The sequence below is a fragment of the Triplophysa dalaica genome, chromosome 23 (assembly GCF_015846415.1).
Source record: "Triplophysa dalaica isolate WHDGS20190420 chromosome 23, ASM1584641v1, whole genome shotgun sequence".
Classification (NCBI taxonomy): domain Eukaryota; kingdom Metazoa; phylum Chordata; class Actinopteri; order Cypriniformes; family Nemacheilidae; genus Triplophysa; species Triplophysa dalaica.
This window is the reverse complement of record NC_079564.1, coordinates 13,737,808-13,809,896: the sequence shown is the minus strand read 5'-3', so window position 1 is coordinate 13,809,896 and position 72,089 is coordinate 13,737,808. Positions and strand designations below refer to the sequence as shown.

Sequence of the window (72,089 nt, the reverse complement as noted above, 5' to 3'; positions counted from 1 at the left end):
GCGTTTGTGGTTGTAGAAGGCTGTGACTATGAATAAGCAGTTGCAGGGCGTTCCACAGCCACTACACCAGACATTACAGACTGCTTTTGCCGCTATAAACTTGCCTGAGTTACCAATTTTTTGTGTTGCACATCAAATGTGAAACACAACAGTTCAGATGTAAAGCTTAAATTTCAGTTTCTATAAAATGTCAGATATCAAGAGACTGAAATATTACATACATCTCACCTCACACTGTCAGTATGAAGTTTCCATTGTGTTACCCAAACAAAGTCTCACACTCAGAGGTGCCGAGTCTGACTTACCGAATCAAGCACAATGCTTTGCAAAATTTCCAAGTGTCCAAATGTTTTAAGTGGTGTTGTGGAGCAGTAAATTATATATATGGGGTCTTCCCAAGGTCCTATCTAGCTGAAAAAAACAACTTTGACTAGCATGATTTCCATAATGGCACAGCATGGTTCATGCTGGGTACTGCTTGTTTAGTGCTGGTTTACCAAAAAGGTCTTGTGAGGTCTAGTGGGGTTTGATCGGAATATTAAAACCCAAACAATAAATGGTCAAAGCATATAAATGAAAACAAAATTGTGTTTTGTTGGATTTAGTTAAACTATGCTGGGGTAACGTTCAGGATCCCTTAAGATTTTTCATGTTGCCTCTGAGACTTACCAATTATTCTTTGATGTGTCAAAGTACTCAATAATATTAAAGGGATTTGGATGGACAGATGATCATAGAGGTATAATATGTTGTCATATAAAATGGCAAATTGGGCCGTCTTAAATAATTTCTGCGATTTCAGATCATGCACTATTCAGATGAACCAGACAAAATTTGTATCAAATGTTGTCACCAGATGTAAGTGATTGTGAAGAAAAAGCAAGATTTTTAGTCCAATTGTATCTCAAAGGTTCCTACCTTTGTCAAATAGGCAGGTCAGAGAGAACAGTGGGGAGGACAAAGATCGAGAGATAGAGAGAGGATGTAAGAGAAAGAGAGAGAGAGAAGAGGAGGTGAAGGGGTCATAAGGGAGTCCCATTCAGGAAATAGTTGATCGGTTCGGGCAGTCATCCAGCGGGCTGTCCGCTGAGTCTGTCAAACAGACAAATTAACACCGTGTATGGGAACAGGACCCAGCGGGGGCCAGCCCGCCACTTCCAGCTGGCCCCGTGAACTGTTTCTTCATTTACTTTCCTCCGTGGCCCGGGTTTGTTTTACTCGCCCTCTTTTCCTTCTTACTTTAATCCAGCAACGTGTTCTTTGCTTCTCAACTGATGTGTTTTTTTTCTTCTTATTTTAACAGGGGACCGATTTTGATCCATTTTAGCATTGTTGGCCTGGTCAACAGAGTATAGGGTAAACATATAAATTTATCTGCGCATGGACATGATTGACAGTTATGACTTCTTATTTGACATTTGGTGTACCAGCAGACTAAAATCCATGGTACAGGTCAAAGTGAAAACCATGAGTCAGGAGTGATGTAAATCATCAGGGATGTTGACGCAATTAACGTTTAATGCAAAAAACTAGCAACCAACTATTTTACAACCTAGCACCGTCCCACACCAACTATCCAGACTATTACTAAAATCATTCAGCAATCCCTCAGAACGCCTTGCAACTTCCTAACAACACCCATGCAACATTCTAGCATGTGCAATCTGTTTGTATGTATCTGTCTATCTGACTGTCTGCAGTAGTCAAGTAGACATAAGTCATATAAGGCAAGGCCTCAAAAGAGGTGGAGATTAATTCTGACCTCTTCTCTCACCGGATATATCCTAGTCCTCCTTTCAGAGAGGACTGATGACTGAAATATTGCCTTGTGAGACCTGGATAGTTCTTTATTGCCTCTTGGAATTGCTGAGTGACAAGTCCATTCCAATACAGATCAGTTTTACAGTACCACATTCAGTGCCAAAATAGTCGGAATTCTTAGAACTCAACTGCATGTCTCAGACTACAAGAATTACAATGCAAAACAAAGTGTAGGAACACAACTCATGATCTATTACCACAGCTCAATATTTGATTGTCTAAAAGTGAAATCAGGTCATATTTTGCAGAAACATTTAAATGGGATCTTCTCCTGACAGAAGGGGTGCCTTAATGGTGCTGTAACATGACTCGCGTGTGCAACTATCTAGTTACATTGGCATGTGGTTAAGAAGAACTCTCTGGCAACAGTGAGATTGCAAGATTGAGTGAGTGAAAGTGATAATCTCAGCCGTTTTAAAAATAGATCTGCAAACCTTTCTGAAAGCGACTTTTCGAGAGTTTTGGTCGTTCACCATTGTACGCCTCAGGTAACAAGGCTAGATCACTTGTTAGCCTACATGTTTGGGTGAGGGGGATATTTGTCAAGATCTGGAATGAAAATAAACACTTTTTTGCTGCCTCAACATTTTTTGTGTCCATCTCTAAGGAGAAAACAGGAGTTGCGGAAGTAAATCAGTTTTATTTTTGTTCAAGGTTAGAGACAGTCATCTCAGGCCCTTGGAGTGCCATCTTTCAGCCCCTCAGCAAATAACACGTGTTCAAGGTACGGTTACAGCGACTGGGCCAGTCGGCTCCTGATAGCATTCTACACATCTGTCATCAAAACACTTCCAATTTCTTGTTCTTTCAAAAGAGCAACAAGGTGAGCAGTGTGCCATCTGTTTATTCCTTTGTCCAAACTAATTGGGAAAGCATAATTTAAGCATCATGTAGTAAAATAGTTCAATTATAGTCAAGCTTCTCTGCCACCCTTTTGAAAGTTGCTTGCTACGCTACACATTGTATACGTAGGACTGGAAATGATTTTGTCCATTGAAACATTTTTGATAACATGCACAGATCAAGAATGTACATTATATACAAAAATACCATTTTGATTTGATTCCTACTTTGCATCTATGACATGAGAGACATGAGAGAAAGGTTTCAGCATTTAACATTTTATTATTCTTAAGCTAAAAATATATGTTAAAAATAGTATATTACAGGAAAATGTACACTATCATGCAATCAGCTGAGCTACTGTCACATTTTGGAAAATGTAGTCACACGCTAAATTCAACAAATAAGCAATGACAAGCTATGTTCAGTGGAAGAGAATACTTTCAAATAAAATATATTGGATAATGTTAATGGCATTTCATATGTTTGTATCCTTAGCATTTCATTTTCAAACAATTGCAACTGGCGCTATAAGATCACAAAGCTACACCGCCGTCATGTGTTTTACGTAGAGGACATTAGCAAGTAACTTTATAGCCACCTTAAAGCCAGGGCATTTTCACGCTCATCAAGCAAAGTGCCAAACTGATTTATAACAGCACTGAATAAATCAAGCACCAAGATTTGCACAAAAGATCCGTAGAAAATGAATCCCTCACACTTAGAGGCATCAGGCATAGAGAGAATCGTGGCCGAGATGGATGTTGCGTGGGGTGTAATTTGACGTGGCGGGACTTTAATAAGACCAATGTTAATTATAAAGTTATATTCCTTTGTAAGCAAGAGACATGTTCAATCCCAGTTAGACATACTTTGGGTGCAACACCTTCCAGAAATCAGTGTGACCATCCGCTTCTCACTTCTCTTGTCAGCAAGGGAATTGGCAACGTGATCCAGTTATCTGAAGAAGGAAACTATGCTGGCTCTCGTAAAGCATTTACAGGGCACTTGTTGACTGTGGGATTAGTCTTGGACCTAATGGAAGGTCACTTGAGCATGTCTTCAGGTTTATTGCATGGATGCTAAAAGTAGTCCCATTCATGCCGTATCTGTCACTTTCTGCACCTATACAACTGTATTACAGTATACTATCCACTCGTAAACATACAGGCGAATGAAACAGGAACTGTATTCTGTACATCTGTTTTTATGCTGTGCAGTTTAAGAAAACTGACTGAGTTGAACATTTATGGAAGAATGGTCATTATGGGAAAATAAACACCAAAGGGGTGTTCAGGTCGCTCTAATCGTCACTGAATGATTGGTTTTTAGTAGTTTTTAGTATTAAAGGAACACTCCACTTTGTTTGGAAATAGGCTCATTCTCCAACTCCCACAGAGTAAATAGGTTGAGTTTTACCGTTTTGGAATCTATTCAGCTAATCCCCGCATCTGGCAATAGCACTTTTAGCATAGCTTAGCATAGATCATTGAATCCATTTAGACCAGTGGCATCGCGTTAAAAATTATATTTTTGTTGTATCACACTCCTTGTCCAAGCAGTTGGTGACGTTGGATATGTTGACGGAAGTTAGCATATTTACATATGCACTGCGTGATATCTACTTCCTTGATTATTATGCTGGAATGGGAGTATTGTTCCTTATCATATAGGCCTAGAAAATCGCAACTAATCATTTTCCGCCGGTCATAGCACATGATATAAGTACAGAAGAGTCAAGTTTTAAAAAGGGGAAAAATATCAGAACTCTTTGGTCATTTTTTAACACGATGCTAGTGGTCTCATTGGATTCAATGATCTATGCTAAGCTATGCTAAAAGTGCTATTGCCAGACACGGAGATCGCCTGAATAGATTCCAAAACGGTAAATCTCAACTTATTAACTCTTGGGGAGTTGGAGAATGAGCCTATTTCCAAAAAGTGGAGTGTTCCTTTAAGATAAAGAATTGACAAAAAATGTTTTACTTTGCCACGATAGAACATGTTGCATTTATACTGCAAACGTTTTGTGTTCATTTGACTACAGAATGTCACAACTGTCCAGAAATGATCTTAGTGTTCCGGAAGATTGTGAGATCAGTTTGAATAATCATCATCAGGATTAGGGTAACTACAAAAAAAGAAATCCAAAATCTCCACAGCACGTAGACATTTCCCCCACAACTGAGTTATGCACTCAGAATCCAAAGAAAATATTACACCATGAAATTTACCAGGCATTTGCTTATTTTCCTTTAAACAGAACTCAATTATTACTGCTGTTTTTCTCGCTCTCGTGCGAGCGCTCTCTCCTCTGTCCATGTACGTCAGTGTAAACAGACCACACATATTGCATAAACAGGCGTGTCATTAAAGAGACGACAGTTTAAAGTGGTCAGACGGCTCATTTGGACTCGTGAACTAATTCCAACAGATCTACTATATGTAATCACCGTCTGCAGCAACAGCAAAGTGTCACTTTACCGCATTGAACACGTTTATAAAAGGTGAATGCATCACTTTGAGTTTTTCATCAAATTTGACACAAAGTAGCCTTATAATTTTCATACGTGGTTCAATTTCATTGTCCAGAGATTGAACACTTGAAACTAGACCATGCTACGATAGGCCTAAATTGATTCTACAGTAATTGCATCTACAATCTGCTGTATGGGAGGTTGCTTCCGGAAGATTCTTTTAAAGATGAGAAGGCAGTGGCAGAAGATTGTTTTGGTGACTGCGTAGACATTACAAGTTGGTAAATATTTACATGACTTCATCTTCCTTTATTTAGCCGGATAACCAAAATCCAAACGGCAGAAATGGGAAAGATGGAAAGGTCGTGACTGACCACTAAGGCTCGACTCGCAGCATGCAACATTAACTCTAGATCCTCAATCATTCACATCTGTCTTTTTCTTCTGAATAACTTGTGTCTGCCTCTGTGACACTACAGTTTAATATTGCACATGTGGCTCTACTACAAGTGGAAGAAAAAAAGTGGCTCAAGATAATTTTTAGCCTAAGTGTTTGTGTGACTTTTTTTCAGCACAGAGTGATCCAGTCCCAATGTGATAGATGCTTTGCAAAATTCTAAAGGATGTGGCAACACACACAAAATTTTATGTAACAGGAAATCTGCAACCTTTGAGTAAGTGCATTTTTCTAGTTGCACCGGCGCCCCATCGAAATGGAAATAGTTCAACTTTTCGGAGTGCTGCGGGCACTCGGCTGGTCATTGGAAGAGAGACGCGGCTCACGTTTTTCGCACGGTTTTGTGAATCAGGTCTTACTCTTTCCACTTGCAAAAGGATAACTACACAGATGCCTTTAAGGCACACCCAAACAAGTTTTTCTAAAGTCAGAGAGTTCAATTATTTAGTACTACAATAAGTGTGTCTTTCATAGATTTAGAATTTAAATGCCGCAATCTGTAACGTTTGCCTCCATATCGCCATCTATGTTCGAAACACAAAATTGCAGGTAACTTTCTAGTCTTATTTTATATGGCAAGTCAAATGACATCAAATTCTTGCAAAATCATATCTGACAGGTCAACTTATAAATTACGTATTGTTGTAAATAAACAATCAACAGTTACGGCAATTGAGACAGAGTTTTCATGTCGTTGCTTAGCAATTTTTTTTTTACTTTCAATTTTTTTATTAGGTTTGTCACATTATACTGGTATTGACAATTACCGTGATTACTGTTACACGTTAATACTAGACATATGACAATATTGTAAATAATTTTACGTCACCGTTGGTTTCACACTTAAACATAGGTGGTGATTTTGCACCATTTTAACATTTTGCCTTAAGAGCCAGAATGTTTACACATATTCTCTCTTTTTCTCTCTACACTACACAAAAAAAAATTGCAATAATATTGTTATCATTATTTTGTCCATAATTATCATGCAGTTTAAATTTGATATTGTAACAAACCTGATATATTTCAAAAATATATGAATTCGAATATAGCATAACTGTCTAACGCTAATCATTTTAATTGCGTAACAAACCGCTCGATCAAATTTTTTTTGAATATTATCGCACTGCACAGACTCGCAATGTTTTCCTCACCTATGCTCATGGCACTGAAGTGCATTCACGCAGCGTGGCGGACCCTTCATCTCAAGGTCAGGTTGACTTTTCTTGTCACCTCATTTACCAGGCATGAAACACGCCAGCAATGCCATATAATAGAATGACAGAAAGCATCGGGTCGGGCCACTCGGACGGCCTTGATCCTAATCACTGGAATGGAAAACTCGCGGCACGACCCCACCGAGATGCCGGCAGCCTTCGTCAATTTCAATACGCCGCCTGACATGTGCCGTTTGCACAGTGGTACGTCTAATAGGGTCTGTCGTTGAGTAACCTTTGCTGATGTTTGCTGAAGGGTCACAACACTCTAATTCTCCCCTCCTATGCTTAAGGCACCAGGCATCCGCTTTATCGGTTAGCTCCATACGTCATAGACCATTTCAGCTACTGCCTGAGATCTCCACACCCTCCTCACCAGAACCAGGGCCTCGATTCACTTCAGACAACGTTAGACCTTCAGTCCAATCAAATTACCACCATCACTGGCAGCACGCTGACATGAGTTTAGCGGTTAAACTTGAAAGGATTTTAAAGGTTGGTTAGGTTCTTTCTCCTATAGTCAGATTCAGCTGTTTCATTCCTTGCCCACAAAGAGAGACTGTTAATTGTTTCTTCATGAGACGATTTGCTGTTTCACTTCCCCTCATGTAAGAAAGAAAACAGCTGTAATAACATTCCTCAAATCTCTTCTATCCCTCTTTCAGTACCTTGGCTGTGCAAAGAAAACCCTTGATTTATACACTCCAACAAGAAATTTTTGACCTTACACAAAGCCGTTTTGCACATAATCGGTAATAAAGACATGTTAGAGTTCAAAATTAACTATAGACAAATTGTTTATAAAGATAATGTGTATGTTCTAAAATTACTCACAAACAAAATAATGGCTTATGAAAAAAAGCTAAAATCACCCAAGTACCAAATTACTCATTGCCAAAACTTCCTGATTATCATTGTTTATTCATAGTTTTTAAAATACATATATGTAACACATTTATGTTAGTGTTAAGTTTTAAAAAGATTTACACAATGAAAAATGTGTACTGCATTATCTTATTGCAACTTTTTAACTTTTAATACAGTATATCTGTGTTTTAATGTCTTTAAAAAGGTCGAGCAGGCTATCAGAAAAAGTTTCGAAGGTCATTTCTAATAATAAAAAAATATATATTTGTAACATTAAAATGGAATAGAACATAGAACATAGAGCAATAGAACATATTTTTTCATGTAATATGTGTGTAACATATTACTTTTTGTGTAACTAGTTACTAAGTTATTATTAACTGTAATTTACTACTTTTCCTTTGAAACAGTAAAGTAAGGGATTACTCTGATTTTTCTGTAATTTAATTTAACTTGTGATGTAATTAAACTAAATACATTGTTTAATATATGTTTCTGCAATATTAGAATTGACATCAAAATTCTAAGTCTGACTTTAAAATCTGTGCTTAAATGAATAATTCTCACATTTGTAATACTTTATGTAGTTTTATATTATTTATTTGAATTAATTAAAAGAGCCGTTTCATATCTATCCTTGAATCACTCAACTAACCAAGATTGATATAGGATATAGAAAGTCATTAGTAACAAGTAATTAAATACTATTTGGAGAGAGTCATTTGTAAAGAAATCTAATTACACTATTGATTATGTAATTAGTAACTTGTATTTAATTACTTTTCGGGGGTTACTATCATAAAACTGTGCATAGTACAAAGCATGTTTTCTCATAAATAGTAGGAGGGCCCTGATAAATGTTTGAATAAACACGAGCCTTCAAGTGATGTCAATGGAAATATAGATGAGATAAGCATATAAAAAAATCCATTTTATAACATACCTCATGGTTGATACATTAACATCGATTCATGATATCCCAGAAGCCCAATGCTTCACAAAAAGGTCTAAAAGTTCAATGTTGATTCAAGCTTTCGGGGTAAAAGGTTTACCATAAACTGCTCCCAGGGGTGGAAGGGGGTGGAGAAAGAGGCTTCGCTCTAGTCATCACTCAAACATATATTTAGATCATCAGTCAGCACAGCTCTGTCATTTTGTTTGGACAGTTTGACCCTGGTGGGTGAGACTAATGCCACAAGCCAAAAGAAGAAAAAAAACAGGGAGCTGTGGGCTGCAAAGTTGAGATCGTTTAGATGACAAGATCTCCTCTGCACCATCAAGCCATGTTAATATTTGTGTTCAGTGTCTGTCTTACAAGTGGACAGGAGAGAGACAGTTGGCAAATACATACATCCGTTTAATGGAGCACATTATTCTGTGTAAGCTTCTGTCTCTGGTTTAGATTTGTTTGGATTAGAGGCATTTTGAGTGAAGATACCCAGTCTGGGAAAGCACACCAACTAAATGTAACTGCTTTGTCTCCTCAACTTAACACTGAAAGATGAAGTCCACGGTATTCATCCAGATGATTTGTTTGACAATGTTTGGTCAGGATTTGCAAAAACAAACACATTATTTCTAACAGATAATCCTCAACTATTTGACATTTTCTGAAGACATAATAATTGGTTAACGCCCATGCAAATGTCAACATCATGACATCAGGGTGATATGGTTGGGAAAGTATAATACTTAAGAATTATGTGTGTATGGTCCTGTTTAAATTAATGGTTTACTAAAAAAACGCACATGTCAAACAGAAAAGAAGATCTTTTGAGAAATGTCTCAAGGGTTGTATGTTCATACACTTGAAGTGAATGGGGGTCAATGTTGTTTGGTTATCAACGTTCTTCAAAATAGCTTCTTTTGTGTTCTGGAGAAAACATAGGGTTTGAAAAATGAGCGCAAGTAAATGAAAAATCGGTAACACATTAGTATAAGGTCCAATTCTCACAATTAACTAGTTGCTTATTAGCATGCCTATTATTAGCATATTGGCTGTTTATAGGCACTTAAAAAGCACATATTCTACATCCCTAATCCTAACCAATACCTAAAACTAACAACTGCCTTACTAACTATTAACAAGAAACAAATTAAGAGGTAACTAAGCCAAAGTCGTAGTAAATTGTTTACTAAAACCGAGAACTTGACCTTAAAATAAAGTGTGACCGAAACATCTTATGTGAATGAACTATCCCTTTAATACACCTACTGTTGCATTGTTACCTCAGTAGTCAATAGGTCGATATAATTCAATTGTTTTTCATAGACATCGTTGAGATAAAATGGAAGAAACTTTAAACCTCTGCCTGAATACTTTATCCTGAGAGAGTCACAAACTGAGCTCAGGTTTGCCAAACTTGCAGAAAAAGTAAATATCATTGAAGATTTCAATAGGAACTCAAGCCTTTCTAATATATCCAGACTCTAAAATGGACAAACGCAAAAGTTGAGTTATAAATTACATTGTATCTATTATATAGACCAAAATGCTGAGTTGTTTCAAGGCATGGATGCGTCAAATACGATTTTTGGGGTAAATTCAACCCAACGATTGGGTTTGTGATTTTCAACTCAACCGTGGATTTAAAATTTTAAAATCAGTGTATTTTCAGTAGCCTAATTTTACTTGTTTGCATTTAAATAGTTTTTAACACATCTAAAGCATCTAGCTTCCCTTGTTTCAGTTTCCTGAGAATGAAGTCAAGTTGGAAGAAAGGTTTAAATGTGCACATGCTTCGCTCAGAGGATATTGCCATACTCTCTCAGTAACACAGGCATGTGAGGTCTTGAAGGAAACGTTTGTCTTGCTAATGGAAGGCAGACAAAACATTTTTGCGTGATAGCATCTGTTTGCAGAACAGGCAGTCTTAAATGGACATGAAGAGCCATGAGAAAGCATAAAATGGAGGGGAGTACGAATGTGACACATTTCAGGCAAGTGCTAATGAATGTAAACAGAGTCGATAAAAGCAAAGCAGCACGGAGATGACTGTGGCTATGAAGAGGGCAATTCAAATCATTTTTCAACCATCTCCCGTCTAGCACATTAGCCTTATCATATTCATCATGGGAGGACAGTGTGCGAACAAGCCAATGAACGAACACGTTTGAAAGAAAGAAGGCAAAAGGAAGCTCACAGTGTGGAAATAAATATGATTTTTTTATGACAACTGAAGTACAGCACTTTTCTGTGCTCTTATCACACTATGGAAGTAAATTAGTACCAGTAGAATTGACCGCACGTTTGATCAAACGTGTTGCGGTGGTGTTGATTGTTTGGCACAGTTGTGAGGATCACCTCACGAACCTTACAAAAAACAAGTGACCTGGAGGACCATTTAAACAAATTTCCTTTTAGCACTACACAACGTGTTTCTAGCATATAATGATACGATTGTTCAACTATTGCTCAGAATAAGATTTAACTATTGACCGTTTTGCAAATTAGCTAGCCATCTCAAAGATTACTTGCATAAAAAAATGTGAAAACGGTTGTTGGTGAAGCATTGTCCGTTTACGGAAGTCGTGCCATCCTGCGGCCATGTTTGCATGTCGAACTATAGTAGCCTACAAGAATGATTTCACGTCAGAATGTTAATTGAAGCGGCGCAAAAACTTGAATGTCGAGAGGCGGTAGACGTAGCCGGTATAAAAGTTAGCAATGGATAAGTTTGTAATATGGAATGAAAAGAAAATTGGTAATTCAACACCACCAGCAGACAAAATCAAGACAGATAGTGGACGTAAAGCTTTTAACATTTTGTTGGATCGATTGGGGACAGGTGGGGCTCCGAACTCTTCCCTACCCCAAAAGTAGGGAATGGCAGAAAAAGTTTGAGAAAAATGATGACATCACATCACACTTCAGCCACTCGTTAAAGTTCTCGTCTAATCAAACCAGCCTTATAATCCGAAGAGTCCCGTCTCCTCTCAGACGTCATATAGATATATAGAAGATGTCTGTAAGATGTTTATGATTTAGATTGGATGTAAAGCTGCTCTTTCTAAGATGTTTAGCAGGTGTTTTTACCCAGCAGATCTCCAGATCTTTGGCAGATGTATTACAGACGTTCAGATGTCTCTGAGACGTTTTGCAGATGAATAAACTATGTATTGCAGATGTCTTGCAGATGTAAATCCAGACGTAAAAAGGACGTAAGCCAGATGGATTGTGCTATCTTGGTGAGATCAGACATTACAGTCTGATGATATGTCTTGCTCTCTCTCTTTGCATTTTTCAGATGAGATTATGTCCACACACAGTAGCGGTGACAAGCACAACACAAACCACGCAATTGCGTAGTGCCCCGCAAGCTTGGGGGCCCCCTAGTGGCCACAAGCAGTTAAGTCATTTGATGGTTACTTTTTACGCTTTTTTTAAAGTGGAATGTGAGTTCACCAGAGTTTAGAAAGCAAGTACTGAAATCTTAAGGGTTCTTTAATAAAACTATATGTGTTTTTATTGTGATTTGTGTTCATGCTATTTAGTTTCAATGATTGTGGATAACCCAAATTATATTACATTTTAAATGATCAAAATTTGCCCCACATTTTTCGGGTAGTGGTGCCAACCTTTGCACAGATACACAGTATTGAAGCGCACATATCAAATGTTTTATTCCAAAACTAAGACCCCATAATGGCGCCTTTAAACTTTGTTTCATTTTAGATCCTGTTTTTTCCGTTAAGTTTAATATTATGCTGTAATTATTTTTTTTACAAAACATTTATTTATGTTGTTTTCAAGCTTTTCCAAAAGTTGCTTTTCTCTCTTTACAGCAGCCAATCCCTCTACTACTTGTCCCTCAGACTGACATTACAGCATGTTCCTAACATGGTGACAGCTCAAACGTCATTCTACTAGGCACTGTGGCCCTGCCCTTTCACCTCTGTGACCCATCATTTGTCAGACCACACACTGTTTTAGTGTGAAACAATCAGCAGATCTTGTGGCCACTCCAATCCATCTAGGAGCTGTTGGGCGGTGGTATACCACATCCCCTGCAGGTCCATTCCACCAGAGGGTAAGCAAACCTGGACTCTAACTCACATCCGTTTTATGTTTGGGATTATGTGAGAAGTCTGTTGCCACTGGCAACAACTGGGCTGACCACGTTTCCTCCAACGGGAACATAGATTTTTCCTCATGCTACCCGTCCGCTCTGGGTTGGTTGGGTGAAGACAAATCTATACGAAACTTTATTTCCACTTCACTAATTTTCCATTTCACGGACAAAGTCCCAATTTGCATCAAGGAAATTATTACTAAAGGTGCCTATTCATGAGGTGTTGCTACGTTGGAAAACTTTCAATGACCTAGCGTACGTCCATCAAGTTTATGTTGAATTCATCATTCAGAGGTGTTCAATCTGTAAAATTACTTTCAAGGTTTTTCATATATGAGAAAAACCTGGAAAATTGTGTTTTTAAGGCCAGGAAAAGTCAAAGCTTTAAATCATGGAAAGTTATGTAATGTTTCAATTATAAAAGGTGTTATATTATTTTTTGCCTTTTTTTTTTTTTTTATTGCATAACGTGTGTTACTTTTGTAGCTAAAAACATTTCTCAGTGAAAATAAAAATAACCATATACTCTTTCATTTTGTTCATTATGTTTAAGAATTTTACAGTTATGTCATAAAATAGTTTTTTAAATGAAAAACAAAGATTATTCATTATTTTATGTAGTCATTGTGGTAGCTCTAAAGCAAGTTCAATAAGTAGATACAGCTCTTTAGGGGTGGAACATTTAACAAAAACGGAAATTTAACAACTGGAAAAGTCATGAAAATACATTCGTCAAAAGCTGTGGGAACCCAAAAGAGTAAAACATATACCTCAACAAGTATCGAAAAAGACAAAGTGTTCCAAGACACATTTCACGCAATTAAAGGGCAAAACGGACAGAGCTGATTGCTCATTTCCTGACATGTCCATCACATTGAGCAAGGCCTGTGGTGACCTATCAACAGATGCTGTCAAGTGTTGCTCACCAGAGACCTGAAGTCTGCCTGTGGACCACCTCGCTCACTCCCGGGGGAAGTCATTTCTCATGCCCTCTTGGTAAACATAATATACAATCCAAGCATGATGCAGGACCACCGAGTGAGAAGGCGTGAGGAGGGCCTTTCATTCACATTTTTGAGTAGTATATCCAAAATAAGCACAGAAGTATATGATAACAATCTCGCATATGGGCTGAAGAAAAAACTCAAACATAGATGTGAGGCGAGACAAACAGTAGCTTTGCTGTATATACTTGAATTTATGGAGACGGGTTTGGGGTGGAAACTGATCATTTCAAAATAACATCTTGCAGATTTATAAAGCAAATCTGACACATTTAGACAATATGACAAATGCATTAATGAAATGAATGGAAAGAAAGATAAATTGGAATGAACTAAAACTCTTGCTTATGAACTGTGGAATGCATTTATAAAAGGCAGCAATTTCAACCCACCAGACCAGACCATCAAGACGGTTTCACACATTATGGTGTAGACACACAACCACGGCTTCACATTTACCTGCCCTATTACCAAATGCGGGGAAAACACACAATAAGAATGGATCTCCCTCACTCTAACAACTCAATTTGCTGGATAGCAATTTTGAACTAAAAAGTGTTAAAATAATCAAATGAGGTGAGTAATCTCTACAACAAATAACATACCCAAATAAGTATTTTTCCACCGATGTAGGGCTCTATCATACGGCGCAAGTGTTTTTTGCTAGTTTCAACTCGACGCTGTTTTCATTTTCATGTCCTGCGCCACGTTGCTTAAATAGCAAATGTATTTGCGCCCATTTGTGCGCATATGGGCATGCTGGTCTGAAAACGAGATGTGTTCAGGCGCATTGTTGGCATGTTGCAACATTTTTTTATTATTTATAAAGTGTGTTAGTAATATGCGCCTTGGCACCCGCAAAGATTAAACACATTCTGCTTATTACACACAAAGGAACACGCAGCAGTAAACAAACATGCCAAATATAAAAAATGAATGGATTTCAATGTGAAATATTATTATTGTGTACATAAAGATAACAAATCCGGCTTGTCCTGTAGATGGTCTGCTCACGCTTTAACCTCACGCACGAGCAGAAGCGTTTCCTCTCGGTAGAAGCGTCCGGTCTTTGCTCTGGCAAATTCTGATTGGTTTACTGCACGTTTTGCCCAAACACACCTATGACTCATTAAAAGAACAGGGACAACCTCTCTAGACCATGCGCTTGGGGCGCTGGCTGTTTTCCCCTCCTCAAACTAGCAGAAGTAGATTGGGACACACCCTAAGTACACTTGCGTTTTGTGCTTGAGCAAGTCGGCAAACACCGACAAGATGCCGTGATTTAGACTGGGGTGTGAGGGAGCGTGACAGGAATGTCATAAACATCTGATGTACAGATTATTCTGTCAAAGTGATAAAACCAACAGTCTGAGAGTCGTTTGGGCTCATGGGTGGTACTGTCGCTACAAGTTTTCTAAGGGTCCTAAGGAATCAAAGGTAGGTTTGTTTAGATACTCAGACCACTTATGATGCGAAAAAGTATTTCAAAACATGTTTTCAGAGTAAATTGTATTACTGTACATTTTAAAATATCACTTTTGGTGTGTTCGACTTCATATGGCGCCATAATGGCCGACAGGTGGTTGAAACCAAAATCCTGCGATCGCCGTACTTTGATGTCATCCGTATGTCGGTTACGGCGGTGCATAAATTTGAATACGCCTATAACCTTGACAAAGGCAGTCATTAAGGTAATCAAAGGTCCCTTCTGTGATATTATTTCCTGCTTTCTTGTCACAGGACACCAAAATTGCTATAAGTGATGCATTTAAAAAACACACTATATACACTAAACTATATAAATATGTGAGATGTTCTGTATGAATCTGTACAGTGTTTTTACATGTATCTTTAAACTATGCACCCCATTGCGTTGTTTGCTTGATGTCATTTAAGAATACATGTATAAAACTCAAAGTGGGAATACATGTAAAATATGTACATATGCTGGTATATGTCATTCTTTTTCTTTCTGCATACTGTATTCTCTGTTATAGAGTGTTTTGTTTTCTCTTCTCTTTGTCCTGTTATCCTACTTCCTAGTCAGTTAACAATTATGGTAATTAGGGTCCCTTACATCCTTCATTTGAATACTCTGCACTTTAAATCACACTGACACATGTTATCATGATAGTCTGTTCATATTTGTCTTCAGGGTTGTGTTTTCAGCTACAAAGGAGTGATGGTTTGCCCTGGAGCATCGTGAGAGAGAAAACATAATCAAACACTTCCTGTCCTGACACAAAGTCTGATTAACACAAGTCCTGCTCATTTCCTACTGCTGTTTAACACTCAAATATCCAAATCCCATCCTGGAACTTGTTGGCTGCAACAAGAAACCTGCTGGCTGTGTTTTTTAATGCAATAGCCCTACTAATTAAAGGGCTGTATAATATTATTCCGCGTGCACATGCTTTATGAGCTTTTGTAGTGCAGTTTGTTGTTAATATACTGAAATGTTGGTCGATGTATGATTGCTAGTACTGTCATTTTATACTGTAATGTGTTTAAATATTTTAGTTTTTGTAACATTGTAATATCATTTGAACTTAACAAAGCATCGTTTTTAAAAGTGCTGTTTTTTCCCTGTTTTCGAAGCTTTTGTTGTGTTTTTGGGGTGTTTAACAATGGATGTTCATGTTTCCGATGTCTCTTTCCACAAAACTACTGGATTTCTTCCGGTTTCTTCTACGTCCCGCCTTCCGAAACACTCTGATTTGTAAAGCTGACCAGGTCTGTTGTGATTGGTTCCCCACTTGTATCTGAAGATGTCCCACCCGCACCATATCAGCGATATCATTCTCAGGCTGTTATGATTGGTCGGCCCCCCTCTCAGTGCATTTGAATTCATAAACTTTGGCTTTTAGCAATAAACAGTAACAACGGCCTCAACTTTACTACATGAGTTAAAAACATTGCGATCGATCGAATCGTGACGGAGGTCTGCTAGTGCATGTGCAAACGGCAAGTTTTCTTAGTCATCGCAATTTTTCTCCTGCTATGGCGGGGGGAAATGACACAAGACTGGTTGTGTCAGACCGGTTTTATTATCACTAATAACTGAAGCGTTAGTTTTGCCTTTTTATATTGGACATAAGATGGATAATTAAACAATCAGATTGACTAGGAGACATTTGCAAGCAGGACTTCAGAGGATGTTTCATAGAAGTGTTTTAGACAGAGGTAAGCTCACTAAAACAGACAATATCAGTGTAATGCATAGAACATCTTTCACAGCTGATGTTAAACTCATGGAAGCTGTTATTTGATGGTTGGTTATCTTAGAATGTGTGTAGCTGAATTCTTATTACCAGCTGTAGAACTGTGATGAAAGTGAAAGTAATGAAGTGGCAGCTTAATCAAATGTTTGGTATCTCTGATAACCAAAGACTACTTCCTCTTCTCTAAGGAAGACCTCGCCTCTTTTTTGGCGTATTCCCTTGGGTGGAGGATTTTCAAAAACTCAGAATAGTGACATCATGTACCCGGGAAGAAGAGGGCTGTTATCCCACCAGCCGTTCTCTGTTGTCCTTGAAAAGAGAATTCTGTTAAAGAGAATATCTCACTTGGCATTGAACATTGAGGTTTATCATTTTGCAGGTATTATTTATGCTATAATAGCAATATTACACACTAACTAAAGTTTGAAAAATGTGATCACGGGGAATGGCGCCTTTAATTTTTAAAGGGATAGTTTACCCTAATATGACAATTCTTTCATCATTTGCTCAACCCCTTGACATTTCAAACCTGAAAGACTTGCTTTCTTCTGCAGAACACAAATTAAGATATTTTGAAGAATGTTGGTATCCGTACAACAGCAGTGGCACCCATTCACTTCTGTTGTACAGACCAAAAATGGGCAAAAATATGGGTAGCTTGGGTCGCTCGGCTTCTACCATCACTGTACCAACATCACTTTAATTTCATAGCTGTTATTCTATTAATTATTACAATTTTGATCCTTGAACTATTTAGCACTCAGGAAAGTAACGATATTTTTACAAGATGTAGTTGATTGACTTCTAGTAGGTCTACTGTATATACATTTGCTTGTGCCGCATTGATTTGCAGTAAACATCTCCAGCATGTTTTATTCATGGTGCATCTGTAGCTTAAAGCAGTCTCCCTAATCTGTCAACTGACATAATATGTGCTGTATTTAATAAATTAAATTACAGAGCCGATGGACTTTTGCACTCAAGTATTTTCAGGGCAAAAAGACCTTCTCAACAATACATCAATAATGTGAATAAGAAATGATATTTACTGCCAATCAGAAGCCGGGGTTGGGTCGACTTGCGTTGCCGAAGTGAAATATTAATACGGGTTAGCCTGTGAGATGCAAAACCGCAGACGGGGGCACACACTGGCACCAGAAGCAAGGCCACATTTGACAAGCCAAACAAGCCACCATAAATAAGTGATGAGTAGAATGGTTCGGAGAGGTTTCTAAACATGAAATAAACAGCTCATGCATCAGCACGCCCCAAGTTTCAGGCTCCCCAAAGCAACTTGTTTCCAACATAATGAAAGTTTTTAAAAAATTAACTTGTACGTCCCCAGAGAGCAAGAAGTATTCGCTTGCTATGCATGAGGTTTGTGTGTCACATATCAAATCATATCGGCAGCGTTAAAGTCAGGCGGTGATGCTATGCGCCTCCGAGCAAAAGGCGTATGGACTCCGGAAACTGTGAAAGAAAAAGAAAATTGTTCGATAATCTGATAGAGAAACAGCATTCTTGCTAACACCACACATTTTTTCCCGGAGGGATGTGCAGTGCGTGTATGTGTGGGGATCGCATGTCTGCAAATTGATGTCAAGCTCAGACTGACAGGCAGAGAAGTTATTCCCAAGCCTGGGGGATACACAACATATTTTAGCACGCATGCGAGAAAAGCAGGGGATGATGGGGATGTGAGTGTGTGCCCACAATTTTTCCTGCTGAACGTTCAGTTAAGCAGGCAGCAGCTGCTTAGATTTTTTGCGTATTAGATATCAACTGGATGATAGCGATATGCATTGCCCCTCCGTCAGAGGACTGTACTGCTGGGTTTGGAACTGGGGTCTGATGTGTTGCTTCAGGAGGTGGGCAGCAGAGTTTTGGGCAGCTGTTCGACTCTAAAGAATGCTGCCGTGTGAGCGAGGAAGCTACGTGGTTGAGAGGCCTAAGGAAAAGCTAGATATATTAATTGTAGCAGCAATAATTGTAGCAACAAATGACCCAGTTCAGTCATGAAACTCAAGAGATGCGAGCTGATAGCCTTGTGATCCGACAACCAATCAGCTCGAACATCAGCGTGACGGATTGGCTTAAATACAATGCATGCTTCTACCTCTAAATTTAAATATTCTCGGTGGTGTGCTGTAAGAAATATGGCAAAGTAGTACAGAGAACATCAGAGCTGTAACAATAACCCACCTCCACCCCCAGTTTCACTTGTCTAGATGTGTTTATGGGGATGTTGTGAGAACATGCAGCAGTATCATTGCAGCACAATTTGCCTTTGTGCCTGTGATGTTATGGTTTGGGGGAGGGTAAAAAATATGTACAAAATTGACATGCCATTAAAGCGGCCCTTACACACAGGGTTCCTGCCAATCTTATGTTAATCTTGAGTAGTGTTGCATACATCATATCCTCGAAGAGTACTTAGTTTGATCAAATATATAAAAGATAGATACAGTTGTACGATTACTTCCGAAATCTTACATCGCTGAAGTAAAGCGCATTGTCAACAAAACACAGACATCATTTTCACTCACTGCATGCGGTTCATGTCCGGCATATTTAGTGCTGGAACGGCTCCATATATCATTTTCAAACGATCTCCAAATCCAGCATTAGATCCACAGTTTATATAACATTCATCAACAAAGTGCGTTGAACAAACAAACACCTGAACTTCGCCAGCATATGCACTCTCTCTTTCCTGCACACAAGTGAAAAAAAAACCGTCTGTGCTACTCCATCTACTGCTATCCATGCTGCTGTGTGGGCTTTTTCAGGAGAATTGTCCGATAAGGGACTAAGAATAATTGTTACAAAACTTTTTTATATGTTTGAAAAAAAAAATCTGATACCTGTACGATCACTGGGGGAGTGTTTTGATCACAGAAACATCATGTGATACACCCAACTCGTTCTTTGACAAGTTGACCATGTTCTGAACAAGCTTTCCTGTAGCTCAGTGGTAAGAGCATTGTGGTAACAATGCAAGGTTGTTGGTTCGATCGCTGGGGATTGCACATACCTAAGAATAAATGTATAGGTTAATGCAATGTAAGTCGCTTTGCATAAAAGCTTCTGCCAAATGTTTGAATGTAAATGTAATCTATCTATCTATCTATCTATCTATCTATCTATCTATCTATCTATCTATCTATCTATATTTGTCCATGGTCGTGCAACAGGTATTTTGTATGTGCAAGGGGTGGGGAGTGGGTGGTGAGGGGTTGTGAGTTTATTTTCCTTTATTAAAAAAAATGATGATATATCTAGATCTATGTGTGTGTGGCTCAATAAAGGCATCTTTGGAATAACGTTCTAGATGTTCAAGATATGCTTGTGAAAGAATCGGGTCACAAAGTCGTCCCTGAGGAAATCCTATCTTTTGACCAGTCATGGGCTTTTGGGAGAGCCTATCTGACAGTTTCACAAGGATGTATGACCTAGTTCTCGAACTATGTAAACAAATAGAAAAACATATATTTTATACTCTACAAATAAAAACATGTAATTACACTTGCTATTTACTGTGATACCTTTATTTTACCAGGTAAGTCAATTGAGTACCAGTTCTCATTTATAATGACCACTTGACCAAGAGGCAGCATAGGGAGCAGGTACAGTACAATAGAAAACAAGACACAAATAACACAATTATAAACAAAGAAACAAACAGTCAATTAACTAAAAACAAGCACAATGATCATTAACAAATGACAAAATTAAGCTTTTAAAAAAATGCAAACAAAACAAATACTAATTTATTAATAGTATTCGCAATAACTTTTTTAGAAACAGAAAGAAAAGTTACATGAAAATGTATTACATGAATAAAAGTATAATACTGTTAGGTTCCCCATATCACGTCATATCCAGTGCATTTACTCTTCTAAATGCAGTTTTGTGAGGTGAGTCATGATGTTTTAAATATCAAAAACTTGCTCTAGTTATGTAACCTTAGGGGGATATAACCCCTTTTTCACAAAACTCCATATATGTGCATGCATTATCCAACTGAAAGCTGGGCCACTGGAAACAGCACTTAAATGTAATCTTAAAATAATATTCTGCACATTCATTAGAATGTTCTGACACAAACACATGCTCAAGAAGTGTATTTTTAGTGTTATGAATAAATGGGACCTTAATTTTTCTTACTGAAAGAGTGATAGGCCTCTAGCGCAGTTATGTGCACATCAAACAAACTACTATGTACTGTATTTATGCGTGCGTTTAATAATACACATTTTTATTTGATTGAATTTATTGTTTTTGTTTGTCTATTTAAATTCATTTTTAAATTCGTATTTTATTAGTATAGAATAACATAAAGCCTTAAACAGCCCACTATGGATAAGAATTATATAACTAAGTATTAATGCATGAGTTTAATCATTAGTTTAGTTTAGTTGCTGACCGGTTGAGCTTCCTTCCCTCCTCTTATTTCACACCACCCTTCCCACAATTTAGGTTTTTGATGTTAGGGTTATTAGGGTTTAGGGAATATTCTGGTCCAAGATATATTCACCAATACTGAAGCCCTAGCTTCCGGAATATACACAATGATAAAAACGCACATAGTATTTTAAATGTTTATTGCAAATAATTTTTTTAATGTGTACAATAATAATACATTTTATTTTTAAGGGGGAACCTTTCAGAGCACTCAAGGACACCGTACAGTAAAATAATGAAATTAAAACATGCTGATCGATACAATAACAAAACCAAAAGTATAACACAAATTAAAATAGATTAGAAAAAGCTAAATTAAACAAATACGTTTTAAGACGTGATTTAAATGTAATCAGGCAGTCACATTCTCTGATAGATTGTGGAAGTGAATTCCAGAAATTTGGAGCAGCATAACTAAATGCCCTAGACCAATGAGGTAGATACCGTTTCGGCAAGTTTTCGCCCCCCCTTCCACTCTATACACCTCCCTGTCTCCCCGCCCTCACCATGGTCCTCCTCCCCCCAATCTTAGGTTGTTTCTTGGCCAAGAACTTATATGGTACCATCAGGTCCCCAAGATTCTTTCCCCTTGTGTATAATAAGATTTTCTGAACTCGTTCCCCCAAGTTTTGCCCTCGTGGGCTCTCCAGGAATTTTTTCTTGATATTGGCTTTGTTGGCAAGTATCATAAGAGCAGGGGAATGACCTTCTGCTTTGGTTGCCCACGATTCATCTGTGTTCCGGACTCAACTTTCCGCTGGATCTTCCTCAAAATACCCCTCGAGTACCCCCTCTGTTTTAGGAATAGCTCCATCCTAGCTGTTTTCTCGTCCTGTGTCTGGGTACAAATACGCTTGTACCTGATGAGTTGACCCTTAAGATATGTTTTGGGTGATGACTGGCTTTGTGCAATAGCAAATGTGTGTCCGTTGGTTTGAAAAAGACTGTGGTATCCAGATTACCCGATGTCTCATACCCAGGACCTTTAAATACTGTACTATCCAGGAAATTTATCTTTTGACTGTTACATACTGCTTGTACTTTGATGGATGGGTGGTGATTATTGAGGATCTCCACCCATTCTGCAAATTATTGCACTGTACCGTCCCAAAGGCCCCAGATATTGTCCAAGTACCTCCAGCAAAACTTGGGCCACTGCTTGCATTGGTCATGTAGCGTTTATTCCCATTCTGCCATATAAATGTTGTTATAGGCTGGGGCAAACCTCTTGCCCATAGCTGTTCCCTTGACCTGCAAGTGCTACTCCTCAAATTCAAAATCATTCTGATGAGAATGATTTGAAATAGCTCACGAATGGCATTATCAGGTTTGCCTGAGTTTCCTTTCCTTTCCTTTAACAGAAAGCATGAAATGATAATCTAAAGTGTAAAAGCAATTTAAGAGAACAAAACAATGCCATTTTGTGAGCATCACTGTGTAAATAATCCTTCCACATTCCTCAAAAATGTTACAACATTTTCATTAGAAGCTTTTTTATAAATGGCTTTCCTCAGAAATACACTGGTAATTTTAGTTCAGGATTTCCTCTCCAAAACTTCAAGCTATCCTACATTAGAGTTGAAAACCATTTGACGATTATGGCTTTTCACATTTTGAATGAATCCTTTATTCACCCCAGCTCACATAGCAGGAAAGTGATACGAAAACAATAAACAAAGCCAACATTTCGACATCAAACTGACATGTTAAGTGTTTTCTGAGTTGTAATTGATAGTTTAAAATGAGCAAGAGAGGAAAATATGTCTGCAAATTCTTGGGGTAATTTGTGAGATGCCATAGCTAACCTAAATACTGATGCAATCCACAAAACAAACGTAAATCAGTGTTTGAATCAGTGTCTGAGTTTTCAAAAGCAGTCTTAATCTACATTTCACAATGGATTCTGGGTAATGGCAAGAATGTAAAAAGGACAGATTAGTGGTTGATTAGTTATCATTATTAACATGTCAAGTTATCATTTTATTAATAAATGCCTTTTACCTGACTTAATAGTAACACATTCTGCAGTGAAGCGTGGAAGCAAAATTAGTCTTGAGAGCTTTCACCACCAAGACCAATTCATTTTCTTGGCTCCGTGTAGCACGCTGGCACGCTCTTGATTTAGCTGTGGCCATATCTCTGGTATTCATGTCGGGCTCCATTTTAGAATAACAAATTGACAGCAGCACGCGTCCAAGGTCTGAACATATGGAAACTCTTTTCCTCTTACAGGGACATGGAATGACATTATAGTGTGATATGTATCAGGGGAAGCTTCGCTCTCCTATGTAAGTGGAATTTTAGTCATTGTGAGGCGGTAGGCCACCTCATGAAGTGGGGCCAAAATAGACCACTTTGTCTTCATGTTGACCTAGGTTGAAACAAATACTAGATTTGATATAAAACAACTAGAAATGTCTGCATTATTTATAGGCCACTAATTGAACACTGTATCAGAAAATTTACGTTCAAATAACATTGACATCTTTAGCCTACTGTGTGCAAGACAGGCAGACCTTTTTTGCTTCCATTGAACTGCTTATGATGCTTCATAATGCTGAATAATTCTGAATTCATATACATGTTTCACTTAATAAAATAAGGAAAAAACTCTCCGAACACGTGGTATCTTTGTACTTTAATTAAATGGATTTGTGTTACACTCTATGTAGCCGTCTCTTGTTCTCTGCATGTTATCCCAGAGGTGGAGTCGGGCCGTGTGCTGCTGCCAGTCAGCGCGGTTTCAGCCCACACGTTCAGCGCTCTGTAAACAAATAGCGCTCGCTTGCAGGGGATTGTGGGAGTGAATGCTGACGTGCAGAGATAGCGGCCTGAGGCAGCGGACAAGTTATGAGCTGTAACAAATCTTCCCGCACATCTGCTCAGCCGCCGCACCGCGGGGTCTCAGGACTCGCACACGGACGGGTGTCAAGAAACCACTCGCTCGTATTTCATCATTAGCTGTCAGTCTGCTTGATGACATGCACCGAGAGGAGAAGGAGAGAGAGCATTGAGCGAATGTAGGGGTGAGAGACGCTCGATCTGGGACAGCAGAGTTTGTAAAAACACGCCTGCCGTCCGTGACTGAAGTCCCATAGAGAGGACAAAAAGGGAAGGTGAAATACAATTGAGAAGAAAGATGAGGAGGTGATTCCAGACGGACACGTGGCTGGTTCTCTGATTTTGTATAGAAATAATGTAACCTAGATCTGGAGTCAAGGAAATGCTCAACCAAGATTCTTACTACAAGCCAACATTTCTTCTGTCATCTCTCTTTAAACTAATATCCTTTTCACTGCTATAGTGACCAGATGTCTGCATAAAATGAAATCAGTGGAGTAACAGTTAGGATGCAATTTGTTTCAATAAAGCGTGATTTTGATTCAGGTGTTCAGCAACTGAAACCGTAGAAAAACAAGAACCCTCCCTAAATAAGAACATATTGTGTTTTGCTAGGCTGTAGCATGAATGTACATATACAAAACGGTTATTGTCAGAATAAAACCAAAATGTAAAGTCAAGGAGTAGTTTAATCCCCAAAATAACCCCATAATGTAACAATTCTAGTGACAACCTATGCCATAAATCATTAAAAACAGTAATATTCCAGTATATGGGGTGTCAATTTTTTTCACAACAGTTATTTATAATAAAATTAAAATGAATCACTTTTTTTGTTGATATTTTACACTAAACATGTAAATGAACATGAACCAAAGAGAGTTGGTGTTATCAATGTGTTGCCATATTGGAACATATCTCGCCAGGGTGTACATTATTGATTACATTCATACACAATTTAACAATTGCTAAATAAGCTTCCAATATCATTTTCATGTCACAAAGGTATCCTCTGGGGTCATATGGATTACTTTTAAGTGGATGCAATTTTTTGGCGCAACATAATTCCTTGGCGTCTATTCAATAGCATTACACAGCTAGGATGACGCAGGTTAGTATTTAATATAACTCTGTTTGAGTCCAGCCGAAGAAAATTACTTTTGTACTACTAGGATGTCATGAGGGTGCTTGGATTATGGGATAATTTTTATTCAAGGGTGAACTTGTCATGATCCTGCCTCATCATGTCATGTCTTTCTTGATCCTGTGGCAGAATCATGGCAGGTTCCTTGTTTTATGAGGAGAGAGGCATTTTTATCCCAATTGGTGATCCATAGGCTCTCTCCGGTCTCGTCTCTGTTCCCTCCCTCTTGTCTATTCATAATTGATGGTTAATTAGTTCATGCTGCGCACCTGTCCCCTCTTGTTTTTCTCCCCTTTAAATAGCCCTCGTGTCTATTGTCATATGCTCGTTCATTGTGCGTACTTATTTGCTTCACGTGATGTTGCGTCTTGTTCTGCCAGTGAGTTCCGAGTCTAGTCTAATGTAAGTTTTGTAATGTCTTGTTTTATTTCTGTATTAGTTAGTTTACGTTTGCCTGTCTTATTCTTTCCATTTCATAAGTGTTTTACCCCCGTGTGGGTCTTGTTTTGTGTGTTTTATAAATAAATCCTTGGGTTACCCCTTAAATCGCTGCCTGCAATTGGATTCTTCCCCCATTTCAGTGCCCATATTAACACGATACAGTATTTAAACTGTATGCGTAAGCCAACACTACAACGCCAAGCCTATTTTTGCTGTGCTGGTTTGGATATCCGTTTGTCTAAAATTCATGGTCGGTTCATTGAATTTAAATAAAATCCACTGTGAATTCTGTCCACATTAGCATTTATTAGTGCCTAATCACAATGAATAATGCATAGGATAAGTAGTTCTAGATTTAGCTCGGAATTTTGTTAGAAAGGCCGCATATTTAAAACAATTGTATTATATTTCAACACTGTTATCAATTCAACAGTTTCCTAAAAATTTTTTTTTGCATTTCAGTTGGATCTACAGTACTGTATATGTTGAAAAACAAAGTAATTAAGATGCAGAGTAAAACCTTTAAGACCACACACGCATACAGTATGTACAGGTTAATTTAACTTATTGTGAGTTGTTCTTTGTTGTGTAATACTGACATAATTTTCCTGTAAAAAAAAATACAGTCTTGACAATGGTCATACAATGGTTAAGATGCACTTCCATCACCACATTCAGAGACATGGACGCTGGATGATATCAACTCACATCCATAAACATGAATTGGACAACAAAAGCTGTAAAATTATCAGGCAAAGAGATATCGCAAAAACCTTGAGGGGGAAATTGGGAGACTAAAATAAAGCGGACAGAAAGTTATCCATATTAATGAATTATGTTAAAGTGGCCCCTGAGCAGTGAATGTGTGTGTGCGCACATGTATCCAGGAGCATAAGACACATTTCTATTGCTGGGCCCCAGAAGAGTCATGAAATGAAGTAGTAGTGGTTAACCGCCCTGTCAAAGAGGAACATGCTCAATCCCATGAATATTTACACACCAATTAGAGCTGAAAAGTAGACATTAGTTGTCGTGCTTATGCCATTTATTCCATTACAATCTGATATTACAATGCTGAACATTATTTTGGGCGTGTTCCAATAACAAAACAAATAAAGCAAATCAAATTAAATTAAATTAAATTTATTAAATTAAAACATTTATGAGTAAAATAGGAAAATCAAAATCACCCCTCACTGTTTTTTGGTGTACTGCGGTCTGGGAACAGATGTTATATTTCAATACAAACCTACACGCAGTGTGCATACCTGTTCATTTTACTGTCTACATAAACTATGGTATTCTCAAAACAATTATTTATTTAATAAAATAAATTCAGCTCTTTGGTCTGCCCTTGAATTTAGCAGCCCAAATGGGTGTGTGCATAAAATGTGTAGACTAAACTGTTACATGCTGCTTTTAATTTAATATACACTCACCTAAAGGATTATTAGGAACACCTGTTCAATTTCTCATTAATGCAATTATGGTGGTGGTGTAATGGTGTGGGGGATGTTTTCTTGGCACACTTTAGGCCCCTTAGTGCCAATTGGGCATTGTTTAAATGCCACGGCCTACCTGAGCATTTTTCTGACCAGGTCCGTCCCTTTATGACCACCATGTACCCATCCTATGATGGCTACTTCCAGCAGAATAATGCACCATGTCACAAAGCTTGAATCATTTCAAATTGGTTTCTTGAACATGAAAATGAGTTCACTGTACTAAAATGGCCCCCACAGTCACCAAATCTCAACCCAATAGAGCATCTTTGGGATGTGGTGGAACGGGAGCTTCATGCATCCCACAAATCTCCATAAACTGCAAGATGCTATCCTATCAATATGGGCCAACATTTCTAAAGAATGCTTTCAGCACCTTGTTGAATCAATGCCACGTAGAATTAAGGCAGTTCTGAAGGCGAAAGGAGGTCAAACAGTATTACTATGGTGTTCCTAATAATCCCTTAGGTGAGTGTATATGTTGATAATATAAATAAAATAATATTTACATAAAGTAATGGAACCAATAGTTTGAATGGTTTCACGATACTTCTCATAACATATGCTAATATACAAAGTAAATGATTGTTTGTTATGCCATTTAAATGATCCCATTATTTAATTGACAAATCAAGGATGTTTTAAAAATATGTTAAAAACATTTGCTTAGATATAATTAAATGAAAATTTCGAACATTGGTAGAGCTTTTTAAAAATAGCCTTCTGTAGTACAGTGGTCTGGCACGAGTGTTATATTAGACAGCTTTGCCCTAAAAGTATATCAACTGTTTTTGCATATGTAATCCGTAGCCAAACCGTGTGCATGGATTGAAACATCCTAAAGAACAATGGAAGTGGCCACTGTTGCCTAAAAGAAACCGAATCTCAATTCAATTTAAGTATTTATTGATTTGTTATGTATTACGTAATGCTTACTGTATATTTACATTTATTAAATTAGCGACACGTCACATATTTAAAGGTACAGTTTGTAAGAAATTTTGCAGTAAAATATCCAAAAGCCACTAGGCCATAAAGTTATATATTTTTTTCAGCTGACTACATACAATATCTAAAATGTTTCCAACTGCTCTTAAATCCTGAGAAAATCGCCATTCTAAACAGTGGATCGGTGCCGTTTAGTCACCTGTCAATGACGTCATATCCGCGTTACCCTTTGTTATCGCCTTTACTGACGTAGCAACAGCGTGACACTGTCGTAGACAGATGTGGAACCGTCGGTCCATTATTGCAAATGACTTTCAAAATAACTTTTACTATGATTGATTTGAACACTTAAAACTGTGCAGTGTTATCACACCATCGAATTGGACAGTTACTGTAACATCTATGACAAACAATTTAGTTTTAAATCTTACAGTACTCGGGTCAAATTCATTATAATGAAATAAAATGATTTCATCAAAGTAACATTTATAAAACTTTATTACTTTACCTCTTCCGCTAACAAGATTTCCAATCCTGTCTAATTGATGTATCAGCGGTACCATCAGCGGTGGAGTTGAAGACAACATATCCCATCATTCCTCGCTTCTACACAGCGTCATCAAGCTACGCGATTGTTGTTGATTTGATCGTGTGCCCTCTAGCGGCGATTTCTACAAACTGTACCTTTAACTTTATTAATAGGCTACATTGGAGTGTCACTTAACTCCGCCCACATGCATGTCACCGGTAATAGGAGACCATCCGGGTATTTTAAGACTACTCATTTCAATATACTAAGATTTGGGACATAATATATTCATTCTAATTTCCAATACTATTGAGGACGGGTAGTATGTGAATTGGTATGCAGGGAAAGCAACAAAAGCGGCTGTATTAATGTCATCATTTTATCATTTGCAATGTTTTACTTTTACATAGTTTTACATGTCTTTTCTTAATCTAGTGTCTTTAGTTTTGAAATCTGTAACTCTATCAGCACCTCTGTTTGAAACTTGCCGGTTACTTTACATATTTATCCGTGCATGGTTTTGACATTTACAAAAACATACTCAACCTGTAAATCGTTATAAGCTTATCTATGTGAATTAGAGTAAGATAAGGAGACAAGGAAAGGATTTTTGTGTTCTCATTTTAACCCCCCAAAAAACTGATTGCAGCTTTACATATTTTTGAAGGTAAATAATGAAGTTTGTTTATACTGTATATATTAACGTTAATAACATTCCTAACAGTTGTCAATAATAATGTATCTTTATAACATGTTGCATTGCTAGTAATTGTCTACTACCTTTTAAAAAGAAATTCTATCTTTCCGTTTACTGGCCACCAACTGTTACTTGTGGGATCAGTTTACAGGTTTGACAGATGTTTCTGCTATTAGACATCTGCCTAAAGTGTGCAGGACAGTGAAGCCTCAGAAAAAGGTCTGACTCGAAATACAAGAAGTCAACACTTTCTGACACTTGATCATTGACAATTCAGATTTCAATCCAAGAACAATTACATAAGGAAAGCATAATAGCTTGTTTCTATTACAAAGTCTTTTTGTTGAAACTCTTTTTTGAAAAACAGTGCAAAGTCAAATTGCATGTGAGAATTCATTGAATTTTAAAGTCATGTTAAAATGCATTTATTTATGTTTACAGCGTACAAATATTAACCTTTAAGGATGTCCAACATAAGTAATTCAATGTTTTAAGATTTTCTTTAAAACACAGAAGATATAAACACATTTGTACTCTTGGTTTGTATAGGTGCTACTCTTTTTAATTTATTTGGTAAATGTAAAAGGAAATGTGGTGTTCCAATCCTTACTAAGGTTAAATGAACAGTTCATTACAAAGTGACAATGCTATCATTATTTATTCACCCCATATTGGACCCAATTTAGGTCACTAAAATTGCCCCCTTCCTAATTCTCAAATCAAATATGGCGCATTTAAATGTGTTATCTAAGGTTTGACAGTAATGATATATGTGGTCACAAGCCACACAAGAGCCTTTACTTCTGATTTAAAAAAAAAGACTGATTTTGACACTTGATAGCCGTGGTCCTCAATTACTTTCATTGTCTTGAAAGGAAGGGGCAAAATATTCATAATAATTACTTAGTTTTTTTTTTGTTCTGAATAAAATTGTTATAAATATCCAAATTGTGAGGTTCTTTGCGAATATAAAAATAAAAGAGTCATATAGTTCGACATTAGATGCTCTTACTACAGACATTTTGTTAGGTACAGGTATCATGGATAAAAACATACATGTGTTAGTATGTGCTGTCTGCAGTTTCCACAAACAACCAAATATGGCCCTTAACAACCACCTTGGCAACACGGATACCAGGTGTTCTTGCTTGTGTAAATCTCTCAAATAGTTTGCTGGAGAAATATGGATCTTAATAAGTCCCTCTAGGAGCTGTCCAGACTGGAGGCCTGGGAAACGGCAGGTCTACACGATCAAATTACTGCCATGTGCTCGATTCATAAAAACGAAAAACTGTTCAAGCCACAAGTACAAACCTTCTACAATAGTGTAAATCCATCCATCCATCCATCCATTTTCTACCGCTTATCCGAACTACCTCGGGTCACGGGGATAGTGTAAATGAACACATTAATAATCAAACACCAAAACTATAATACCCTCCATTGCAAGCTTTTTGTCACGTTTCTTTTTTTTTCTTTTTCTCCATATGGTTGTAGCATTTTTGATTCACTCGTGTAATTTTTTTCACATTTTAGAAAGCATTAACATTCTAAGAATGCAACTGGGAAATCCATTCACCTCTAAAACGTAAGGACATCTCATTTCACAGTTTTTTTAAACTGTTTCAGGGTTATTTTACAAAACAGTTTCCATCTGTGTCTCTCATATAAAGTATAAATAAGAAAATGACTTTTACAATGGCTGTGATTTTGTTTCTAAAAAGACTAAATGTAGAGTGTTGTCACGCAGGTGCTCCAGTGTGTGTGTGTGATGTATGTCACGTGACATACTCACCTAGTCGCAACTCTCTGGACTGGCGAAGTATTGATCAGGTAAGTTGTTTGGATCAACACCCGTAAGCGAACCATCACCAAGAATTTAGGCGAGACAAGTTTATTTATATAGGACATTTCATACACAAGGGCAATTCAAATTGAGAACATAAAACGTATCTTTAAAATGGAAATGATTTAAGATCACAAATACAATTTTAAATTTTAAGAAACAATAAAACAGCAGTAAAATGTAATAAAAATGTGAGTGTATGTATAAAAAGAATAAGAAGATTAGAAAGAAATAAGATGTCATGATTCCACTATCATGCCATGTTTATTCTTGTTGTTTGAGTGGAATCATGGCATAACCTATGGTTTTGTGTGAGATTGAGTGATCTTTCTCGTGTCTCGTCATTGTTCCCTACATCTCGTCCCTCGTCAGCCTCTCCTTGGGCAAGTAACACAGAGCTTCATTGTATTTCTGCTTTCTTTTTCTATCCCTTTTTTCCAACTTGCCAAAGCACATTATGCATATTTAAATAATACAATAAAAAAATTAACTCATCAACCCCCTTCCCAAAATAGCCTTGTATGATTCTTTTGTCTAAATGGTTCTATTAAGATTTTTTTACATCTGCAGAACCTTTCTGTACTCTTAAATCTTAAAGTGTACTTCTACTCTTGTACTCACAAAAGTGTACTCTTAAATCATTCTTGCGGTACTGTGATGTCACTCGCCGTACTGTTCAAGCCTAGTGTTGCAGATGGTCATTTCCAGCGTTATGGACGTGACATTTTGTGTTATGGATGTGACATAAAAATGCTCAGAGAATGAATTTGTTACGATTATATTGAAAAATCTGTTTATATTTTACTGAACCCTTGTTGATAGAGTCTTAACATCCGAAAATGTCAGTCTATGAAAAAAAAGGGAAATAAACATTGTGATAAAAAGGATGCCGTTTTTGGGAGACGATAAACTTTGAAGTGTTTCTGTTAAATAAAATACATAATCCTGAAGCAATAATACCCAATGAATAGAGAAGGGATCCCTCTTTATAGATAATAAAACAGTTACTTTATTTTAATATTCATATGTCAATTTATGATACACACATATTTAGCGTTGTGGATGTGACAATCCTAAAAATGGCTGACTATGTAAAATCTTGCACTAAATATTAAACAAAAGCTTTACAAATTTGAAGAGAGATCTCACATGGGTATAAGAACCACCCAATGTTAAAATATGTGCTGCTACCATAAGAAAAACCTGTTTTTTCGTGGTAAGGTTGACATTTTCTCGGAATTGTCCAGATGTCTTTACAATCGTTCCAACAACAAACTAATGAGATGAATCCGGTGTTTATAGGGAGAAATCTAAAACATTCTGGGAGGGGGGCATAAGGTCTTCCAGGCGTTTTATTTATGTTATGTATAAACCCAGTTTCAAACTCTTTGTTACATGTTTTCTAATCATTTATGTTGTCTGTAAAGCATTTTTAACAAGCACTTATGTTTAACAATAATGTTAAATTACTTCATATAAAAACAATAACACTATCCACAGTCGACTCGGTTACCTTTCTAAATATGTAATATACAGTTTCATATGCAGAGCCAGTGACCGCAGCTTTAAAGTGCACAATGCGTTGGTTTCAAACACTATTTCATGACAGAGTTTTAAATCGTACAAAAAAAATGACTTTGGAAAAGGCACAAGATTCATAAATAGGAGGAGTAACTGATATCTGAAAACTGATATGTACAAACACTCTTGGCAAAGACTGGTTGGCACCAAACCCTGATCAAGTATGCTACACCCGCATTGCAAACGATATTGAGCTGCTGTGTCTGCTCCTTTAATTATTTACGATATTATTTATTACGACGTATTTTATTTTCAATCGATATCCAACAAGGTCCTAGAGGTAGGAACATTAATGGAAGTCTGCTGCATAGATTTGTGCAGATTTTGAAGGCTGCTCAAGCAGAAAATCAGCCCTAAGAGTAAAACACAAGAGAATGAAAAATAAACCAGGAAAGTAAAAGTGAAATGTGTGGCTGCACTGCACACTTCATTGAGTATTCAGGACAACGTCCTGCAAGACTCCCTAATTGGACATTGTCCACTAACTGGCAAAACCTCCGGCTTCTAAAGTGCTCTTTCCTCACAAAAGCAAGTTTTTTCTGCACCTTCCCGCTGTTTCAAAGAGGCACTCGATCGCCATACATCACTGACATCCCTAACAAGAATCACAGCCATCACACTTCACTAATAATGAGCAACAAGCAGTTTTTCAAACTTTGAAATGTCAGTTTGTTATTGACGGGGGCAACGGTCCAGTGGCGCCCCCTAGTGTGTAACAAGTGAATTTGATTTATAACTTTTGCCTAAATATCATAATGACAGTATAGATATTACAAAGGATAAGGCTGCTCAATTGACAATCATGTTTTGATGGGATGTTTTACTACAGTAAATCAATTCATTCACCTCATTCCTTTTTTCCCTCTGATGATTTGCAAGAAATATATTTTTATTACAATGAATCCCTTCTGGAGTATAAAATCTGACAGGCTTTATGAGATCCACCCCTTCATATGCATTCATTGTCTCATGTTGATGATTCTTGATACAATGCTGACTATTGATTAACCGGACCAAGACAAACCCGTCTCTGTCACTACACCCCTATTGGCCCCTCCAGGGTTAACGTTTAGGTTAATGTAATGATGGCCCCTATTTGTCCCTTCATTTCCCCAACAGCTGCGCTTGATAAACTTTGGAAAACACTACCACATGCAACCTATTTAGTGGGCGGCAACCAACAAAGGAAGCTTTTAATATAAGAGCAAGCAGAGGGGCGTGTAATTGTCAGTGAACGTGGGAGCCGTGGACCGTGCGTACGATTCGAGGACGCTTGTGTACTCGCATTTGTGCAGTTAATACTTTTTCCCCCAATTACGGGAACAAGCACCTCCCTTGGTCGCCCGTCATGCCGTGATGAGGTCGGATGGTGGACTGGCTCGAAATCAGATGCAGAATTAGAATTAGAAAGGGCGGCGGAGCGGACAGACGACCTTGTTATATTTTGGTAGACGAATAAGCAGTTTGGTCGGTCTGTTTATGCAGACTTCATCTTAATTTGTGGGCATCAAACTGTAAACAAAGGAAAGAGAAGTTTCCAAAATATGTCTATCATTCTAATGGCAACAAAATTGTATCGACTTAGAAAGTAAACAAGTTGGCATGCTTTTGTTGTCAAAACAGAGCAATCATATGCATAAACTTTGTTTTACAATGCAAATCAAAAGGTCCTAATATTTGAATGCTTTCATTCCACAATAATGACATCCGTGCAAGGTCAAATATACTGTAGGAAAATTACCGGCCTGCACTTTAAATCTCTCTTGGCTTTGTCGAAGAAACACTGAGCAGAACATAATGATTAAAGAAAAGAATTCAAAATGAAAAATAATAACAGAGGATTAAAATAGAGCGAGTAAAAATATACGTCGGGGAAACACTGCGCTCTACGGTAGAGGAGACATGTAATTTTAAACAGATACTTCCATGCCACTGTAAGTAATTATAGCTCTCAAAAAGAAAAAAGAAACAAAATGATAAAATACCACCTATGCCCGTCAAAAGAGTCCAGCTCCATTTAAAACAGCTATGTTTGGGCACAGACGCATGCAAGTGGCAGTTTTTAGACTTTCTGGGAAACCATAAATATGACTTGACTCAATCTATCCTGAAATGTGCAAGTGAACAACTAGCATTAGCATTCCTGTTACCAGTCTTTAGTTTGATACTGGTGTGGTGTCCTCACCATGCTGTCTACAGGGATGGTTCACCCCAAACATTTAAATGATTGCATGTATTCAACTTCATGCCATTCAAAACCTATAAATGGTTCTGTAATGTGAAACACAAAAATCATTTGGTTTTGTGTTCATAAAATGGAAGTCAAAGGGGCAATGCGTTTAAATACAATGCGTCCGATTATGCTTCATAAGCTGATAACATATTAGGTTGTGTAAACGCGCAAAACAGTTTTCCTTTATCTAGGAATGGTCATAAACGGCGTAAGCAAAACAGCTCAGCAGATGTAGTTTAAATGCATGTTGATGTATAAAAGTCCGCTCTCGAATTATGTAGTTCATGTAGAAACGTCAAAATAAAAAATATATTGTTGCATTTGCTGTTAATATGGACAAGAGAAGAGATATCAAATTAATTACTAAATTACTGACTATTGATGGTGACGTCACTGTTTTGTGTAGAGTTCCTTCATGCTAAGTGCCGCTGGTTCACCTAGACCAGTAGCACACCATTACCAACCTGTATAAATTGATGCAGGTCTAAACTGGTCTACACAGCAAGGAAATGTGGACGTGTTCTTGTATAAGTTTGTCATAGATAAAGATCATGATCTACAGCATATGATCCAATATCAGTCTAAATGGTTTCTAATCAGTTCACATGTTCTTTGAAAGATCTGTCAGATAAGCTGCAGCTGTGCTTGAAAATGGTGCCGTAATGAGGTTAGAGGAAAATGACAGATGTCCCAAAGTGACATATGATTTAGAGCAGCGCTCGGACCCCTGTGTCAGATCACATTGAGCTTTGATGAAGCCTTTCGTGATAAATCACCTGTCAACTTGAAATCAGGACATAGACTTTCTTTTAATCCACATCATGAAGTTGCCATTGTAATGACAGAGAGGTTGGCACGATATAGGCCTGTTTTATGATAAGTGATGGAGCTTTTTATGCTGGATGACAGTTCTGTTCTTATCTAACTCGAGCATATCATTGTTTGTCACGCATGACGGCTCAAAACAAGAAATAATTAGAGGCTATTCCTTTCGTTACGATAAGAAAAGTTAACACTGTAAAAAATATTCTAGTGTATTGCAATTGTGTTTAAGAAATACTGTTATATTAAAAACCTTGCAGTGATTTTTTTAATAACATTTTTTATTAGTGGAGCTTGCAAAGGCAACTATCAATATTTATATCGGTTATTGCATGTTGTATTTTATCACAAAAATGTGGTGTTTCACGTTATCAAGGTTCAAAGATTTTGCTAACAGTTTCTGCTTGCGCAAAATATCAGCCATATCAATATAGAATACAGAATATAACACAACAGTTATTACAAGGTTTTTTTACCTTCTTGTCATGTCAAGCCTGTATGACGTGTTTTCTTCCACAAAATAAGATAACTTGAAGAAAGTTGGTAACCGAACATCGCCGGAAATCAATATTCTTTGAAATATCTTAGCTTTGACATGACAAGAAAGTGTGTAAATGATGAAAGAATTTTGGGTGAAAAGCAATGATGTACTAATAAGATCATACGAATTCATATCAATTATCCACCACGTAAAATAGTTACAACTGCAATGAGATTGCATTGCACAAATTGAAAAATAACATTAAAACTTGCCCGATTAGGCATGCTTAACATCCCAGCTGTGCTACCTGCATTCTGGCTTTAATCCCATGAAAAACCTGCCCTTCAGGCCCTTTTAGAACACTGACTTATTTCTAACCACATACTGAATGCGAACAAAAAAATCCACTTGATCCATGTTGATATCTACACATAAACACGTTTGTCATCTTTTTGGCATACCCTTTCAAGCATACCCTGTAAGGACTTATTGAGCCTAATAAGTGCGAGTGACATGTTTATTTTAGTCCGCAATAAGTCTCGCCAAACCCACAACATGGATCTCTCTTAATGTTAGACTGTTGACTGACTAGTACATGCTCCAACCACTGCATCACTTCAGGCAAACAGCCAAACCAGACCATGTCGAATACTGTGTGACGGACATGTAACGCCTCTTACCATATTTGGTCAAATCATACCACGAACTTACGTAGATTTGTGGGGGTTTGGTTACATGAGGCGTTTCAGGCAGGTCTAGGCATTCGCTATTAGATCGAATGCATCTTTTGTTCCAACATTAAAGTTTTGCCAATTTTACGTGTATAATACATGCATGGGCAACTTATAACACACCAAAGACACAGAGAAACACATATTCGCGCCCTTTAAGTGTCAAAGTGAAGCAACAATTTCAACCAGTTTTGTTATGTAACAATGACAGCCCTATATGTAATGAAAAGTGTTTATTTGAACCTGTTTTACAATGCATGTTTATTCATCAACAACATTTTTTAAGTGTGTGATCTCTGTTTTTTTTAATTCTGAGTTGAATATGTAATACAATATATTATGACACACAGGGACGTGGAAATGTACAGCATAACTTTAATGACGCTTCATGAGCGTCTCATCATGCCAAATGTCAGTCCGAGTGAATGCGTTTAGCGTATGGCGAATAAAGAGGGAAGGGAGAAAGATCAAGAAAAGACAAGGAACAAAGAAGTGAAGCGTTGGGTGCAATTCGATGGTTTTCTCTTGGAAAAGTTTCCTCCTGATGGATGAGTCTGGCGTGTTTCCAAAGAGGAAACAGTCACATTCTTCCTAAAGCTGAGCTGTGACTCTACCGGATGAAGTTCTGAAATACAGCCCAATTGAGAGCTTCGCTTATAACTGAAACACATTTACGAGCCCCATCCGTCATACTTTCAAACAGAAGCGTCGGCAGATGGAACAGGGGAATGAGGGGCTGGGGGCTTCTGTCTGCTGTGATGAAGTTGTTCTCTTGTCTCTCAGTTTTAACCAGGCCTCATGCATGGCAGTACTCTAATCCTTTAGGCACCACATTTAAAGGTGATGTGTGTCTTTTTTTAAGGTTAAAATACTTTCTTGCCTCGGCTTAATATGTGGAGACAGTTATACGTAGCTTTTACTCAAGCTATCAAAACATTCTCTCTTCATACTGTGACAGTACATACTGTATAAAGATAAATACCTACTGTACTTATCGGCTGTTAAAACAGTACATTCTGTATGTGTGTGTGCAGTATGAATACATTCCAGACATACTGTACCTCATCTGCTATGTTTTCATTGTCGTGTGACCTGTACCTATATGTTTATTCACTGGACAAACCAACAACAATGCTAATTTCCTGGAGGACCATTAAAGAATGCGACACGCACAACTCCTGGAAATCCAAGCAATCAGAGGACGACTTTGAGACTGCAAGAATGTTTCAGATGTTCAGCCAAACTGTTTTTTGCTCATTTTTACCGAATGCAAAACGTTTCGGTTTTAAGTTAAGAAAAGATGTTTAAATGTCTCGAACAGGCAATTTGGTTTAATAATTTTTCAATATAATGTTATATATGTAATTAAAATATATATTTATTTATAATTTGTCCAAAAAAACAGTCAACCAAATTTTGAGAGGTTGTTATCTAGGAATAACCAGATCCATCGAGTGAAAGAGTTCTGCCAACGGGACTCCAAAACGCTGGAGCGTCACGTAATTCACGGAGCATTCAGATAGTTCCAAGAAGTTATGTTTTCTCTTTAAATGCTTTATTTCTTTCATTTTTGTATTCATTAAATGGCTTTCGTCTTTAAATTGGTTAGAAGTTTCCTCAGTTGGTCTGTTTAGTCGCAGCTCCATGCGAAACTAGTAACTTCCGGGGACTATTGAGAGCCTCCATGAACCGCCATTTCTGTGAAAAAAACTGTTCCATTGGGAGTTGATGTGACTCTCTCACAACGGCTCTGGGAATAACGAACCTGGAAATTTCAGGACTGGCAGAATCAAGCATTCCAACGAGTCGTTTAATAAATAATATTACTGTATTCAATTGAGGAAGTTTTGAAGTATTAACTGGACTTTAATTGACTATTACATTCTGAATGTTCCTTTAATAAAACAATTGCTGGTGTCATAATAAGTTTGGAAATGGCTTGTGTGCAGTCTGTCAGCTGTTAACAGAAGGCAATTAGATGCACTGTGTACAATGTGATTTCATTAGACTGGAACAGCTGTGTGTACAGTAAAGTTAGTGAGGATTATCCTACATACAATGAAATGTTTGTGCCACTTCCGCCTGTTCCGAAACGTCAAGCACATCCAAACCCCGTTATTTAAATTGGACATAACACTCAGAAACATTCTCTAAACAGTGAAGCGTAGTGACAAATAAATAGTGCATTAGGGAGGGTGAGAGAAAGTTACAAATAAAGCAATTTAAATTTCGTCAGGAGATTTCCAAATGATGTTTTGCAGCTCTGTGGCGGCCTCTGCAATGTTTTCCAGCTCCACCTGGTCCAAAATGTATGAAATCAACCCTCCTGCATGTTCTCATTAGCCAGGAAGAAGCCTGGCCCACTATTTGGAGCTCTGATGAAGTGGTGCTGGGAAGAGGTGAGCTTTTCTTCCTCGTGTCTCTAGTCCTGACAGCTGGGGAGCTGACGCTGGCTCTGGCCCCCTCCTCTCAACCTCTCTGCCACTGTAACACACTAATGAGGCCTGTAATAGCTGTCATTGCCCTGAGCTGCCGGGGGAGCGAAGAGGGGGGAGTTGGGGAGTGGGTGTCGGTGGATAAAGAAAGAGAGATCGAGCTAATCCTGGAACAGGAGTGTGTTGCTGTGCAGGAGCTTATTGATGGAAAACCAGCCGGAGTCAGGCCTATACGGAGCTCAGCGGATTTCAGCAGAATTGGAATGTCTGTCATTCACAAAGTTTTTACACGTGCCCTCTACTTCAATTTGTGTGTATTTAATAATTGGGCTAATCTGAGCTATCATTGAGACTGTAACACTCTCTGACCCATTTTTTACATTCTACGTTGATTTTACAGTTTTTGATATTTGCTAGCAAGATAATGGTCTAGAAGTGAGGTGACTATCAATAATAAGAGGAATATCAATGTTGGAAAATGCACTTTATCAGACTTCATGAGGCTTTTTAAAAAATATTAAGGAAATATGCAACAGAGCTGCATGAAACTGAAGAAAAAATGTATTATGTGGTAACTTTTGATAATGCTTAAAATTGGTAAAATGATCTTAGATTATATAAAAAAATGTTTTAACTAATTATATAACCAACATTTCACCATCTTTTTTATGCCACCACTCCTTCTCTCTCTGCGTCCTGAACCGACATAAAATTCTGATTATACATACTGTGTTTTATATTTAATATACAATATTGCAAACCGTTGTGATCTGCATATTGCAATTTGCACAAATGCGATATTGTTTTGCGGCATTAATTTGATTTTTTTTTTTTTTAATGTTTGTTTGTAGTTTGCTTGGTAAACAGTTCAATAGTCACTGTACATTTTTTAACCTGGGAACACTATAAACATACAAAAACTCCTTATTTCAGAAGTCCATCACATGTCACGGGTCAATTTTGATCTCACATTGACTTTGAGTTATTAGTGGAATTTCTTTTCAATTAACTGCCCTTATAGCATCATGTAGAGATCCTTTGCTTATGAATATAAAGGTGAACTGGTCATTTAAATGGTAAACTGCGGTCAGAATAAATAGAGTTGAGTTGATCAGGGTTTATAAACAGCTCGACCTCAGAAAACACCAAAGGCCACTTTCACAGGGCAACAAAAGTAGCCAAAGTCTTATGTAAAGATTATTTAGCCACAGTTTATTCACTTATTCGGGGAGTGTGTTAAAAGCATAGGCCTGAAAGAAACTGGTTGTTTACTCACTTTTGATGGTGCATAACTGTGGAAAGAATTTGGTAACTTTTTGATACGGTTACTTTTGTTGATTGTTGATTGAACAGTTTGTAACAATTTTTTTTTCTAGGGATGTACTTTAAACCTCTTAGCTTCAACCTGCTCTTTTACATTTTATAAACATTTCCAGTCTTTATTTAGGAGGATAGTTAGAGGCGGGTTGTACAATTATTAATGCAAAAACAGAAATAAAAGTCAATGGGCATGCTAGAGTAATTATTAAATAAACAGTATACAGGTCATAATTTGCGTAATGGTGTTTAAAACTGTACTCAATTAGTATCAAAAAGTATTTTTTGGAAACTGGTCAGCACCGGCAGAAATTTTGCCATAGTTTGCATCAGCTGCTACACTACTCTGTGTGGGCAATTCTTTTCCAAAAACTTTAAATATCGGATAGATAGGTATCTGCTCGAGGGCAGAACTTCTTCCTTATGTGTTACTTATGCACTTTTCTAAAATACCTATTCATTTCAAAAGTCAGTCATGGCAGAATAACTCATGATAATAAATAACTGATACGGTTCAGGACTGTTTGCCAGCAAATGTAATTCACGATGTATAATGTCACATAAACCTACTATTAAGCAGATGGAATGAATAATCGTCAATATGTTGTGTCACAACTGGCCAGAAATCTGAGAACTGTGCTGCATAAACAACACTAGCTGAGCTGATTGATTGTGTTCTTGTGCCACCTGCTGGACAAAGATTAGTAGTGCTTTGAATTTCTCTGAGGAATCAATTTATGTATACCGTTGCAGGATTTTTATCATGTTTCTATTTTTCAAATGAATTAGATTTTTTATTGAGTTACCGAAATATTCTTTTCAGTGACATCAGCTAAGGACAAGCTCAGACCAGAGGCCAGTTTCATAAACTGCTTAGACTAGTCTTACAAGTTAGTCATCCAGTTGTTTTCTTCAAAGCTAGTCATGACTTCTTTAAGTCGGTCACATAAAAAGGTAGATTGGTCTTATTTAAATTTAAAAAGTAATAACTATCAGTCCTAACTGATAGGCCCTTTTCACATGACGTCACACATCTTCCGTTCTGCCGCGTAGCAGTGTAGCGTTACTTCCGCTATAGCGCATCAGAAATAACTTTACCAAGTGCCTTGCACAGCTGACACAAATACGGCTAGATGTACAACATCTTGTAGACAAATTTTTGCTTGCGACAAGATCAAAGCTAGATAAAGGATACACATGATTTGTTGAACATTACCTGTTTGATTATGAAGGTAATTTTTTTGTTTCCTTTTTGTGTTTGCGAAGGCGCTAGGATAAGTAGTTGAGTCTTCTACTTGTTTGTTGCAAGACGGATGTTATGATCGGTGTTGGGTGTAACTAGTTACGAAGTAATTTGTTACTGTAATTTAATTACTTTTCCCTTGAAAAAGCAAAATAAGGGATTACAGATTTTTTCTGTAATTTACAGTTACTAAATACTTTGTGTAATATATGTGTGTGCAATATTGGAATTGACATCAAAATTCAAAGTCTTATAATCCGTGCTTCAATGTCTAATTCACACATTTGTAATACTTTGGTCAGTTAATAATACTACTATATGTAGTTAAATACGAATTTTTAAGTCGTTTCATGTCTTTCCTTGAATCACTTAACTAATCAAGGTCGATATATGAAATTAAAAGTAATACTTTTTGGAGAGAGTAATTTGTACAGTAATCTAATCTGAATATGCCATTAGTAACTAGTAATTAATTACTTTTTCAGAGTAATTTACCCAACACTGGTTATGATACACTGCTTTGCGAAATGCGGAAGTTAAGTTACGTCATGTGTCTGTTAGACTAGTTGTTAAAACGGATTTAAATTGAGAACATCTGCTGGGAAAGTGGAGACTCGGGCCAGAGACCTCAATGTGAGACTGGCTATTATAATGACAGGCAATCATTATTTTATGTTGATGATTTACAGTATAGTAGATCTGGTTATATGCTTACTTTCTGCTTGGACTTTCAACATTATGTAACTGAAAATCACAACTCCTTGCTGTGTTAAACATGCAGTGATAATCCCCCCAGCTGCTGTAAACTGCAGATCGTTGGTCACTTTTGTTTGTAGCTCTTATAAAAGTGCTTCTCACAGAGCAACAGAAAAGAGGGACATGCAAGTCCTTGTATGAAAGCTTATTAACCCAAAGTAGGAATATCAACTTAAAGCCTGAATATACAGAGATGTTTTTTTCAAACTGTGGTACGCGTGGTAAGCATATCGCCCCCTGGTGGTATGTGACATAAAGCTTACAGTATGAACCGTCAAGTTTGGAAACGTTTGACTCAAATGCTTCTAATACAATGCAATATTTTAATATCAAGGTTTTTTTTATTGTTTGACATGACTTTTGTGGACAAAAACATAAATCCTTCAAAATATCATTTTTTTAAAATTTTCTTCAAAATATCAAATTCTTTCTGTTATAAGAAAATAAACATACGACACAATAACGAGGAAAAAGCAGCCAATAAGAGACACCAACAAAGGTTGGACACTTACGCAATGACGCTGTATGGGGAGGGGGCGTGGCCTGCTCGAAATGCATTTTCAGGTCCACATTTAATTTCGCAACACTACACGTGTGTAAACATGTTCGACATTTTAATATTAATGCATTTAGGTAAAGATAAAATTTTAATGATTTTTTTGCTTGGCTATTTAAACGTAGGCTATTTTCTAAGGAATGAATGTTTATTTTAATTTAGCAATTTATAGAGAGTTAAAATATCTATTTAAATTGCATATTAAAACGAGTGAAGAAACTCACAATTGTAAATTGTATTATTTCATTTTAATTTTGCATATGTTATTTTAAATGTATTTTTAAATGCATAAAATGGATTGTCATGTTACATACTGCTTGACATTTTGTGTATTGCATTTCAATTTGAAAATTGCTACCAATACGGTTACATTGGGGACAAACTAGGTTTCACATTGCAGTGTCTTTCACAGAGTGTCAGAATAACTTTCTGTGTTAATACATGAAAACATTAAACCTGATTCTCAGAAATAATTGGTTGAGTAAAATGTTTATAAATTAGGTGAAGTGAAGCAGATTTAACAAATAGACTACTGTTTTTAAGACCACCTTTTTAAGACTGCTGTCCTGGGATCTTTTTTCTTTTGTGACAGCGCCACCTAATGGATAGCTGAAAAAGTGAATCCAAGGTAGTAATTCCTAATTACTTTACTTTCTTTCTATAAAATTCATCTTGAGTGCTAAGAGCTTTGTGATGAACAATTTGAGAAAGACAGATTCAGAAAGCATTAAATTAAATGAGAAAGCTTTACCATTTTTAACTCTCTAAGTTCACATTTCAGATTTAAACCACAATGACCAAATGACCTTTCAAAAGAAAATATATTTAAAGTATAATGAGACATGACATGCTCTTATATGAACATGACACAACCTAAGGGACAGCGAATAATCTGGACACAGATCACACACACCCATCCATCCATCCATCCATCCATCCATCCATCCATCCATCCATCCATCCACCCACACACATAAACATCCTATAAATCAACATATACTGTATATACAGTATCAACACCAATAGTTTGTCCATCCCTCTGTGACATTTCTTCACTGGAACAGCAATGAATATGTATTGCTGGGTTTATAGAAATATTGAGTTTTATAAAGGGTTCATTAGAAAAAATCTCCACTCTTAAAGTAATCTGGATCAAAAAGGAAACCATGCTCAGCCTCCTGCGAAAACAAATCCACTGCAGCACATGATGACCTACAAAAAATGGTCATTGAAATATACAATTGTTCCAATAATATAAGAGCAAAATGCACAGGTCTGAAACAGAACAACACAGATCAACATGTTTTTATAATTTGAACTGTCAAACATATAAATTTAAAAGTTGAATTCATTCATGCTAAAATAGAGTCATGAAGATGACAAAAAGTCATGCCTCATGCTAGAGTTTGATTAAACAAAAAAGGTGCATAACAGTGTTTTTTGCAAGCCAAGCAAAAAAACAATGTCTATAGTTCCTCCAGTTATAACAAACACTTCAGCTACGTAAACTTCTGCTACTCAATTCAAGACACCATAAACGTTTATAACGTTATCCAAGCAAAAATACTTCACATTCAAACCTCACACCGTAGTCCATTCTGTTTTTAGTGTAGCTTTTTTGCCTAGTACTAGAAATGTGCTTTTTCCACTTGTGTACTTACTCAGCAGATTGCCATTTGTAAAGGTAAATCTCAGATGAGACCACTAGATGGGCCTAGCTTGCCTTTTAATTACAATACACATTATAAGCATTACACTATTCTATGTGTGTTCACAGCCCTAGTTGACATGAACATAAAAACTCATTGAGCCAGTAATGGCGGCATCTGTAGGGTAAAATGGGTATTGCAAGTTGAGTGTTTTTTATTAAACTATTTACATTTATGCATTTGGTAAACGCTTTTCTCGGAAGAAACTTACATTGCATTGTATTATACATTTGTTTCTGACTATACGCAATCCCCTGGAATCGAACCCATTACCTTGGCATTGCTAGTGCCATGCTCTAACCACTGGGACACAGGAAAGCATTAACAACGATATTAAATCGCATAAAAATCATTATTGCATACATAATTTTAGATTTAACATAGGTTTATGGCTTTCCTTTTCAGCTTCCTTCAATAGGGGCATTATGTGGCCAACTTATATCATGGGTGCATCTCAATTCTTATTTGAGCCTCCTCCTCATGTCTTAGCTCCACCCCTAGGACTTAAAGTTAATATACTTTCTAGCTACATAAAGCTAATTATCTATCATCAAATAAGAATTAATGATGGATTGATGTAGCATTCATTGATGAAGCATACATTTTTAAGTTTAAAACAGTAATACATAAAAAAGTTAAACACATACTTAAAGCAGGGATATGACACTGCTAAAATGAATATTATCGCTTGTTTTAGATGTAATACAATGTGTAAAACGATTCAAGGTTAAGAGAAACTGTATTTTCCACATACCGTGAATGCTCTGAAAAGCGAGGTGTGCTATGATTGGCCGGTTACCCAGTGCGTAGTGATTTGTCGAATACTGCAAGCGTGTGACGAACATGTAACATCTCTTAACATATTCGGAACAACAGGTTACAAAGCAATTGTACTGACAGGTACACCCATCTTACCTGCGTATACATTTGGGCGTTCTTTGTCAACACATACCACGAACTGCTGTGGATCGTGCGGTTGTGGTTACACGAGCCGTTTCAGGCAGGTCTGGGTGAGCATTCGCTTTTAGATAGAATGCATCTTTTGTGCCGACACTTTAATCTTTGCAATTCTACGAATCTAAAACATGCATGGGCAACTTATAACACACCAAAGACACAGAAAAAACACGTTTTCGTGACATACGACCCATTTCAGTTCATATCCCATAAAAAGCAAAAATAAAACAACAAAATAAAAATGTTTCAGTTCCAAGTTATTCAACAATATGAATGCATATTGTCTGAAATTGGTCTAAATGGAATTTTCACATTCATAAAAAAAGTTTATAAAAAACACATGGACAGTCATGGCCTAATGTTTAGAGAGTCGGACTCGTGACCGGTTCGATCCTCTGGGCCGGCGGGTAACGACAAAGGTGCACCCTTGAGCAAGGCACCTTACCCCTGTTTGCTCCCGGGCGCTGCCCACTGCCCGGGTGTTCGTGTGTTTCACGACTTGCTGTGTGTTAACTACTCTCTGAATGGGTTAAATGCCATATCTGTTAAATAGGTCACTTTCACTTCACTCACTCACTTATCCATGTTAGAATGACATGCACTGGTACATATCTACTCTATTTGAACTAAAATGCTTTTATGCAATTTTACAGCTCAGCAGTCATTATGTAAGAGTTAATGTACAGTCAGTCCCAGTCGGGTTTATTTTGTGATAAAGACTGGCTGACGTTATCCTGCTCATTACACAGCTGCTTGACTCATAAGTGAATAATTGCACACTAAATATTGATTTGAGATTAAATATTCAAGAAGTTATTTTATTATGAAGAACATTTCAGTAGCACTGGAAAAACAGGGAGGATGAGAAGTCCATTAAAACGTAATCAGTATTAAGGAGGATCAGTGTGCTGGGGGGCACGATTGAGAGAGAGAAACCTGAGTATTACGTGAAAATATTTCATGACAAAATGATGTGATCCATATTGGTAATGCTACAGTATATTTTCGTTTTTGCTGAAGGTTTTTAGAGATGTGTAGAAAATCAGTTCACAGAAGTCATATTGTGCTTTCTAATAACAAACCCATCACTCATTTATTTATCGAGCTTTCACTCAGACACTTCTCTCAGTACAGGTTTTTAGCCACATAGCTAGCGATGTATTTGACAGCCAGCATGGTCTCCTCACAGGTGGGCTTGATCTGAGATTCGGGGAGCAGGAAGCCGTAACGACCGGTGTCACGCAGCTCGAATGTGTAGGCATACTTAATGCCCAAGTCATAGGCCCAGTCATCAGAACCACCGGCAGCAGGGTCTAAGATGAGAAAGTTCATGTTTACCTATACAGCTTTTTTGGGGCATCTATTTCTGTTTCATGTATTAATGAGAAGAGTTGATAAAATCATTTAAAACTCAATATTTTGTTTAGGACTGGCACTGTCTTTGTAACGGTGCATACAGTAACTATTGGATTCATCCTACTCACAGATGGTGACAGCTCCAGGTCCATATTCGTATTTGGTTCCGTACAGGCTAGTCAGGGCTGAAGTAGCTCCCCGAGCCACGGTGAGCTGCCAAAAAGAGACAGAAATTACTGGCATTGGTAATTTTGTCAAGTCACATTACCTGCTAGCTTTGCATGCTTTCTGTTCATGGTATGCTTTAGAAAGGACTTCAAGAAAGAGTTTAAAGGGAACCCAACAAGCCAGTTAAAAAAGTACAACACTAAGAAAACGTAATTTCACACTACTGGATGAACTGTTCATCCTTTGAAACACGACCTTAGTACAATAGAAAACTACTGACGTGCACGTTTTTATAAACGTCGTTGTTATCGCTAACCTTTTGTTATGGTCTCCATGTAAACTGCAAATCGTAACTTTGTGAGAACGATGACATCACGCGCATGTGCAATACGTGTTCAGTTGCGGGCGGGGTTACGAGTTTACCCAAAACAATAAAGGCGGCGTATTGTACTGTGTTTTTGTGGTATGCTACATACTTATTAACATTTATCCAGCAAAAAGTCGGTGTACTGCACCGCTACGACCAGCAGATACATATTATTTACACGCACAAGCATTGTGGGTGATAGAGGCTGCGCCGCACTGAAGCGGAACACTAAACTACAGACTGAAAGGTCAAAAGAAAAGTTTATTTCTTATGGGTGGATTAATTCACGTTTTTTCATCATAATGCCTAACTTGCAAGCGCCAAGTTAACCATGCATATTTAGTTACATTCCGCAGAATACACCGCATAGAAAAATCTCTTATGGTTGACATTTATTCGGCGGTAATGGCATATACCGTCATACTGCCCAGCCCTAAATTGTAATGTGTGTGTGTATGTTTATGTGTGTGTGTGCACTGGTACCAGCTCAGAGTGGTCAGCGGCCAGGCCATATTTGTAGGAATAGGGAAAGAGGAGCAGTTGAGAGTATGAATGGACCGTCAAGTAAGACTTGATGATGGACTTGTTGGTGCGAATGAAGTTGGCCAGATTCTTGGACTCAATCTCAGACTCTGGGCTGGTTCCACAGTAGGTGTCGGAGCAAGGGCTGCTGGAAGCTCCAACGGCTTAAAAAGCAAAGGACATACAACAAAGACAAGGATAAAAGTCATGACAAAACTGTGACGTCCTGCAATTGAGCTGGTGGAAATGGATAGCATGTACTCACTGCACCATCCGGCATCAAAGTTTCTGTTGGGATCAGTTCCCAAACAGCTGCTGCCAATGTTCCTGGAGCGAGTTTTTCTCCACATCCTGTCCTGGAGGTCAAAACAAGAGCTTTCAGATCAAAAATCTTTGCCTTTACTGTATGTCTATTGATGACACAAACAATGTGAACGCACATTGGTCCAGGTGTATTCATAGCCATCAATGTTGAAGACAGGTAGAACAAAGAAGTCCATCTTATCCAGAAGGTTGGTCATCTCGGCATCACTGCCATAGGTGGACACAGCCTAAGTATGAAGGGAAAGGATTAATGTTCATCACCTTAGAAAGAAAGAAAAAGAACAAAAGAAAGTGGATGATGTACCTCCTGTACAAACCACTGGCAGAAAGCAGGAGTGATCCACTCTCTAGCATGAAAGCCACAGTCCATGAACACAGCTGGCTTAACAGAGCCTGTCTTCTTTCCAACCTATGGATGAATATATATAATTTTTTAAGTCGTCATTATTGTCAAAAACACACGAGAGACAGACATTTCTAGTGATACTTGTCTTTTATTAAAGGGATAGTTTATAGTTAGTAGACTTGTTGAAATTAAATGTAGTATATTTTCAAATGAAATAAAAATAGAGAATTTGCATTATTTATTGTAAGAAAATTCATTAATACAAAATGCATAATATAATCATAAAAATGCTGCGCTATTTGGAACATGCTTAGTTGATTTATACTTCATTGAACATAATCTTAGAATTTTACCGTCAGAAGGTGCATGGGACGTCCTTCATATGTGTTTCCAATCACCTGTCTGCTGATCAGGTCAGCGTTAGCAGAGCTGATGCTTATGACCCAGTCATTGATCTGTGATTTTTTTAAACACATTACACAAGTGAAATGAAAGGGAAATGTTTAAGAGTAACTACTGTATAGTGAGGTCTTACTGTGTTCCAGTTGTTGTATTTCATGTAGTCATGACTTTTTATGAACCTCTTGTTATTCATCTGAGCCTCAACAGCAACCTGAAGATCTTCAATCAGGACCCTACAAAAAGATTCATTAAAGGAGTAGTTCACTTTCAAAATACATTTTCATGATAATTTACTCTCCCCCATGTCATAAAAGATGTTTATTTATTTAAACCGTACTTTTGAACATCAACCGTTTGGAGTCCACTATATGTTTTTATCAAAAACCTTAATTTCGTTTCGACTACAGAAACAAATTCATAAACATATTGGATGACATGTGGCTGAGTAAATTATCACAATTTTTATTTTGAAAGTGAGCTTTTCCTATAAAACCTGGCTTTTTTATTACATTGGATTCCCACTGGTGGAAATGGCTGAAATTGACTGGGGGGCCCATAGATGCAAAATTCCACCATATTATGACGTTTGCAGATGTTTTGAGGCTATTACAGAGATGCAAGATTGAAATCACATAAACTCCGTCTCGAAATTCACTCTCTGTACCCTGCATCCCCCCACTTACTGTCCTGCCGTCGCCTGATTCCGGACTGTGAGATCGCTGTCTATTGCTTGGTTTACCATGACTGTACAATACTACTTTGAAATAGAATAATAACTTTTAGGGCTTTTGTATAAACATGTGTCAGCATTTTGAACATAATAATGTACATTTTTGGTCAGTTTGATGACAAACTGTGTAAGAGAGTGAATATTTTGGTATGGCACTTCCCCATCTGCCCACTTACTGTCTTTTTGGGAATATGAAATTCCACGGCTCTTTTAAAATGTATTGTGGGTTCCAGTCACAGACTTACTCAACTTCCATGTCACTCTGATGTAAAATGGTGGAGACCATGGCAAGCTGGGCTGCAGGAACATGAACGTCAACAGTCATGCCAACGGTCACAACGTCGGCGCTATCTGGTCTCCAGAAATCCACCTGCATAGGGAGCAGTTTGTCATAGTGGATGTACAATCATGTCTTATTGAAAACCAGTCAAAGTAACCAGTCTAAGATAATAGAGACTGAAACTTCTAATAACATCAAAGTTCAAATGATCAAAACGTGTCTGTTCTCTAACAGAGACTGTATTTGGGTTTCAAACACACTAAACCCTCTTAAAAATATTTTTCGGAATATAACTTTAAACTGCTTGTAAACTAAAATGCAGTAGGACATTTTTGCAAACGCTGTTTGATGAACAATAAAATCACTTTAATTCAAATAATATTTAGCGAAAATGCAGAGCATAAAAATATAAATATTGTGAAGAATATAAACCGAAAATTGGGTCTGGGGTAAATTGTCACTGGTGATACGGATAGTTTTAATTTGTTTAAAAGTTGAATGCTAGCATGTTTGTTTTTATATTTTGCCTAATAGAGTGGTTTTTATAATGTAGAATATTATTAAATCTGTTATCATATTTATTGTTTAAATTTGGCTAAAAAGTGTATAGTATGTTAGTACATTACATGTTTTATGACAAAAACACATTTTAAAACTTTGTATGACAAGAAATATTAAATGGAGTATAAAGTGTGAGTAACAGCCCCAGCGTTCCTTAATTCAAGAAATCCGCCAACAGTAACATTTTTTCAAATAACACACAAGGCCACAGTTGTTATGAAAATTAATCATTCATTTCTCTGTTTGTGTGTATGTTATAATTTACCTTAACATTGCGGCCCAATTCCTGGATGATTGACACATGTTCGTAAGTTTCAGGCTTCAGACGGAGGACCCTCTCTCTGTTCAAATGTGACAGTTTTAACCTTTTACCATCATTCTGTAAACATTCTTATAAAACAAATAAAATGTTTCAAAAATTTACCCCACAAATATGGTCTGCTCACAAAAAGCGACAGCCACCAAACCTAGGAGCAAAAGGACCTTCATATTGTCTGGATGAGCATATGCCTGCCACATCTCACTTTATAATGCTTGACCCTCAGGAAGCACCCAATCCAAAACAACCTGAATGCCTCCATATGGATAATTCCCTGTCCGAATACTGTACAAGATATTTTTGGCTACAGTAATTTTGGCATGGGGGCTTCAAATGCAACTCTTTCAATTATTAACCGGTCAAGATGATTTCTAAATGTTCTAAAAGAAAAAGACAACTAAATACCTTTATTAAAATGGCTTTAATTTAAGTGCCTGTTTCTCACAAAGTCCTAAATACAAACTCGACTATTATTAATTTACAGCAGTTAAGATTGTATTAAATTATTGTTCAAATTATTTCCATTAACTGTTCAAATAACAACAGTAAAAGTCAGACCTCAAACTAAAACTTACAAAAATGAACTTGAAAAAAAAAGATATATGTATTCAACATGTTTGAAACAAGTTATAATTAGTTTTAGAATTTTTATTTTCCTGTTAAACAGACATATTCCAATTATATCTTAGACGACAGCAATCAATTTACTATTTTCCTTATACTAGATAAAGTCTGAAAATACTGATATAACTTCACTAAATAGGCAATATAACTAAGAGTGATGTCATTGTTACAGTAATTCAAACAAATATTACACTGTATTTAAAATCTATATGGTTGTTCAACAACAATACAGAATTAAAATATACATATACAGTGGGGTTTAGTAAACAACAAAGAGCAAGGAAATCTCAAACGAAACCAAAAAAATATAGATAGAGTATATATGGAATGTTGAGTTAAAGAAGGTCCTAACTGCAAAAAATCTTTTTGTAAAAGGAATGCAAATATAATGCACATATGTGTATAAAAGATTGTGACAGTTTATCACTGACACACTCATGACTAACTATCTGTAGACACCAACAGCTGTTACGATTACGTTCATGTACCTGGCATACGTTGAAATGCATGTTATCAGTATCTGTATGTTCATAGACTGGAAATCAAACCTATGACCTTGGTGTTGCCAGTGTCCTCCTAAGCTAACGCTACAGATGGTTTCACCACCTCCAAGTTGTTTGTTTTCAGCAAAATTGTATTTTTTTGGTTCAACGAAAAAGGCACTGTTTTCAAAAAAATCAAACTGTGGATATTGCATGCTCACATTCACAGATCACTTATTCAGAAGTGTATGTAAAACCCACTCTGAACAAACGGTCTACATAGTCTACACACGTTTATGGAAGCATATTTTATTGATTTTGTGCATCATCTTCCAAATAATATGTCAGATTAAGCTTTGCATTCTCAGCATGTCCATAAGCAAGCTATAACAAGTGTCAGTGCAAACTGTCCCCTCACATGGTCAGTTTTCTCATACAGGTCAACTACTGTTATGATAGAATACGAATAGAATTAGAAGCGAATATTGTTGTTAATAAATTAGATGAACATATACAGTTGCTACCTGAATAATAATCCATCTGGTTTCCTTTTACAGACAGCTGAAGGCTCTCATTCATTTGCATAATTGCATAATACAAACTGGCGCGGTTTAAAAGACCAGGTTTGAGTTCTTTAAGCAACTGGCACATGTGCACCAGCTAGACCAACGTCAAACCATCACTCTTAGGCTGGTCAAAGCTAGACGTTCCAGAAATGCAATACGATAAACATAACTATGTCTTCAGATGTGTATAAACGTTTTCATGACCTTTGAATGAGCTATTTCTATCTAAATACACCGCGAGTCACCATACATGGAATCCACCATGCTGTTTCTACAGCAGGCCCAAACGGACAAACTGCTCTACAGAACGTGTTTCTATGTTATCTCCTTCAGCAAAGAAGCGAAAATGTGATGACATCTTTGTCCTATGTCAGCCACCGTAGTGTTTTGAAAGGGAGGGGTGAGCTGTGGACTGAGCCGTTGGTTACGATTCATAACCTCACCACGAGATGCTGCTAAATTTCACACACTGGACTCTTAGGAATGGTTACTAAAACACATCATCCTTACGGGATTCAGCTTCGCACTGATTAAGTCTCTACAGTAAATGTTGTATTCTTCTTGGAGCTTGCTGGTTTGAGCAGTCCAGAGGTGCAGTTGGAATGTAGATTCATCTTTGAATTAATTCTAAGGGGACCGCTAGCTGGACCCGAGCCACAGCCCAGCAGCTTCAGTAGCTTCTTGCGGAAGTTCTTTCCAACAAAGCTGTAGAGAATGGGGTTGACACAACTGTTAAAGTACGAAATGCAGATGGTGAAGGGCATAGCGGTGTCAAGAATATCCAGTGTTTGGCAGTTTTCCACCACACCAAGCATGGCAAGCAGCTCCATGAAGTGGAAAGCTTGATGAGGAGCCCAGCAAACAAAGAACGCTAGCACGGCGGCAGCTAGCATGCGTAACGTCTCGTCTTCCCTTGAGCGAACGCTCTTCCTCAGCATACCCCTAGAATCCATCAGGGCCCGACCGATAAGGCAATAGCATGTGATGATGATGAGAAAAGGCACAAAGAACCCTAGAATGCTCTTTAGCACGCTAAGGGTAACAAGCAAGTGGATTCTTTCGCTGCAGTGCAACACCCCGCACAACATGGAGTTCCCCGTGTCATACACATCCCTGCTTAGCGCTGTGGGCATGCTGAGAAGTAAAGCAAACACCCATATTACCACGCAGGTGAGGTTGGCGTAGAAGAGGGTGCGTCGATGTCTAGAACGCACCGGGTGTACGATAGCGAGATATCGGTCGATGCTAAGAGCAGTAAGGAAGAAGATGCTAGTGTAGAGGTTGAAGATGACCAGACCTGCGCTAGCTTTGCACAAGAAGGTGCCGAAGGGCCAGTGGTATCCTTTGGCCGTGAAGGTGGCCCACATTGGCAGAGTGATAAGGAAGGTTAGATCCGATATAGCAAGGTTGAGCACAAACACGTTAGCTACTGTCTTTAGCTTCATGTAGCGGTAGATGACAGCCACCACCATACTGTTCCCAATGATCCCAATGATGAAGTTGCACCCATAGACCACAGGGATCAATTTGAAGATAAAGTTGTATCGTCCAGACATGCTGCAGTTCACAAGGAGGCCTTTACTCAATCCTGATGTCTCGTTCTCCATTTTTGTCTCAGTTTCCAGAAGTTTGGGACAGAAAATAGGGATCTTTCATACAGGGGCCCGGTTTTGTATGTAGGGACCAACTTCAGCCTTGGGCTCAATGGGACCTATAAAAGACGGCAACAAAACTGTCAGACACAGTCCAGATGAAGAGACATCAATACCGTAGGCTCACGCCGTAAACACCGGCTGTGACGCACAAGCATGAAAGAGCTCATGCTACGCCCTCTTGTTAAGATGAGCACATTAAAACTATCCACACCATTCGTGCTATTTCTGTTAAACAAGACGCCATTAAAAACAGATGCTTAATGTTACTCTGCATTTATATATGACCTTTTGAAATCACGCTATTTACCACCTGGAACCCCTTAAAATCCTTCCTGAGTCAATTAGAAGCAAGCATACAGTGTTTATCAGGGGCGTCCCACGGCTGTGATTAAGAGAAGTGTACAATTTTGGATTCCAGTTCTGAAAAGCTTATTGAAATAAATGCATTCTAAAAGGTCATGGGCGAGAGAAAAATTTATGTAGTAAATATAATACGTTGAACAGATGGACTGCAACAAAAAGGATCACAAGTCTGTTCTGATAGGGTTGTGACTAACCATCACAGAAATTCTGTGGAAACATTAGACTTTTAATTTGTAAAAATTAAATGTGAGAGGCCTGCGCATATGGTCAGCGACTAGATATACATGCCAAGACACTGTTTTTTATTTACATCATGCATTCCGACGTGCATGCACTGTTTTTGTCATTCTTAGTTTTTTTTGTTGTATTATAAAAAATAAGGATTGTGCAATTTTGCTGTTATTAGTGTTTCCTCTGAGACATACCAATCCTACATTGGTCACAAGTATTTGCCTTAAACAAATTCACATGGTTGATTCAACTTTTGGAAGGCTCTGTATTACTACAGTAAACTTCTTCAACTTATGCACGTGTATTAATGGAAGTCAATGGAAAGAGATGTCTAGTGTAGCAAAATAAATCTTTATTTATTTTAACTTCTCTCAATCTCTTCTTTTATGGTGAGCATTGAGATAGAAATTGTTGACTATACTGAATACTGAGTGTGTATTAGCAACTACTGTCCAGCATTAACTGAGAAAGAAGAAAGAATACATTGAGAGCATAAGAATAGTGGTGGAAGGTTGTTATGTACCAGACATGCTGTACAGAGAAAAATGCTCAGCATGAGAATTTCTAATCAGCAAACACCTAAATAAACAGGTTCCTTTTAGTTAGGGCAGTGGAAAGACTCTGTGAGAAAATTAAATCTGCTCCAACCAGAATAGCATGAGAATAGTTTAGGATTTTATTTTTGGCAGTTCCTCAAACTTAATAAATTTGATTAAATTTAGTTAGTTTTACCTCAAACATCCACAAGAGGGCGTACTATAGTAGCTTTTCTGTATAACAGAAGCAATAGCAAAGACTCAAAATTCACTACAAACCAGGATTAAAAAATGCACAGTTTAAGAATTCCCTATCTTTAAAATACAGAAATGAAATGTGAATTAAATTAGTCACGACCCACATGATGTGATTTTAGAGGATGAGACAGTAAAAGTACTTTAACAGCAACTTACAAAATCCCCTTGAGTAAGCACAAGCCTAAATTAATAAATATGGTTATTTTAACCAGAGCTATAGAAAATGATAATTTCCTAAATTTTTGTTTATTCCTTTATTGTTTTGCATATTCCCTCATAAATAAGTGTTCAGGTTAAGTTTAGCATTTTATAAAATATCTTATCGTTTCACTACAATGTGAAGACCTACAAATTAACATTCTACGCTAACAGCATAGTCTATAGAAGGAAAGTTAATTCATTACAAATATTGAAATGTATTAAATACAATGAAATAAAAAACGACTTTTCAGAAAAGTTTGAAAAAATATAATAATTATTTGACAAATTAAAAATGAAAATAGATAATAATAAAATCTTTCTCCAACCCTTCAAATATCCATTCATTTACATCATGGTCCTACGGGACTGTTTGTTTTATATGTCAAGCAAATCTGTGTTTTTTGGTTTCACAGGCCAGACATACTTTTGTTAAAGCACAGCCATATCAGTTACGAATGTGCAGCTCATTGTGAGAGGGGAACAGCGTTAGGTTGCCGAGGGTAACAGGATAATGAAATATCATCCAAGCATTTCTGCTCCTCAGGCCTGCTGCGGTGAAGCAGTTCCGCACATGTCAGCGCTTGATTTAGTCCTGTTTTCTTTTTTTAAATGAGTGTAACAGTAGGCGGCTATAAATTTGACTGTACAGAGATTGCTGGACCAGATCTCTTTTAAAGTTATTCTTGTGTTCCTATGCCATTTTTCTTGATATGTTTGATAACATGGGATGACATCATTCAGGAGAATATGGCCCTTCTTGCACCGTAACTGTTACCGTAGTATAAGTTGCTTTGTAGAAAAGCATCTGCTAAATGACTTCTTGCCCTGACAGCATAACAAGCTTCTAGAATCTGTTATGGGACAGAAGTGTAGCATGAGCACCACCATCTGGCATACTATCCACTATAAAAGTCTTCAGTGATCTAGCTAATGATTTACACAATCTCCTAACCATTCACTTCCGAGAGGCGCGGCCAGGAAATCTACTTCATCGGCACATTCGTGACCACTAAAAAAACAATTATCTTCTTTTGTCTCCTGCTGGGACAGTTTGTATATTTCTGTTGACTGGACTTTTAAAGTAAACGGTTGTTTGGATTAAGAACAGATGGAATGACACAGACATCTGTCGGACATTTTGTTTAGCTGAGCTCAAGTGTAAACTCAACACAGCAACTTAGCTTCTGTTGTGTTCTGTTTGCTATGTCATCGGTAAGATGCAAATTGCCGCAATGGGAGATGTGGACAACAAATATTAGTCATCCTACAGAGTAGAGCTCGTCTTTATTTGGGCCGAATTGATGTTTTTTTTACAAGAAGATAACGTGTGTGGGGGTGTCTTAGCTACTGTTTAGTTTGGGGTCAAATTATTCATAAATAATAATACAAGGAGGCCATTCAAATAATCCTAATCTTATTTATAGCATATTTAAAGATATAGTTCACAAAACAAAGTCTGTCATCACTTACTAACCCTCGAGTTGTTCCAAATCTGTATAAATTTGATGAACACAGAGAGGGATATTTGAATGAATCTGTGTTATCGTACCGTTCTTGGAGCCCATTGACTACCATTGTCGGGTCCCGGGTCTAGCACCCCTGTTTTATGTGCTGTCCTCTGTTATTGCTGCATTGAGCATTAGGCATTGTTTGACAGTTCACCATGTGCTCAGAAGTCCTCGTGTTTGATCTCGCCTTTCTTGTTATCTAGTCAATTAGCCCCTTTCACCTTCCTCATGTCACCTGGGTTCATTCTCTCTCCAGCTGTTCCTCATTCTCACTCTGATTACTTTCCCTTCTTATTCCTCGTGTTTCTCTGTACTTGTGTTGGATTGTCAGTGTTGGCTTTATAGCATAGTCGGTCTTAGACCCATTTGAGAATAGCTAGCATTATATTGTCTGGAAAACTAGTTTCCCCGCTTGTCTTAATTTTGTCTTGTAACCCAGCTATCATCTTGTCTTGATAACAGTAAAACTGAACTTGAACTAAATAAAGTCAAAGTAATGTCACACTGAACAAAGAATGACTTAATGAAAATGTCATCAGAATGTAATTTACATTTACATTAACGTTAATGCATTTGGTAGGTGGTTTACATTGCATTATCCTATACATTTTGTTTCTAAGTATGTGCAAGCCCCTGGGATCGAAGCCGCGGCCTTGGCCTTGTTAGCGCCTTGCTCTTACCACTGAGATACAGGAAAGCTACAGGAAATGTGTTTGCTGGGTCTTAATGCTGTAAGTGAGCCCAAACATAATGAGGTAAATATAAAAGTAGTCCTTTATTAATTACAATTTCAGATTGTACAGAGTTTTTTATGGGTAGAGTTAAGGGGGTATTTAGTCATTATTTGAAACCGCAGTCTATTAAAAACAATAGAAGTCACTGTTGGACTGAAACCACTTATTTGCATTTTTAACAACGTACATTTTTTCATAAAGATTACTGTTGGTCACCCTTCATGTTTCTCTGTGGGTGTTGCAAATGTAAAACCAATAAAACGTACTAAAAAGAGCTTGTCTACTTTATAACACAATGTCTTAGTTATTAATGAAAAAATGGCTTTATTTATTTCTGTCAAAGTGTCAATTTTGGAGACTAAGCTTTTAATCTGACAGTGAAGACTTTGTCTACATTATCTGACTATACGTTGCTCTCTGGTATTGAATCAGCTACAAAGGTTCATGCATTTCTGTTATATATTCCAGCATCTTGAAATTTACCCATAAATCATCTTTAAAATCCTACATTAAAGGACATGAAGAAGTGGGGTCCTACCTGCGGCAGTGCGTGGTAAAATATCAATATCACAGTCGGAGCCAAATAGTGTGCATCTGAATCTCAGAGCCTTGAACTAACCAAAAAAGATGTAAAACGTCCCGACACATACCACAATCCACCCCCCATTGATGAAAGCACATATCATGTCTGTATTTCCACAGTATCTGACTATTAAGACCACCCCCAGCATACACCCACAACATCAGCACCCCTCCCATATGAGTGGCACTGCCTTTCTTCTGTCTCACACTCTGACGCCAGTTCTCTCAAGCTTTCCTCCCATGCCCTGAATTCTACAATTCAGGGAAACCGTGGTAACGAATTGGCCTCCCCCATAAAATAATAATAGCAGTGTCATGTTGGGTATGAAGAGGAAATTTGTTGTCTACTGTTTTTCATTCGTCCTCGTAATATCAAATGTACATTTTATCATGTTCTGCCCCCCATATCCGTCACATAAAAATATGCATTAATGTAGGTCACTGAACCGCGTGGCCATTGCACAACTGGTGTAGTTTCAGCCCATGAGTACTGAGTGTCCAAACTGATGCTCAGATCTGATATTTCAGACAGAGAAAACAAAGAAAGGAAGCAGAGCTTCGGTTTGGCCGGTCTAAACCAGATGCCATCTGTATGTAGACATGAGAATGAACATGGAGAACTTGTTTTATGAGGCCTGGTCCACACGTACACCGTTATTTTTATAAACTGAGGTCCACATGAAAACGCAGAAACACTCTATAAAGACCTGTCAAGAGCATGATAAACCAAGCGATTGCAATATAACTCTAATTGTAAACCCATGTTGGCCATTCACAAGCCTTAACGTCAAAACATTATGACAGGTCCCGGTAGGCTTACAACAAAGGAGATGAAAGCATGCACAGCTACGTCACACCCAACACTGCACGTTTCCGAAAACGGTCACACTGGCAGGAGTCTGCAAAAGAGGACGAGGTTCCAGTGACCTTTTACTGCGTTATCATGTGGTTGATCAGCCAAAGTGCATAGAACATGTCGAAGTTTCAAAAATAGCCATGTTTTTGTGGACAGGCCCTGAGAAGCTACACGGACTTACTCAAGAGGTCAAGTCACTTGCAGCAGTCGTTGAATACGCACTCAAGCTGGTGCAGTTATTAGAAACACGTGTTGCCTTGCAACTCAATTTATAACCATTGAACTGATGGTATCAAACCACAGAGGACATGGAACTCATTGAACTTTGGTATATTTCACAACCCATCCTGTTATATGGCTGATTTTCGATAGGAACTGACTTAAAGGGACAGTTCACCAAAAAACGAAAACCCTGTCATCAGTTACTCACCTTTGAGTTGTTCTAAATCTGTTTAAATTCCTTTGTTCTAATGAACACAGAGAAAGATAATGGATAAATTATTGTAAGCAAACACTTCTTGGCCACCATTGACTAGCAAAGTAAGAAAACATACAATGGTAGTCAGAAGTGCTTAAGAACGGTTTGCTTTTATACATTGTTCAAAATATCTTCTGTTTTCAACAGAACCAAGTAATTGATAAAGCATTTTTGGTTCTCGTTTAGATTTTTGGGTGAAATGTTCCTTTAAATTTATCCATCAGGAAATGATTGGAATGTAAAGGGGTGTTGCAATGAAAAGAGAGGTCATGGAGAAGTGGTGCTGTTTGTAAAAAGTAGAGAAAGCTGTCTGTTGTGTTCAAACTTTTGCAAAAATGTTTGTTTGGTTTAAGAGCTATTTTGAATGGCTGTCAGTAATGTCAGTGTCTAGTTTTAATGATATAATTATTTAAAATAATTTCAACGCACCAGGTAGTTAATATGAGGTCAATGTAGAGTATTATTAAATGGCTCCTAAATGTGAAACAAGATCCTCTTCATGTTGTAAGAGATCATGCAGGGTTCGCAGTTTTTCACAACATAACAAAAGAGGAGATTACATGTTAGGTGTGATTTTCTGAAACCAAAATCTCACCAAAGCATTTCCAGAAAACACTTCTGGGTACATTCATAGTGAAAATGGCAGTTCTTGAGAAAGGACAGCTGTACGTTACAAACAAGTGCATGTTAGGGATGAGTACATTGCATTAAACCCAGCCAAGACAAATTCTGCTAGGATGTTATTGCTGGATTTATCACCATCCTCTCATTTGTGAAGCTGAATGCAAACACTTAGCTTGTGTGTGAAGTGTAGACAAAACTGATAACATAATTAAAAAGAAGCCAAAGAAAACAAGTTCAGACAATCAGAACTAGTTTACTGAACACAGAGATTTGATAAGAACCATGTATGTAAATATTTGCAAGGTAGGCGTTTTTTGTCACTGCTTGCATTTATTTAGCAATTTGCACGTAGTCTGAGGTATAGCATATTATATTCATTATTTTAGCATTCAGCTTGATTAATATTTGTATTTATTTATGCAATATATTTGGGAGCCTTACCTGGCGCTGTCACTGTGTACGGGACAGCCGATTTACTTCAAGATTTGCCATGTGAATTCTTATCTTATTGTGACAGTATCTTATCTATCTTATTTTATCTTATCTTATTTCATTACAGCAATGTTATAATAATGTATGTAGGAAGAGTTATGGTTTCTTTTTACAAAAGAGCATGGTTACATTTTTTAATGTCCTTTCACTTGTCACAGTCCCGTATACGGGTACAACCACATTTGCGTCCATATTGAAGAGATTACAATTATGTTGGAACTTGATAATGCAGGCATAAATTTTACCAAGTGTTGGCCTTATAATTTGCCATTGACGTATATTGAATAATTTGTTACATTAATGGTGTTCAATATTACAGTACTGTGTGAACAGGGGAGCATTAACGCACATTTGCAGGCTATCACAGTTACAGAAGCACTCTTTTGGGAATAGTCCACAATAGTGACTTTTATGTGTGTACTGTTATGTTAATGACCAAAGGACTTTCAGCATCTTTAGCTCCATCATGTTCCTGTCACATTCTGAAATTATTTACAGCATCTCTCACTATAGAGGCACATGAGAGATTGTTAGCTTAGATGCTGCTGTCTGGCGTTTTATTTGTTACTGAAAGTGTTGTAAATGTGTAACTGTGATAGTGATGTGTTTGTTTCAGATGGTTACAACCCATAAACCAACATTAAAGACAATTAGAGGTAGTAAACCCAGTAATTTTTTACCCTGTGGTGACTTTATGTTAAGTTTAGAGGTAGGGTGAGAGTTGGGAGACAGAATATACAGTTTAATAAGTATAAAAATCATTATGGCTGTGTCCGAAATCGCCTGCTTCCATACCATATAGTGAGTGAGTATGAGTCATGAAAAGTATGTCCGAAACCCCACTATATGCAAAAAAACAGTAGGATAGAAATAAACGGTTGGTCTTCTACTTCCGCCGAGATTTGTTAATGTGGATCAAATGGACACTTATCTATCCCATGATGCCTCGGGAGCTGAGCAACAGTCAAATTTCAAAAGGAAACTAATAAATATAGCGGAAAACCTCAAGGCGGACTTCCGTTTCTAATGTAAGTGCCAATAAATGAATTTCTTGTGACTAAATTATGGTAAATTATTGCTCACGAGTAGGATGTTTTTAATGCGTCATAGGTCAAAGAGCATACGGGTCAGTATGTCCGAAATGTATTCATACTACTCCCACTCATACTATATAGAACGTACTGTATTAACGGCCAATAGGTAGGTACTCACAGTATTTCTATGGAAAGTCCACATAATACATTGAAACCAAAAACATGAAGTGTATTCAGGTGTTCTTTAAGTACCACTAAACTATACTAATAGGAAAGCTTACTTTATAAGTACCGTATACTTGACTTACACTGAAAAGTGTAGAAAACATAGAAAAGTCTGCTATTTTTGGTCTATAAGTGTTTTTGATCTATACTTGTACTCACTTACTTAGTACAGTACAGTAACATATGCTGTACAGTTATAAGGTACACTTGACTTGTAGTTCTATTTAGTCTGTTGATTGCATAGCCTATTAAGTACTTTTTTCACTTTTACAGTAGTTTACTGTAATTATACTTAAAGGAGCAATGCGGTAATTTTAGCATCGTCTGGTGGTGAGGTTGTGAATTGCAACCAACGGCTCACTCCAGCCCTACCTTCCGAAGCACTACGGAGACTGAAAGAGAATTAAGATGTTGTCCAGTGATTGCTTCTTTCCAGAAAGAGATAACTTATTATGTAATGCATTTCGCAGAGCCGTTTTGTCTGTTTAGGGCTACTGTAGAAACAACATGGTGAATTTCATAGGCCAAATTAATCTGTATAAGTAATGAAGTGTAGTATGGATAAACATTTCTTTTAAACACATCACGGTAGTGTTTCTGTGTCCAATATTTGTTTTCAATCATAAATTGTTATCTATATGTATATTTTTTTTAAATCAGGAGTGGGACACATTTGTTTGCACATGTTTTGTGATGTCACAAGCAATAAACCATTGCCTATGATATGATAGTGTTTGTGTGTTCTCTCCGTGAGCTGATGAACATTGGCATTCGAGAGATATTAAAGCAGAACATTGTAGAAATGTGTTGTTAAACACACCGTAAAGCAATATAAATGCTGCTATTAATGACACTTTTAGTAGCTTATAGAGAGGTCATAACTGTCAAACCATCGATGGGAATCTGATTAATAATTTAACCGTCGCTCACTTTTGCCCCTTTACTGTGAACTTGAGCTCTTTGCTCTGCATCAGTCTGTGGAACAGGCCGACTGCAACGGAAACAACTGACCCTGATTTAAACAAATGTTTGTCATAGACATTCTCCCAAATGTCAAAAAAAATATATTGCCCAAACAGGAAACGGGCAGAGAGTGGGGGATATGATGGGAAACAGGAGATGCATGTAAATCTGTTTTTAACCCAGAGGGGAGGATTAACTTTTTCTTACAACTCCTATAATACTGTATCATTTTCTTTTGGTATGATGGATGATGTTGTTCCATAATTTTTGCATTTACTTATAGCTAGTTAACGTGGTTCAAGTAATTTAGCATTTGTTTGGTGATAAGAAGCATATCTAAATGTATAATTGTTTTTGAATTTGTTCTGGGAAAGGTGGAAATACAGATCATTTTTATCTACACTGGTGAATAGATTAGGTTTAGTTATTTTGCCCGGTGTGCCTCTCGTTGAAACAAAATAGAAATGTGCTTAGTTTGTTTTATTTCTATATAGAAATGTCACATCCTGATGTTATACACTGGAAACCAAACGAATGGGTCGGAACTGAACCTATACTGGGTAATTTTTTCCCCAAATGAAGGGTTTGTCCAATTTTGACCAAACAATATAATTATTAGAACCAACAAGGATGGTGAATCTGGTCAATGATGGCAAAAAAATACATTTTAGCAAAAGAAATAAAGAAAAAAGATGGCTGTGGAAATCAAATGAACTATCTGAAATTGATTAAAGGGCCGCTAATCCAATGCACTGCAATGTAAAAATAGTCAGTGGTATCCCAAGAATGTCTCTGTAAAGTTTCAGCTCAAAATACACCACATATTTTTCAGTACAAGATGTTGAACATGGCCATTTGTGGCTGCAATGGAAAACGGGCCACATTTGTGTGTGTCTCTTTAAATGCAAATGAGCTTCTGCTCCCCTCCCCATATGCAAAATAGAAGGTAGAGCGCTTACACATGTGCTTTGGATGACATCAAGACAAGCAATTTGGCAGAAAGCGCAATTTCATCTGTTAAGCATTGCCCAACCAAAACCATACACTAACTGCAATAAAAATCACCTTAATGCCTTGTTCATGAATATGAATTAAATGGAAAAGATGAAAACATAGATAGAACAACATTTGCTGTATGAAATGTTGGTCATCGATGATTAATCATGTGCATGCATATTACTAACAAACACGGATACAGGCATGTATATGCTATCAGAGTACTTGAAGTGCTGTAGTACTCGAGTCCAGAGTCGACACAATTTTTTATGGTCTCTCACTTGTCTTGGACTCGTTGGTATTTGAACTCGAACTTGGTAATTGTCTCGCCAAATGTTTTGGTCGGTCTCTTCCGAGTCCAGCAATATATGTTTTATTTTCTCCTTCACAACAAAACATTTATAGAGCAACATTCTTGTGATCCGAAAACGAATGATCCGTAAACTGTTGCGGACTCTCAACTCAAGAACGAGAGCTACGCATGCCCATAAGTTCTCTCTTCACACAGCAGTTCAGCTCAGTTTGTGCTGTTGATGTAACTAAATAGCTCTGGTATAGTGGTTCAAGTCCTCGGGACTGTCATGCACGCTAGAAAGTGAATAACTGAATTAATTTGTGGATATATTAAGTGTTTACGGGAGAATGATTCAGCTGAACTGATTCGACAGGTTCACTAAAAAGAAAGAACTGGTTCAAATGAAGGATTCGTCCACGGCGCGAACCAGAGAGCATCAATCATTCATCAGGCACGATGTCAGCGAGCAGCGGCATTATACATTATTTTTTTATAAACCATAATAAAATTTTCCATAGTGCGCTTGAAAGGAAACTTTTTGCAACAAAACTTTCCCCGAAACATGTGGGACAACATCCAATTTTGTAAGACACCTGCAAAGGCATCACAAAGAGAGGTAAGTTAATGCCATGTTTCAGAGTTAGCATTGGATTTGAGTATTTTTATGAGTTTAGAAAGTAGGGCTTAAATATAAGATTGATTGTATTTTTGTTGTCATCATGATTTGAACATGTTAGTTAAGGATGGGCACCAAAACAAGGTTTTAAACGAGCCGTGGGGCTCTTTCTGGCGGCTCCTCTCACATACACAAATACGGGCAGGCGCACACATACACACACATGCACAAAAGTGTTCATTGCTGCACAATCTTGCTGTAAGGAGCGCTGATAAAAAAATAATAGTAAACAGTTACACTTCGGCTTTGTGACTTTAGTGCTATACCTAAAGTAAAAATAAAATTTCCTCATTTTATCTGCTTTTTGATCATTACGAACAATAATGAAAATGATTATCTTAGAATAGAAGATATGCTGTTTCTTTTAACACATAAACGATCAATAGTTAAGTATGTGGTCTTGTAGTCATGATTGTTTTCTGTCTCTGTCTTGACTGTCTCAATTGGACTTGGTCTTGACTTGGACTCGAACCTCTCTGGACGGCGACTTGACTTAGACTCGAACCTCTTTGTACTCGGACTTGACTTGGTCTTGACAACAGTGGATTTGACTACAGCCCTCGGTACTTGTATATGTCAGACAGGTATGTGAAGATCAGCAACCAGGTGTTATTACGTTGTGAGTAGCAATTCCTGCGTAACCTCATCGTCTAACAAATGCGAATCTTTGTTTCTCAACCTTTATGGCTACTGGAAGGTCTAGCTCCCGACCTAGGGGTCGCATTGACTCATGGTCAGCGTCGTTCGAATGCAATGGCGAAGATATTTCCAACGAGTCCTGGTTTTCTGGACCAGAGATACAGACCGGGGAATTTTGGTTTGTCGATCTGAAAAAGTAAATTCTTCCCGAACGATAAGTCATCATCGTCCGGCCCGGGACTTACGATCGTTATAACTCCGGCCTGCGTGGTCGCAGCAGGACAAATCCAGGCTCGATGGAAAGGTCTTTTCCCGGTCTACTTTTATGTTCCATTTTACATCCAATGAAAGCACACATTTCTTGTTTCTTAGACATTTTTGTGGCTACATCTGCTGTAGCCTGAAAATGACTGACAGCGTGTCTCTAGCAGAAGGTTGACCTAAGCGCTCATAAGGCGGAGTCTGTGAGCGATCATGTGCAGGCGTTAACAATGTGACATCAGATTGTTAGAGGATCGCAAGGAGTCTGTTTTGTGTCACTGTTGTGGTTTAAAGGACATAACAAAAAGAAGAATAGATGGATTTGTATACTTACATGGTGTTTCTTCCCACACGCTGGAGACTCAATTTCTGGTAGATAAACATTTGAAAGTGCATTTTCTGGGATTGCGGCCCTTTAAAAAACTTAAACTAAATGATAATTAAAAACCTTGCCTAAGCATTAAACTTGATTAGGTTTAGATGATTTACTAAAACTATTAACTGAACATGAATTCAAACTGAAATATGAATAAATTCAGCTTATGTAGCAACAAAATAAACACACAAATAGTAAAATTACAAAAACATATTACAAAATTGCTAAAAAGTACAAAAAAAAATAATCTAAAAACTGAAAACAATACAATAATAAATATGTTTGCGAGGGTATTCATTGGTTTAAAACAATCTGTAATGGAAAATAAATTGAACATGTGTTTTGCAAATTTAAATATAGCATTGTCTTATCAGGTGTTAGACATGTTATTGCATATTGTTTGTAAACATATGTTTGATGTGAGATTGTAAATAATAGGGAATAACTTTGTTTGTAACATGATCTAAATAACACTTGAAGTAGAATTTGAGACTGTTCCAAAAAGGAAACCTTTGTTTACCTTTTTGTAGACGAAGAGACAAAGACTCCCTTTGCTTACTATTTGTGTTCCTTGTCCTGTGGACAATACTATTATTCTGGAACATTCTTTGAATGTAATGGTGATCTTCCACAAAACAGGCCTGTCATTTGAGAATTTGGTTTCAAGGTTTGTACATTGTTTTTGTATCATGCAACTTTGATTTATATGTCAAAAAGTATGTCTTTCTTCTTATAGAGAAATGTTACAAAGTATCCCAAAAAACAGTTGCTCTGACTGTTAAAGAAAGTTGGTAGTAATTTTGAATATTTCGAATAACATCGATTTTACAATGAAGGAGAGAGGATGTTGCATTTGGATCCAGCATTCCAGTCTCATTGTTACAGGGTCCTGTTGACGCAATCTTTGAACTATAATTACCTAGCAAATTTATCAGTGTAGTATATGTTTGAAATAGTAATAAAAATCCAAGTCTCATATACAAAGAAGTAAGCCATTTATTGCTCTGATATCTCTGAGATGCAAACAGAAAACAGCGTGGCCATGTGAAAAAGAAATATGTAGTCAAATCCAAACAAAAGATTCAATCTTGTTGTCTTTAATTGTACTTTAACTGCTGGTTTCACATCCTTGATCCCCTATAAGATCTTCTTTCAGACTCCTCCTGCACAAGGTTGGCATGGTGATTGAACACTAAGTGTGCGTTTGGTGACACATTTAATGAAAGGCCCTGAACCACTTGGTAAATATTATCACCCCACCCTTCCCACACATAGAAGAGACCCTCTGACTTCATGCTCAGCTCACTTTCCCTAATTAAACATACGCACATACACAGATGAAGGAGGTGTCAAGCCAGGACAGCAATGATAGTACACCAAGGGAGGAAATTCAACTCTCCCTCGCACATTACAGACATTCACTGAACTCAAACAATGAACTTTATTGGGATGAATTAGATTCAATGGTTTAGCTAATCCATCAAGCAAAATAATCTTCAATATTTTGCCTTTTTAGTTCAAATCATTAATATTGGTCACCTTTTATGTTTGACACTGGGTTTTGTTAATATCTAACCAGTAAGGCAATCATTAAAAAGTAATGTCTTATTACTGAATTTGAACATACAAGGTTTTGGAAGGACGCGAGGACATGCATTTTCCTATACACTGTCACCTAAACTGTGTTATGTAAAACTTATGTAAAATAAATGTGTAACAAACAAGTCAAGGCTTAAAATGAAAACACAAGAAATAGTTAATGTGTCAAGTAATGGGCATAGTTCTGGAGTGTGTTCAGAGCGGATTTTCGCCCCAAAATCAAACTTTGGGGTGATCAAAATCATTTACGACCTTCGAGTTGGTCCAATTGTGTGTAAATTGTTTGTTCTGATGAACACAGAGAAAAATATTTGTAAGAATGCTTATAACCAGACCAATCGTTGATTAGTTTAAAATGATAAAATGCTCATCCATACTGATTAGTTAACGCATCTGCCTTACTAGTTAAGAGAGTAGATGTCAGTATTAATGAAGAATTGCCTAAGACTTCTGCAGTAATTCCTTCTTGGTTACACATAAGGTAAGTAATGGTATTCTAAAGTGTTACCAACAGATCTTACCCCCCATTGACTTCAATAGAAAAAAAAAATACGGTTGAACACAAAGAAGGCAATTTGGGATGGCAAATTCGGGGGCACTTTTGACTACAATTGTATTTTCCGACGTTGGTAGTCAATGAGGGGCAACATCTGTCTGGAAAAAAAGCATTCTTTCAAACATATTACACTGTATTCACCAGGACAACGACATTTATACAGAAGGTGAGTAAATGTTGACAGAATTTTCTTTTTTTGGTGAAGTATCCCTTTAACACACTAATAATAACTAATATTTATGTAATTCAAACAATGTTTTTTTTAAAGCAATTCAATGTTTAGGGCAATGTTTAATTTTTTTTGTATTTAGTTTCTTGAACTTACTAGTTTGTTACAATAAAAGCAAGTAAAGCAACTTCATTTGCTGCTTTGCAGATGGTTGTTTGTTTGAAGCCTCAAGCGTAAATATAGCATGATATTTGTGCAATGGACATAAATGAAACCTCAAATCGCGTGGCTTACTTACTACTTTTAACTTAGACCAGGAGGAATCAACTTGCAATTTCAAGAAACCGATGTGTTTTGAAGGTCCCATCTATAGTTTTTCTCTAAAGCCCACTTGCATAATATCTGAACTCACATTTAGGTGAACTGTGTCTAAAAGGGTCTGAGCTCTTCAACAAGATAACAATCCACCATAACAAAGTTATCCATCCATAAATCATTTCTAATAGCATCAAGAGAAAAAGAAAATATGTTTAATTTGTTAATAAATTGGTTTCACAATATTATCACTGTCGCGGCATCCATACCGAGTTTCATATTGTATATTATAAACTGAATACACTTGTTTTCAATGTTGGTATACAGTTCCACATCTCTCACTGCACATCCCACATGTGTTTTGGACAATTAATGAATCTCTGGAAATGTCACGGTGAACAGCCTGGCTGATATATGTCCACCACTTATATTAAATCAGAGCCCCAGTGTCTGCTGGGATAGGTAAGAGGGGACAGCACACATGGCTATCTGTGCAGAAACAAGCCATGTGCAAATCACATTACCTTACAAGTGTGCACGCTGTGCACTTTACCAACGGCAGATCTTTCTTCCTCCAGCTACATCACAGCAAGCCATAACGTTATTTAAACAATATATTCATTTGTCATATAACTGAAGGCTTGGCCCATTGTGACTGTCTTCTCTCTATACAAAAGTCGACAATGAGAGTAACAGTTCTGACAAAACAAACATCACAGAATGTCATTGTTGAGGAGACTTCGAGATGTGATTTCAATTCACAGAGAAAGTTCTTTTAGTATTTTTCTGGGCTGTCATCATAATGGAGATACTGAAAAACGCAAATGCAGGTGCTGATAAAAATTCTAGTCGTGATTCATTCGTCTAGAGATGAATGCAAAGCATCGATTGACTTAACACGCCACAATTAGAAGCTATTTATGTGAACAAAGCTTGACTGTCTTTAAAAGACTGTGTCTTCCAGCAGCCTGCTGTATGTGTGTTTGTGGAAGAAAAATACTTCTCCTTAAAACATGAGAGATGAGGATTTTGTTTTGGCCATAGGTAAGAACTCTGGGTGTAGATGATAGTGTTGTACTCTTTCAAAGAAGGTGGAAATGCAGAGAAGATATAAAACCTGTGCTGTTTTGAAGAAAAATCACAGCCAAGTCCAAAAATATTGCCTGTGAGAAATGTGCAATGTCAGATAAGGTCAATATTATTACTTTCTCATGAGTTCTCAAGATCAAAATCACAAGGTGGAAACTGCAAATCTGGGATCCTCTTTAATAAATTTAGCAGTTTCCAACATGTGTAGAACAACAAGTTGCAAAAAATATTTCTGAGAGCGTTTACGTCATCAAGAACAGTACATTTGGAGAGTCCCATGTGCCTCTTTTGCAGTATGCCCAGTGGAGAACTGCCCCCTCACCAGGTCATGCCTGGTTTCTCCCATTTTTGTTCTTTCCATAGCTTTATCAACGTTTTCAGGCGAAAATATAAAGGCATCCTGTAGAATGAAGCTTTAATTTGACTGCCCAATGAAAATCTTAAATATTAAAGTGAAATCAGCTCAAAGTTTGTATAAAATACACAAAGTATACAAAAAATTTACAAAGCAGACATATAATTAATTTTACAGCATTTTAAAGTTTAGCAGTGCACTGTGTGAGCATAATGTCTGTAATATACAACATATCAAATACAATTGTTTATGTATAGAAATACATATATAAATACAAATATAAATGTGACCCTGGACCACAAAACTACTCATATGTCTCATGGGTATATGTAGCAAAAGCCAACAATACATTGTATGTGTCAAAATGATAGATTTTTATTTTTTGCCAAAAATCATTAGGATAGAAAGTAAAGATATGGTTAAAACAAATTGTTAGTGGATACGGCAAAATCGATAACAAACGGAAGGAAATTTCACTCTCTGCTCTTTGGGAATTTCCAACTTAAGTTTGGTGTCTTTGTAATGCTAAGAATTTCAGCATTCCGGGTTTATCTACTCTCAACAACATCATTACATCGGTAAGCCAATAGATAGTGTTAAAATAAACTTGTTGCTTCTTTGAAACGGCCTACTACATCACATCTGATGGACTTTAAAGGAGATTTTCTCAATATTCAGATTTCAGATATTTGTATCTCGGACAAAACATTGTTCTATCCTTACACACCATTCGTCAACGGAAAGATTTTTTATTCAGTTTAAAT

At 37.3% G+C, this 72,089-nt stretch overlaps 2 protein-coding genes across 2 annotated transcripts; both read right to left on the bottom strand.

Annotated features, from left to right (window-relative positions):
- Positions 1-47,002: 47,002 nt before the first annotated feature.
- Positions 47,003-51,791, bottom strand: cpb1 (carboxypeptidase B1 (tissue)). Its single transcript, XM_056738334.1, has 11 exons — positions 51,693-51,791; positions 51,534-51,609; positions 50,673-50,797; positions 49,831-49,930; positions 49,649-49,750; positions 49,254-49,358; positions 49,066-49,176; positions 48,891-48,981; positions 48,587-48,789; positions 47,697-47,781; positions 47,003-47,525 (listed from the first exon to the last, which is right to left on the bottom strand). The coding sequence occupies exons 1-11, from the start codon at positions 51,785-51,787 to the stop codon at positions 47,338-47,340; spliced, it is 1,281 nt and encodes a 426-aa protein (XP_056594312.1). The 5' UTR covers positions 51,788-51,791; the 3' UTR covers positions 47,003-47,337.
- Positions 51,792-52,234: 443 nt separating this feature from the next.
- On the bottom strand, positions 52,235-59,418 carry agtr1b (angiotensin II receptor, type 1b). Its single transcript, XM_056738380.1, has 2 exons — positions 59,284-59,418; positions 52,235-54,970 (listed from the first exon to the last, which is right to left on the bottom strand). The coding sequence occupies exon 2, from the start codon at positions 54,864-54,866 to the stop codon at positions 53,790-53,792; it is 1,077 nt and encodes a 358-aa protein (XP_056594358.1). The 5' UTR covers positions 54,867-54,970; positions 59,284-59,418; the 3' UTR covers positions 52,235-53,789.
- Positions 59,419-72,089: the final 12,671 nt, after the last annotated feature.

Bases quoted from the DNA above. Each gene is read 5' to 3' on its own strand.
- cpb1 (XM_056738334.1), bottom strand. From the start codon at position 51,787: ATGTGGCAGGCATATGCTCATCCAGACAATATGAAGGTCCTTTTGCTC. The intron at 51,610-51,692 runs GTAAATTTTTGA...ACATTTGAACAG, and splicing joins GAGCAGACCATATTTGTGGG to AGAGAGGGTCCTCCGTCTGA. The intron at 48,982-49,065 runs GTGCGTTCACAT...TTTGACCTCCAG, and splicing joins ATGAATACACCTGGACCAAT to GACAGGATGTGGAGAAAAAC.
- agtr1b (XM_056738380.1), bottom strand. From the start codon at position 54,866: ATGGAGAACGAGACATCAGGATTGAGTAAAGGCCTCCTTGTGAACTGC.